Source organism: Miscanthus floridulus, chromosome 5 (assembly GCF_019320115.1).
Source record: "Miscanthus floridulus cultivar M001 chromosome 5, ASM1932011v1, whole genome shotgun sequence".
NCBI lineage: Eukaryota > Viridiplantae > Streptophyta > Magnoliopsida > Poales > Poaceae > Miscanthus > Miscanthus floridulus.
The window spans coordinates 121,413,867-121,485,955 of record NC_089584.1 but is presented as its reverse complement, the minus strand read 5'-3'; the positions used below and the strand labels follow the sequence as shown (position 1 = coordinate 121,485,955).

Sequence of the window (72,089 nt, the reverse complement as noted above, 5' to 3'; positions counted from 1 at the left end):
CTTCTCCCTAGTGTAGGGGCTTGCCACCTATGTATAGGTAAACCAAGTGTGATACTTGGAAGGCTAATATGGAAGTGGTGATCTGAGGGACATTTGAGATGCTTAGTTGAAGCAATCAAAAGGATTGGTCAAGAAAAGCAAGCAACACCCAAAAGAGAGTTAGTCATGATATTTCAAGTAGTATTCCAAATAGTTTGCTTATGCAAGCAAAGATCAAAAGATGAAGCAAGCCAACCACAACAAGAAAAGTGCACTTGATCATAAGTGGTATTCATTTTATATGGGTGAAGAATGGAATTCAAAATGGTATCTATTGGTCTTCACCAAGCTTATAATTGGACTCTACATTGCTATTGGAGTAATGAATTAGAATCTATGTGACAATCCTCTACTCCAACATAGCAAAGGTATCATTGTAATGTGCATGATCATTTCATCCCTTACTAGTATGCGGTTAGTGCATATAGTTCATACTTCATAGGATCATGAATAACAAATGAAATATTTAAATTCATAGCCTACCACTATTGCTTGAATGATTAATTAATCTAGTGGTTAGTATATGAATTTGTTCAAGAGCTAAGTAAACCCAAGTACTTGATTTAATTTAGATTGCCAACAAGTGACAAGTACAACATTGGCAAGATAACCCTTGCAAGAGGTGTGAAGAAGCTTGTCATTGGTTTAAACCGGACTTGGAAGCTTAGGCAAATCAATTTAGTTCAAATCAACATTAGAAGCTCGTGATAGTGATAAGAGTACAAGCACAAGACAACAATGCAAATGGATATATAGTTTGTTTGTTCTAAGTGGTATCTAGACTCAAGTGTTTCATCAAGAATTCACAAGTAATGTCTAGATCAACCCACAAGTGATATTCTATAAGTGATACTCATGAAGATAGCAAATGTTTAAGAAATGGTCAAAATTGACAAATCCAACAAGTGATTCCATACTAGAAAATACTTTCAAGTTGTATCACATCTACACATGGTATCAATCATACAAGACGATGGTTCCACAAGTGATCCTCAACTTTAAGTGATCATCAAATGAAGAATGCATCCCTCACCTACAAGAGCTCAAGTGTATCAAATGGATGACCCATGCTATCACATAGGGGGAGGTGTCCCACAAATTGAGCTCAAGTGTATCGAAGATCATATGTATGGTATCTCAAGAAGCTCTACACAAGATACAAGTGGTATAAGTTACAAGTGATATCTACAAGTGGTGTCATTCCAACAATCAAGTGATGTCCATCAAAAATACAAGATTCAAGTCTCATCCATCTACCCCAAACGCATACCTTTGCATCAATGAGAAACACACCTTTTATGGAAATTGATGACAAAGGGGAGAGATTGTACAAAGATATGAAAGCTTTGAGGTTAAGATTGTACAAGGGGGAGAGATAAGATATGAAATCTCAAAGAAGTGGTAGGACATGGACATGGATAAAGAATGAGCAACATTGAAGAAAAGAGATGGATCAAAATTCTTGGACAAGAGAAGCACATAAGTAGGGGGAGCAAGCTCATGAACTTTGATTGATTGCATTTGATATGTGCATATTCATGTGCTTGCTTGCATTGCATAAGTTCTTAAATTCAATATGTATGCTTGTGTGATGTATGTTAGTTATAGAATTTAATTGATGATTTGATAACTAGCATGCATAAGATGATAGCTATGAATTTCAATATTTCAACTTTAATTGTGGGAGTTGTGTGGATCCAACTCGAGTGCCACTAGGTCATCTAGTGCCACTCGATTGATCTAACTTTGCACCATCGCTAGGATCAAGTGGCGTGGCAAGTTGAGTGACTAATCCTTTGGAAAATGTTTGTTAAAATGCTAACACACATACACAAGGTGGTGTACACTTGGTGGTGTTGTCACATTTGCAAAGGAGAAGAAGTTAGAGTTGTCGTGAATCAACTTAGAGAAGAGAAAATGGTTTTTCGGTGTACTCTAAACTATAGGATGGTCTTTGGATTGGAATACTATTTTGATCCATTGTGATTTGGATCAAGTATGCATGTGGGATGTGTAGCCCTCTGAGTAAGCTTTCCAAAATGTCCAAGATCATCGAAATTGGAGTTTGGAGCTAAGAGTTATAGCCGTTTTAGCACTGAAAGGTCTGTGACCAGACGCTGGAGCGAAAAATGACCGGACGCTTAGGGTCTGTGTCCTGTCAACACCTGCAAGTCCAGTCACAGCATTCGATCAATGTTTTTAGCGTGTCTAGAAGCGATCGAACACTGGGAGAGTCCGGTCAGTGATGACCGGACGCGTCCGATCATTGAAAATGTCTCTGGAACCTCTCTGTAAGTGACCAGACGCTAGGGTCCAGCGTCCGGTCGTTATGACCTACGTGTCCAGTCAGTACGCGCTTTGCCCAGTGAAGGGGTAACGGCTATTTTAGCCCTTGGGGCTATAAAGGAGTGTGTGGCTGGTCTTGGGCTGCTTGCTGAACACCCTCACAACTATATGGCTTGTGTAGGAGTGCTTGGATGCCCTCTAACTCACTTGTGCTTGCAAGAGTGCGAATCGATTGCGAGTGAGTGTGATTCTAGTGCGTTGCATTGTGAGATTACATCGAGTAGCACTAGGTGATCGAGTTGCAAGCTAGTGGTGCTTGTTACTCTTAGAGGTTGCCACCTCCTAGACGGCTTGGTGGTGGTCTCCGTCGAAGCCTGCAAGAAGCTTGTGCGGTGCTCCGGAGAAGAGCTTTGTGAGGGGCATTGTGCTCGCCCCGTAGGAGCCACGAAGAGCAACTCTAGTTGAGTGTGTCATTGAGCTACCCTCACTTTCAGGGTAGGTTCTTGTGGTGCCCGACGCGCGGGCTTGGCGGGTGATGCCAATTAGCCATCGAACCACCAAGTGAGCGGTCGACACAACGGGGACGTAGCGTATTGGCAAGCACATGAACCTCGGGAGAAAATCACCATATCAACCTTGTTCTTCCCGTTGGTTTGCAATCCCCTTACACAAGCTTGTGATTACTTTTATATACATTGTGCTTGTATAGTTGCTCTTATAATTAGTTTGCTTGTGTGGCTCACTAGTTACCTTCTTGCTTGTGTAGCATAGAAGTAGCTCCCTTGCATGGCTAATTTGGTTTGTGTAACCTTGTTAGTCACTTTGCTTAGTTTGTGTAGCTAAGTATTTACACTCTCTAATTTGGCATTGGCTACCTTGTTATTGAGCATTGCTAGTGAGCTTAGTTGGCTTTGTACTTTTGCTTACTAGCATATGTAGAAGCTCCCTCATTGCTTGAAATACTAGTGGCATAGGTTTGTATGACCTTGCTTCTAGAATTGGTTAGGTGAGCTCTAGTTAGCCCGATACCTTTATTGCTTAATTTAGATCTTTGCAAGGTGCTAGAGAACATAGATAGAGGGGTGTAGTCTTGGCTAGATTGATAGTTTTAATTCCATACTTATTTCGGTTAGCCAACGCGATTAAGTTTTAGAAATGACTATTCACCCCCTCTAGTCGCCATCTCGACCTTACACCGATGTCTTGCGGGACACGCCGAGAAGCACCGTGCTCCACAAGGCTTCATCTTATAGGCTAAACCACCGCTAGCGGCGTAGCCCATGTAGTCTATCGTGGGTATCTAGGGTTGTACCCCCCACAGCTAGTCCCCGAACATCTTGTATCCGCTGTGCAACGCCGTCTTGGGCTTATCCAAGCAGGTGTAAACAAAGCCGAGCAGTCAGACTCATAGTCCGACCACCCTAATGAGTCGCTGAGAAGTTGTGGACCGTAACCGACTAGCTTAACTGTCCGGCCGAGCCCGGGCTTACCTAAGTAAGGCTTGCTAGAAGAATGTAAGGAGCTCAAGTTCAAAAATGAAAATTTCCTCGCTGTGAACCAAGTGTGCCCACTTAGAGTCCGACCATGAGAGAGGGAGATAATCTTCTTCAACTTTAGGAGGCATGGAGTCTTCCAGTGAACAGATTAAAGAAAACACACTCACCGCAAGGTAAAGTGTGCCCACTTAATCCCCGAGCCTAACAGTAGGTGACGTGCTCGCATGGTGCCAGGGTCTAGAAAGTAGAAGAAAGACAGAAGACTAGCCGAACAGGCAACCAGTCCACGGGCTGAGCCCTAAAATGAAAAGCGCACATTCACCGCAAGGTGAAGTGTGCCCACTTAGTCCCCGAGCTTGCTGGATGATTTTGAAGATATCTTGTAGCAAGGGTTAAAGAAAAGAACTATAAAAGCTTGCTGATGTCATCTAACATGCGTGTATCAAGACCCCAGACGTGCAGCCCAAGATCAGCACCCTGATCCGAACAGTATGGAGCAACTTGATAGCACACCAATAAAACATAGTAAGATCCGACCACCTAGGGAGTCCCCAGCTTAGCTGGCGACGCTTGCACAAAGAATCCAAACACCAAGGAGTCCCCAACGTAGCTGGCGAGCCCCCAGTGTAGCTGACAATGAAGCCCATGCTATGAGTAGTCCACCCAACCGGTTGGTGGCGAAGTGAACGCCGAGCAGGAGTGAGTGTCGAGTAGTCCGAATAGTTGATTGGCAGTGAAGTCCGCTCGATAGGTGGTCTGACCACCCCGACGATGATCATCTTGTCCAATCCCTGAGTGTAAGCTCGTCGACCGAGTTGTGCCGCCACGAAACAAATGTGTAGAATAGGTAGTATATGATGTAAAAATAAAATATATGAACTCTGGAGAAGAATCAGCAATGGTGATGAAATAGCGTATGCAGCTCGATGATTAGTTGATGTGAACACTAAGTGTTATTCTGAAGATGTTTTTATATTTAATATAAACCATCTGACCAGTTAGTATGTAGCTGAGTCTCTAGCCCTAGCTAGCCTGTTAACCATAACACGGAGCGCGGAGCCCATGTGCGTGTAGGCAGAGCAGGGAGTCGCCAAAGAGGCGCTATCGACCACCCTAATGCAGAGTGTAGGCGCTCGTGCACGTGTAGGGAGAAGCTAGAGACAGGGCCATCTCTGGGAACATTCGAGCATCAACATGACTGTTCAGGGATTTGCTGAGTCGAAAGCATGTGTCATCTTCAAGATGGTATACACGGAGGAAAAAGCCGTTTGGAGAATAATTATGGAGAAAACAACTCAGAGAAACATTGGGAGATATATGAAATATTTAGAAAAATAATAAAGCATGATTTAGCTTTAGACAGAACACCTGGTTTGCGGTATATGGCGTTATCTGGTCGTACCCCCCACAAAGTTCAAGAAAGAGTAGAGACCACATCATCTTCAAGTGAAAGTGAAAATGATGATGATTAATATGAGAAAGTTGATGATGTTGCTCTCTTCATGAAGTGGTATCACAAGGGGCTAAAGAAGTAAGGCTACAAGGTAGTGAAGAGAAGCTTTCCAAACAAGAAAAAGAAGACATGCTATAATTGTGGAAGCACCGATCACTTCATTGCCAAGTGTCCATATGAGTTCAAGGACAACAAATACAAGAAGGATATGAAAGAGGAGAAGGTTGACCGTAGAAAGAGCAAGAAGTACATGGGAGAGGCTTACATTGGCCATGAATGGGACTCAACTAAAGAGAGCACAAGTGAAGAGGATAAGAAGGTTGCAACTATTGCTATTCACAAGTCATCCCCTACACCAAGGCTCTTCAACGACATGTCTGATGATGACTACTACTCCCCTCATATTTGTCTTATGGCAAAGCATGAGAAGGTAAAATCCAAATCAAAGGCAAAATCTCCTCCACCTCCTAGTCATATCTCTAGTAGTGATATTAGTGATAGCTCTAGTGATGATGAATCTAGTGATGAAGAAATAAACATGATAACTAAAATTTTGGATAGAAAGATCAAATTATTCATCACTAAGCTAATGGAGAATTTAGAGAGTATCCAAGCCGAGCTAGAATCTAGAGAAGAAACTCTTATTCAACAAGAAGATCTCTACATTGCTAGCAAATCAGCTCTTGCATTAGAGAGAAGTGAGGTGGAATCCTTGCATGAGTCATTGGCCAAAGAGCAAGAGGACCATGGTATCATAAAGAAAGCAAATAAAGCTCTCAAGAAAAAATATTGTGACTTAGATGAAAAGTGTTGATGTTTCACCACCGATAGCCTATCACGGGGGTATCTGAAGCAGTTTGTTCGGGCTTCAGCGTATGCAGAACTCAACGGTAAACGCAAGAGACAGTCGATTTATCCTGGTTTGGGCCCTCGACCGTGATCAAGTAATAGCCATACATTCAGTCGGCGTTAGCCTTTGTGTTGGATTGATTGTCAAGTGTTGTGTTGCGTTGTGTTCTCTAGGAACTCCGCCCTCCTTTATATAGTCAGGAGGTCAGAGTCCTAGTTGGTTTACAATAAGGTTCCTAGTAGGATTACGGAATAATACTACTACTAAGTTTATAGGGAAAGAGATCCTAGTTAGACTAGATCTTCTTCCTTCCTTATGGGGTATCCGGTGGGTCCTGTATCGACAAGCCCCCGAGCACTTCATGGTTGAGTTCTAGAAGCCTCATCTTGTTCCTTCAGGTCTTGCCAAGCAGGAACAAGCATTGTCCGAGTGCTTTCCTAAGTGAAACCGTGTAGCGCTTCTTGGTATCTTTGAGTGGTGCGTGCTTTTTTGAAGAAAAAATGCATCCGTCTAGGTGTAGCCCCCCAGCCTCTTGCTATTTGGAATAAGGAGCTGAAGGGTCTTGTCTTGAAATTGTTCTGATTCCTCATCGAAGTGCTCCCAAGCATATGCTCGGGTTCTTTTACTCAAAAAGAACTCGGATATTGCTCGGTTCGGGTTCTTTTTTATATGAGTCCTTGAAGTGGTTTGTCTTGAAGAGATCTTCTTGGTGATGTGCGCTTTTTCAAGGAAAAAAAAGTGCACTTACTGAGTGTAGCCCCCGAGCCTCTTGCTATTTGAAACAAGAAGCTGGAGGGTCTTGAATCTTATGCTGTCAAAAAGAGCTGAAAAAACCTCTCCTGTTGCAGCCCCTAAGCGTCTATCCAGGTTCTTTTATTCAGAAAGAACTCGGATGCAGGGTCTTGGCATATTCTCTGGTAGTCTACTATTGTCAGATGTAGTTGTGTGGTGGTGGTTGAGTGTAAACGTTGTTTGTTCACGAGTTGTACAGTGTTGGTATATTCTTTCGAATATGGTTGTTCTTGAGTATTGTTCCTTCACGCCTGAGTCCTCTTTCATTGAATTCTATCTTTTCACTATGTCCTTTGTTAGGTTTGTTCCGTTGGTGCTCCTGGTCCATGTGCACCACTTCTTTGGTCTATAAATACCCTCCTGGTGTGCTGTTTTGATTCATCGAGCATTTTGTTGCGTGATCTGAAATCTCCGTAGTCATAAATATGATAGTTTCTGAAGTAGAGCAGCCCCCGAGCATATTTTGTAGTTCTTGTATATCTTGAATGTACTAGAAATGTGCTTGCCCAAGTCTGTGTTCTTGCTCCGAAGGTCCCTTTGTCCAAGATTGCGGAGGAAGCCAAGAGTCAAGAATATCTGGATGCCGTTGAAAAGGTGGAGCCTGAGGTCGAAGATTTAGCCAGGAGGATTGTGGATAATCTTTATATTGATATTTCTTCTCCTGATGACGATGCTTGATGTAATTGACCTTTGTACGCTAGCCTCTGTGATAGGATATTATACTCCTTTTTGAATGAAGATTCTTTATTTTTCGTTGATGTCTTCTTTGCATGGATGTCTTTGCCTTGTTTATTCTTCAAATGAGTTGTTCAAGTGATCAGAATTTTTTCTGAGTAGTTGTTTCTTGGGCATGGTGCGCATCCGCAGTTTAGAGTGGCCGTGTTCTTTCATCCGTTGTAGGACAATTCCTTGATAGGTCGAGCGTTTGTATGGCTTTTATCTGAGCCTTGACTTGTCGAGTGCTTATTTGGCTTTTATCTGCACCGTGTAAACAACTCGGGGTATGAAGATCATTGTCTTATCATAGTCCCTTGATTTGTCGAGTGTTTGTCTGGCTTTCATCTGCGCCATGTAAACAACTCAGGGTCTATAGATCGTTGGCTTGACAAAGTTTCTTGATTTGTCGATTGCTTGTCTGGCTTTTATCTGGTTGTAGAAACATCTTAGGATTGATTCGGGTGTTAGCTTATTAGCTACCCTCATCGGTGGGCTCAAGCATCTTTTTAGCTCTTTTGCTCTCAGCCGGTATGCTCAGGCGTAATTTCAGCCATTTTACTTTTTTGGATCGAGTGTTAGCTTATTAGCTACCCTTATCGGTGGGCTCAAGCATCTTTTTAGCTCTTTTGCTCTCAGCCGATATGCTCAGGCATGATTTTAGCCATTTTGCTTTTTGGATCGGGTGTTAGCTTATTAGCTACCCTCATCAATGGTCTCAAGCATCTTTTCATCTCTTTTGCTCTCAGCCGGTATGCTCAGGCGTGATTTTAGCCATTTTGCTTTTTGGATCGGGTGTTAGCTTATTAGCTACCCTCATTGGTGGGCTCAAGCATCTTTTCAGCTCTTTTGCTCTCAGCCGGTATGCTCAGGCGTGATTTCAGCTATTTTGCTTTTTGGATCGGGTGTTAGCTTATTAGCTACCCTCATCGGCGGGCTCAAGCATCTTTTCAACTCTTTTGCTCTTAGCCGGTATGCTCAAGCGTGATTTCAGCCATTTTGCTTTTTGGATCGGGTGTTAGCTTATTAGCTACCCTCATCGACGGGCTCAAGCATCTTTTCAGCTCTTGTGCTCTCAGCCGGTATGCTTAGTGAAAACAACTCGGGAAGATTCATAATAAGACATCTGTTGTCGAGGAATACCATCTTTATTAATCATGAACGTTGATCTCTTGTGGCTTGTATATATATTCTTCCTTGAGTTGTTTTCATGCATAGAATCTTCTTAGTTGGCTGATGTGCCATGTATTGTTGACTTCTTTTCTATCTTTAGTTATCAACATGTACGCACCAGTTGTCGATGTTTTGATGATTTTGCTTATCCAGGTTGTCTTGGTTGTTTCTATCTGGGAACCTTTCTCGTGTCTTCTCCTCTACAGTAATCATCTTTTCTACTGTGCGTCTAAATTCTTCATTGTTTCTCGGATTTTCTTTGCAGAAATCCTAAAATTGCCACCTAGCCATGATTCCATGAGAGAAAGCTTCGATTACTTCTCGTTTGGTGATGTCATGTACTTGAGCACGTAGTTCGCCAAATCATCGATAGTAATCTCTAAGACTTTTGCCCCCTTTTTGCTTGAGTCCTTTTAATTCTACGTGGGTGATGGGGTGTGTAATGATACCCATGAAATTTTCACCGAAAACTCTTTGCAAGTCCTCCCAATTTCTGATTGACCCTGGGTTTAATTTGTCGAACCATTGGAGGGGCATGGTTTCTAGGGCCATGGGAAAGAACAAGGTTTTTATATCGTCGTCTCCTCTGGCTAGTTCAATCGACTATGAGTAAATCCTGAGCCACTGTCTTGGTTCGGTCTTGCCATCATATTTAGAGTGGTTGGACGGCTTAAACTTGTGAGGTAGTCATATTGAAGCAAGTCTATTTGCAAAATAGAGGAATCTATCGTGCGTTCCGGCTTCTTTGTATTCTGATTTAGCACCTCCTTCTTGCCAACTATCATTTTGGTGAGAGTAGTTCTATAGGGATGTCTGAATGGATGCTTCACTTCTGATCTTCCTTGGTTGTTCGATTCGGTAGTTTTGACTATGGTCCCTTCTAGTTTCTCTATTATGACTTCCACTTGGTCCAAGTCTCTCGAAAGCGGACTTCCTTTGATTTTGATCTTCCTTCCTATGAGATGTTGACCTAGCAGGTAGTCTTGAGCGGACCCTTCCATTGTGCGTCCTTAGGGCTACTAACTAGAGGAGGTCCGGAAGCTATTCCTATTTTTCACTGGGAAGTGATGTCGCACCGAGTTCTTCTAGTGCTTCTCGGATCCTATTATAGGGTGTATTCGCCACGCATCTTTCTTGGACTTCTTGTTCTGATTTTCTTCTATCGTACTCAGCCAGATCTGACTCATATTTGATCCAAGCTTCCTTGCGCTGCCCAGCACGGCGTAGGCGTCCTTGTTTCAATTTATTTCTTCTTTCTCTAGCTTGCCTCTAACTCTCGGTCTCACCATCGTGCCCTTGGATAAAGGGTGATATGTTGGACTCAGATTCGTCCGATGACCAGATATCGGGTGCTTCTGGAGGGACCAATGGTGATCGAGGACGTCAAACCATGAATACTTCTTCTACGTGAATTGTTCTGTTATCGGTGCTGGTTTTCACACTGTCGGAGTTGTTGGTGATTTTAGTAGAGGCTTCAAGGTCGCAGATCGAGTCTCCTTCTTGGTAGGGTAGAATTGCCGTCGTCGTCATGCCGACTACTTGGGTACCGTTGTCCTCAGGAACAGAACCTGACCAGTGGACGATGCAGTCTTGAGATGTTATAGTTAGTACGAGATCTTCCTGAGCTTCTTTTAGTGGCATTCTAAGCACCGGATCGAGGGATCCTTCGAGTCGTGCCTGATAAGATTTTGCCATGTTGTGGAGTCTGAACAGAAAATGACCTGACTTCTTGAAAGAACTCTGAGTGTATTCTAAGTTATTTTCTTGATAGGCTGAGGCTGCGTTCTAGAGCCCCGCTAAAAAAGAACTTGGTTTCTCGAAAGAACTCGGTAAAGACTCCATCTCGGATGTGGAGCCTGAGTTTGAGTCGGATGCGCAAAGCCGCGAAATCTGAGTTGGATCATACATCATGAGCTACACGAATCTTCCGGTGAGTTGATCTGTCGTAGTCGTCGAAATAGAAAGGTCTTCATGGTGATCCGAATCTTTGAGGAGACAACCTTGAAGCTTGCCGTTGTCGCCTGCCTCGTAGATCCATGAACCAAAGATGAAGGTTGATCCTATCGAGAAGATCATGTTGTCGAGGTCCGTTGAGCTCTCGGATGCAAAATCGCTGAAAGCCCCTACCTAGCACGCCAGCTGTCGATGTTTCACCACTGATAGCCTACCACGAGGGTATCCGGGGCAGTTTGTTCGAGCTTCAGCGTATGCAGAACTCGACGGTAAACGCAAGAGACAGTCGATTTATCCTGGTTCGGGCCCTCGACCGTGATCGAGTAATAGCCCTACGTCCAGTCGACGTTAGCCTTTACGTTGGATTGATTGTCAAGTGTTGTGTTGCATTGTGTTCTTCAGGAACTCCGCCCTCCTTTATATAGTCAGGAGGCCAGAGTCCTAGTTAGTTTACAATGAGGTTCCTAGTAGGATTATGGAATAATACTACTACTAAGTTTACAGGGAAAGATATCCTAGTTAGACTAGATCTTCTTTCTTCCTTATAGGGTATCCGGTGGGTCCCGTATCGACAAAAAGCACAAAGAACTTGAGATGCAATATAGCATTCTTTGGGATAGCAACTCACATCTCACTAAGGCAAAGGAAACCTCTACTCCCTCTACTAGTTAAGGTTGTGGAAAATATTTTATTCTTGACTTGAATACTTATTCCACTAACATTGCAAATATAGAAGCTATGAGAAAGGAGATTGCTAGGCTCAATGAAGTCATTGGAAAGGGTGGATAAGTGTGACCTAATCCAATGACAAGAAGAATGATGAATCAAAAGGGTCACAATTCAAGGAAGGAAGGCATCCCTCAATCAAGCATGGGCTTGGACACACAAAAGGAGCCAAGACAAATAGAAGAAGGATAGTGAATGGCTATGAGTATGTGCAGTTTGAGAGGAAGGGCAAAATTGGTATAGATCAGCCTGCACAGACCGCGGCAATGCCACGCCCCGCAAAAATGGGAAAGCTACCAATTTTGCTCCTAATCAAACTAAGCCCAAGAAGAAGGTGTACCAGAAGAAACATGTTTTCTAAAAGCCTAAGGAACCAGTGTGGGCCGCTAAGAATAAGTATGCCTATCAATCGAAGACTTATGCACCTCAATAAAGCTTGACATCATGCAGGAGGAGCTATATATTCGGGAGATGATATAAAATCTACGTCAGGATATATATTCACTTTCGTAGGAGGAGCTATATCATAGAAAAGCTCAAAGCAAATCGTCACTACATCGTTTACGATGTATGCCGAGTTTATAGCATGTTATGAGGCCACATGGCAGGTAAATTAGCTGAAGAAGTTCATGTCCGGGTTGAAAGTGGTAGATGACATACATAAGCCACTCAAGTTATACTGCGATAATAATCCAACAGTATGTTATGCTCACAACAATAAGTCAAGTGGTGCTGCCAAACACATTGACATAAAGTATTATGTTGTGAAAGATAAAGTCTGGGATCATATAATTAGTCTTGAGCATATAAGTATAGAAAATATGCCCGTGGATTCGCTTACAAAAGGCTTACCACCCAACGTGTTCATAAAACACTTAACCGGCATGGGTTTAAGGGAAAACCTATGATTCCTAAATAATAGGGGCCTAGATGAGAATCTGTTTCAAAACAGAGATGTGCATTATAGCTGTTAATCTAATGGTAACTGACCGTGACGATGAGGCACGCTCTATGCACTAATCTGTGATGGAATGGGAAAAGATAAAGTAAGTTAAGTTTAAGTTATAAGGTGAGATAAGGGGAAGAATGTTAGGTTGATCTCTACCCTATCTATGGTTGGTGGGCCGCATCGCACAGCGCCATAAAAAGGAGGTGGGGTCCCGCACAAGGATGAGGTTCACCTGAGCCGCCACAAACCCCACCTGCATCCTAACCCTAAGTCGATCTAGAGAGAGGGAGCTGTCAGCGACGAGAAGCCGCCACCGCCGCGTCTTCACCGCCGCCTCTACGACCGTGCCTCCACTGCGACGTCCACACCGTCGTCGGAGTCCACTACTACTCTACACCTTCATCGCATCACCGACACCGACGCCATGGCCAGCTCGTCTACCTCAAAGGCGACCGATGATTTGCTAACACCGTATCCCTCTCTCTCTCTGTTTCCTAGCGCTAGTTCATATTCTAGGGTTTACCATATGCCTGCTGATGAATCGATGTAAACTTTTGCATCGACTCTCCTCTCTCTCATCCATGGTTCGGTATGCTCCCGTCGATGAATCGACTCATGCCGATGACATGTAGGACAATGAGTCGGCTTGTTTTTCCCGCCGTAGAAGCCCTTACAAAGCAAACTCAAACTAGACCTTCAAATATACTAGTATCGATCATTTCATTTTTTTTTCTAGTTACCGTTTTCATCTCTTTCACGTTCATGTGTTTTAGAGGTCATGAACAACCAGTCGTTGACAGGAGTGCAAGCACACGAATACAAATCAACAAAAGTTTTGCATGTTCCATAGACACCTGACATGAAGTTCACAACAAGAAGGTAGAACATACGAATATGTTGTAGTAGAAAGGAGAGGCTGGAAGTATTTTTTCCCAAAGCTTTGTATCAGTTTTATGTATTACTCTTGAGAAAGTAATAAAAGATTTCTTTATAAAATGGTTACAGTAGTGCTACATTTGACTGGGAGGAGAAGCCGGCGCGCCAAGTGCCATACCAAACAGGGGTTAAAGGTTATCTCAAATCACTTCTTATGCTAATGAAAAAAAAAATCACTTCATATACTGTGAGGTTTGAATCGGTTACAACATCACCTTTAGGCCAAACAGGGCTGTTTACACAAGTCTAAGTGGGTGTTTGGTTCCTCCCATTAAATTTTAGTCGTTGTCCCATTGAATGTTGCATGGAGTATTCAATATAGACTAATTACGAAACTAATTGCACAACTTGCGACTAATTTACGAGATGAATCTTTTAAGCCTAATTAGTCTATAATTTGACAATCTGGTGTTACAGTAACATGTGCTAATGATGGATTAATTAAACTTAAAAAATTCGTCTCGTGGAGTACCGATGGATTATGTAATTTGTTTTTTTATTAGTATCCGAACATCATATGCGACATCCTCATTTAACACCTCCTAAATTTTAGTCACCGGATCCGATCACCCCTGAACAGGGCCACCAAACTAAGGGCGCGTTTAGTTGGCAAAAATTTTTGGTTTTGGCTACTGTAGCACTTTCGTTTGTATTTGGTAATTATTGTCTAATTATGGACTAATTAGGTTTGAAAGTTTTGTCTCGCGATTTCTCAGCCAACTGTACAATTAGTTTTGTTTTTCGTCTACATTTAGTACTCCATGCATTTGCCGCAAGATTCGATGTGACACTTTAGGTGAAAATTTTTAGATTCTAAACAGGGCCTAAACACACAGCACATTCCTGCCAGGCTGCCACAAGACAGGCTAGCCCGGGCCAGCCATGGTTGCCGGGTTCTAACCGGACAACAAGGAGGAGGCGGAGGTCGGGTGGACTGCTGGATTCAACGGTCAGAAATGCTTCGACTGCTACATCCGACGGATACGAATTCGCGTGACGGCAACCAGAGAAACAAAGCTTTTTTCGATCGACCAAAAAAAGAAAGAAACGAAGGGTCAAATCCTCCTTTCGGGAACTCGCCTCGCTCGGCTCCCCACGCCCCAGCAGCGGGCAGTAAACAGCCTCCGTCCTCCCTCCGGGCTGCCCCCTCTTCCTCAAGTCCGGCGCCGCCCGCCCTCCTCTCTTTTCTCCTGCTGATGATGGAACTGGATCCTCGCCTCTACGAGAACGTCGTACGTTCATTCTACACGCGCTGCCTTCTTTGGCCGATCGTGCAATTATTTTGTTTTCTTTATTTAGCCAGACGCCCGGCTGAATTAGATTTGTTCTTGCGCGAATTGTTATCTCTTTGTTCATCTGTTGTGTATGAGGTTGATATGGTTACTCGATTATTTTCGGGAGCTACGGGTTACTTTCGATTTCATTTTTAGCGTTTGGGCTAGCGGATGCGCTCGTGTTAGGGTTTCTAAATTAGATTGGGCGGAGCTGGCTTTCTAGTGAGAAAAATATAGGTATTGTGGTTGCGTGGTTCTGTAATGAAGAGAAATTTGAAGCTTTGTCATTGAGGTGGGTTGGGATTCACCAGCGGAGTCTTAAGGGGCAATTCTTCCTCTTGGCAGGGGGCGGCAAGCTCAGTTGGTGTTTAGTGGGTAACTATATTGGGAGCAATGCTGCAGGCAACTCAATTGCTGGACAATGTAGCGCAAATAGCTGAACCACTTCATACATCTTGTTCTTTTTTAAGGAAGGAGTGGAGTTAGGTCAATAGTTATTCCTTTGTGGCAAAGAAGACAAAAGAGCCTAATCACCAAGGATGATGAGCCATATCATATTACTGGTTTTTTCCCCACAATCAACAAATCTATTTGGCATCCGAAGCTGGCCAAACACCTGTGCTAAATGTCTTATCTGAATTGTGTCGCTGGCCTAAATTGAGCATTGGTCCATGTCACCTGCTCATGGATGTCCTTGCATTTGTTTATCTTTTCCAGCACCATAAGATGATTCATCCACACCGCCTTTTCCCAAGCTGTCACCGTACTAGTTTGCATTACCTCAAAGTCACTACCACTTTCATCCTATGTCACTCAATGTGTGGCTCATATGGGCATATGGCTCTGCCCTTAGTGTTGGCCCAACCATGTATATTTATGGCATAGCCATGCTCTACGCCAACTGTACCAACAGCTTCATGTTCTACCCTTTGTCGTCCTTTTCAATTAAGGGGATTGATTACTACTGCCTTTTGCTGGATAACTGGATTAATGCAAACTATACCATCATCTTTGTTAAGCTGTAGTATGCTATTGACATAGATTTCTCCCTACTGCAGTCTGTGAGCGACAACGATGTCCGAAACATAGTTCTATCTTATCTTATGCACAACTGTTTTAAAGAGACGGCAGAGACATTCCTATCTAGCACCGGGTTGAAGTTGCCTGTCGACTATACAGTGGATGTGGATAAGCGTAAAGGTATTTATTTGCAGGTCAATACTGAATCTTTTCTACATTATGTTTTGGGTTGCGCTTTACTTGTCATATTGCATGTTGAAGTACTTTTTGTATGTTTTGATAAATTTACTGCAATCTTTCTTTGGCCAAATTGCCTTTGGACCACTATTTTGAACTCAGTTCCACCTTGGATTACTAGTTTACCACAATTTGGTTCCCAGTTTTTGTTCCATCTAGCACTGAGCAACACAACTAAAAAGGAATGGAAGATCATACCTTGATCCTCTCTGCTATTTTGCTCTGTAAATTGGTTCTCATCCAGTGGTCTTACTCCCTTCTGGTAGACATCAAGAACTCCTGCCTAAGTGCAACTCCTCTTTCTTTCTGCTCTACACCGCTAACCCCTGTGGTTTGTTGCACTTTGACTGGTGTGGGCAAAGGGCAAGCTCCCACATACCTGCAGTTTCTCAAATCTGACATCTCCCCTTGAGATCAAGGAAAACACTCTGGCCTCTTGCATCACCGATGCATACGGTCAACTCCTCAGGGTTGTGCATTTGCATGGTCACCAGGTGGAGAAAGGGGGTTTAGGCTGCATGATTGGGTGGGGGCAGGGTGGGGAGCGCTTGGCTATGGGAAGGGGTTCTCGGGTGGAGAAGAGGCCTCAGGCATATGATGCAGTGGTGGGGCATGGGGACTCTGGCTGTAGGAGGATGGGTCTGTGGAATAGTGCTGGGGCAGTGGAGCCAGTGCGTTCATGATGGCGGAGGTGCTGGATCTTCATGTGGCTGTGGAGGATAGCTCGTCCATCGGGTTCTTGTAGCCTAGCCTGTATTAGGTGGTGCTGCTCCTCTGCCTTGCATGGGAGCCCAGCCCAATCTGGCCCAACAACAGGGAGCAGCCAGCGGGGAAGGGAAGATAGAAGAAGACATTGGGGAGGACCAGGTCTCATATGACCTGTTGGATTTGAATCGTATGGCATAGTGTTGTAACTACACAAAGACGGGGAACAAATCAAGTCATGAGAGCCTAGCCCAATCTCGCCTAACAACAGGGAGACAGTAGGGAAGAGAAGTTAGCATTGGGGAGGACAAGGTCTGCTCTGAGCTGTTGGATTTGAATCGTATGGCATAGTACTGTAACATAAAAAAGACAAGCAACAAATCAGTGGTAAAATAGTAATCTGGATCTGGGGTCTACATGAGCAATCTGGCTGTACAAAAGGAAACAAAGGTCAGGAAGAGTACAGAAGGAAACAACTAATAAGAAAGGGTAAAAACAGAACTAGACTATAAAACTGAAAAATAAACTAAAGGGTACTTATGAAACTAACCTGTACATGGAAAAAAAGAGGGAAGAGAAGAAAATTACGAAGATTCCCACCAAAGCTAAAACTAGAAGTGAATCCATTGTTAAGTGTGAATGCTCATGTCATCTTTGAAGAGGTACACCAGCAGTTAAAGGAGGGTCTAATCCTATAAAAAAAATCTGAGCATTTCTTTTAGATCTTTTATCTTTATATTCCTTTGTACCCTTCTGTTTATGGTTTTGAAGTTAATGGTAGATCTTTAGTAGTATTATGATCACTTCTATGTATTCTTGGAAGAAAAAAAACTTTTATGACTTCACTACAGCTGTTGTTGTCAACCAGTAATTCATCCAATTGAAATGATCTTGCCTAACTAACACTGGAGCCATCTCCTTTCAATATAGGATTATAGTTTACCATTATTCATTGCCTTTACCACTGATACTAATGATTGGATATGGTCCGTTGCACACCTGTGCAAAATGCCTGTTCCGTTCAATTTTTTACCAGAATAATAGAATAATAAAAGTGGTTTATAAATTTTAATCTTTCGCTAATGTTCATTCAATAGGTAAGGTTGTCCTGTGTTCCTAGCAAAGACTTGAGTAATAGGTGATTCATGCATATAATATTCTTGCTTTTTTTTCAAATTTTCCTGGCCATTTTTTAGCTCAGCATATAATTAACTGTAACTCTTTCTTTCAAACTGCAAACTTGAAAATTGTTCTTTAGGATATTGTATGAAATAGCTGTGATTCAAATGGATATTTGATGACATCAATTTGATGTCTTCCATTTAATTCATCATAGGTCATGAACGCATAAAATCACATAAGTTTGAAAATTGAGTATTTATATCCCAGTTATCTTATGATAGTATTGTTTGTATCTAATAGCCTTGATTTTCTTTCAGCAATTTTTAATTTTGTGCTAGAAGGGAATGCCCTTAAGGCCATAGAGCTGACAGAAGAAATGGCACCTAACTTGCTAGAGAATGATATGGATCTACATTTTGATCTTCTAAGTCTCCACTTCATTGAGCTAGTTCGATCCAGAAAATGGTGAGTTTGTGAAAATTAATTAGGAGGGAAAACTATTTTTACATTCTTTTATTAACCTGGCTATTTTGACTGACAGCACAGAAGCTCTTGAGTTTGGCCAGAAAAATTTGACATCATTTGGGAAGGTTCGCAAGTATGTTGAGAAACTAGAGGTACTTTTTCCTTAAACCTACATGTCTCAGGACCCTTGTGCCAGTTAAAACAAATTTTATTTTAACATAGAAGACCAATGGATTGATTACTTGTTTCAGATGTTTAATTGTTACTATTATTACAGAAGGATACTAAAATCCAACTTTTCATTGTATAGGACTTTATGGCCCTCCTGGCTTATGAAGAGCCTGAGAAGTCACCTATGTTTCATCTACTAAGCCCAGAGCACAGGCAGAATGTTGCAGATAGCTTGAATCGGGCTGTCCTCGGTATGCTACAGATATCATGTTTAGCTCTTGCCATCATAAGCTTTATTTCCCATGATCTGATTGATGTTCCTCTATGATTAACGGTAGCACATGCTAATCTTCCGGCATATTCATCGTTGGAGAGAGTGGTACAGCAAGTGACTGTGGTTAGACAATACTTACAGCAAGAAGTTGGCAAGGTAAACATCGCTGAGTACTTGTCAGCAAATGGTTCAGTATCATATCTTATTAGTTTCGCTTGTAGTTTGTGCTCATTGTGTAATGTCCTCTGGTGATGCTGTATGATGTTCAATGAGAGGGCTGCTTACGAATCTTGTTCTCAGAAGTTCTCCCTGCTCACCAGTCCACTTGAATTCAAATTCTAGTTTTGGTATTCTACATCTTGCTGCATACATGACATTTGGAACTCTTCGAGCAGGATTCTTACCCACCATTTTCTTTGAAGGCCTTTCTGAGCAAGTAAAAGCGCAAATGGTCAATTCTTCTGAAAGGGTACCGCCTCTGCAGACCATCAGGCACATGTACCCTTACAGAGTGCATAAACGATGAAGCAGTTTATACAATTCACAGAAACGTGTTCTTGGCACCACTTATACAGTTGCAATGGTGTAGTACTTTGAAAGGAGGATGCTGTACTGTATGTGGTCTGCTTCCTTGATTTACATTTTCTCTACCTTAGACATGACAAAAGCTTGTACATATGACCTGTTGAGCTATTCTGTGCGTTCGTTCCGTGAGCTCAGTTTGATTCGGTTTGCTGTGTGGTATGTGTTGTAATTGGTCTTTTACTACCACATGTCCGCATATGCAGGCTGTGCAGAGGCTAGGGGTAGTCCGAGCTCTGAATGGATGCGTTCGTAACGGTTATTCGGTCGATGGTATTTGCGATGAAAGTAGTAAAGCTGTGCTGTTTTTTTTTCACGTAGTATAGTGTACTGTATCTTAAATGAACTACAAACGTGCATCAATCTATTTCAAAATACTACTCTGATAATACATCTTTTCTAAGATCTAAATTATAGTTCACTTTGGCTTTATTCTAACTTATTTTAACTTTTATCATATTTATACATAAATTTTCAAACATCTGGAACATCAAATTAGTTTTATTTAATTCTTCATCAAACATATGTTAACAAAGTATTTATTTAACTTGTGGATATTGATATATTATTATTTAAAAAAAAAAAACATGATCAGAGTTAGAGAAGTTTGAATCAAAGTCAACTATAATTTGTAACTGGGAATCAAAGTCAACTATAGTTTGGAACTGGGAGAGTAGAACTCAATAGGCATTGGAGATTGGACACTCGCTAATAACATCATTAGTGTGGCCTTGCTGGCAGTGAAGCCTGGTTCAAGCTTCGATTATATGGCTTGCCTTATACGAATAACATTTTGCATCCGTCGGCCTGCCTTGATTTTTCAGTGACTTTTTCAAAACCAAATTTGAAATGTACTTGCTAAATTTGGAATTTTTAGTAATAAATGCGTAAAATTCCAAAACAGATTCCCCTCGAATGACCTCTTAGGCCTTGTTTGGATGCAAAGTATTTTTAAAATATTGGAGAAATACTATAAAGGGGTGTACGCAGTGCAGAGAGCTCTCACTTTGTGCGGGGTTTGGGGAAGGGTGTCAGTGGAAGCTTTACCCTCGCCTGTGCAATGCGAGGAGGCCGCGACTCGAACCCGGGACCTTCCGGTTACAGACGGTAAGACTCTACCGTTGCACCGTACTATGATTTTACAAAATACTTTGGTTTTTAAAAGCTATTAAGTGTTTAGATGCAACAAATCTTGTGGTTTCTAAAACTATGGTTTGGTTAAAACTGTAGTCTTTTGGGAGTTTTAGAAACTCCAATCAAGACCTCTTTTTTGTAAACTACGGTTTTACGGCTCTTTGGCTTATAAAACCATAGTTCTGTGATACTATAGTTTTTGAAAACCGCATCATCCAAACATGCCTTTAATCTTTCTGTACTGCCTTGCTCACCATTTTCAGTGTATAATTAATTAAAACCCGAATTTCGAAAAGAGAACTACATGTTGACAGCACTGATGCAAAGTACGTGGTAAAAGTGAGATCTGAGATCGAGTTCTTCGGTAGCTTTCAGGTTTCTTCAACCGTTAGTGCTGCTGCCGGCTTGTGAAATTGTGACGGCTCCGTGCCCGTGCCTGCTCTTTTTCTGGGACTCTGTTCTGCGTGTTCCTCTATAAATAGACGGATGACTTGTTCCTTGTCTTCCTGGTAAGCTCACCATCAGCCATCACTACGAACCACTTGGTACAGTGTTGATTCTCTTGGTCAGGTGTTTGGGCTTTGTTTCGACAGCGGAACATGGTACCACCTCCGTCCTGTTTCTTGGACGATTAGACTGTTTTTACCTGTATGCATGTTTTGTTAGCCGTTCATATTTTACCTACACAAGCCGGACATGCTCCTACGCCAGGAGCGCCGTCCACGTCGCCCGAAATTCTTACCACCATCCGATCTGCCGATCAACGGTCCAAAACGATCGAAGCGGATTCCGTCGGAAGCAGCTTCTCCTGCTTTATCCGGCTTCTCAGCTGCTTCGTCTCGACTTTCCTGGCTTCTCATCCGAATCCGGCCTGGCAAATATATACTTGGGCTTCCGCTTCTCGTTCCAGATTCTTCTCCCAACTTCCTCTCTCCCTCACCCGTCGGTCTCTCCCTCTCCCTCTCCCTCTCAATCTCCACGCGGACAGGGGCGGCGACGGCGCGGGCGGGCACGGCGACTGCGGCCGGCCTCCTCCTCCTCCTCCTCCTCCTCCTCCTCTCCCCCTCCTCCTCTTCCCCTGGCCTCGCGCCATGCCGGCCGTGCCCGCACCGCCCGCTCACGGCGCGAGGCGCTGCCAGGGCGCGGGGCTGCGGTGCCCGTCCCCGGCCACGGCGCGGCGCAAGCGGCCGAGCCGGTGGCTACAGGCGTGGCTGCCCCTCGGTGATGCCTCCTCCCTCTGCTCTGTGTGTGCTCTTGTGCTACAGAAAACCCTAGCTGTCCGTGCTGGAGGTCACGAGCGCCCAGCGCTGACCCCACCCCTGGCGGTGGTGCCCTGCTTCCGCGTGGAGACGCTCGCCAACGACAGCGGCGGCGGCTGCGTGGACGACGAGGTAAGCTCCCAGCTCTCCTCTCTTGCCCTCACTTTCTCTATCTTGATAAAGCTCACATCTCGCAGCATAGACCTTGTTTGTGCAAATATGGCTCCAAACTGGCCCAGGGAAAAAAGTTCTGGGAGTTTGGCTCTGTTTAGCAAGAGCTAATGCAACTGTTTTCAGTGCCTGATCTACGTGATTGTTTTCAATGTGTGCACAGATTGTGCTAAATCTCCTTTCTTTGGTGTGCAGTTGTATGAACTATGAAATACCTGGCTCCTCGCTTATTGATATGTTAAGTCTCAGTTTTCAAATGGAATCATTAGTTGGCACTATTTGTATGTTGTCTTCTAAGCACCTTACTTTCAGAGCTAAACTAACTGGTTATGGTCTTGCCTTCTCTCAGGACTACACTGAAGATTATACTTCCTGTATTCACAATTACATGCTTTAGTTTCCTTTCTCAGTTTTATCCTTTATGTTAGAAATGTGTTTGTTGATTTTCATGTCACTTACAGGTGTAGTAGTTTATCTGTCATTCTACTCTACTGCTTCAGGCTTCTATAGGCAGATTTTGTGAAGTTATGGAAGAGCTCTTTTTTTTGGCAACTAACTTCTCCCGTGCATGTGTCTTATGTATGAAACCGCTTGAGGCTTTCTTCAGCTGATAGCAGATGTCGCTTGGTAACCGGCTGTCCAAAGATTAATTTTCTTTACTGTTTTTTTTACTTCAGTATATGTGTCTTTTGTTGTAAATTTGGAGGTCTTTAATTTACTTGCTTACCTCATAATTCTGATTGCTATTTTTGCTTCCTCTCCAAAAATGATGTAGATCAAGGAATTTAGGGGTAAATGATCCAGAGCTGAATTTAACAGTTCCATAACAAGGCCATTTGTTCTCTCAATTGCCGCTCAGCCCCACATTTTTTTTCCAGATGCAGCTAGGCGCACACACTGAGGGCTTTAGTTGTATACCCACCTTTTATTTACTTCAATTTCTCCTCAGTTGCAGCTTCAAATAACTTGGAACAAATTAACAATGCCCAAGTTTTTGTGAATTTGGGAACACCACTTTAGCTCCATAGGTCACTATCTTATTTATTTTTTAAAGATTCACACTGAGGGCTTTAGTTGTATACCCACCTTTTATTTATTTCTGTTTCTTCTCTATTGCAGCTTCAAAAAACTTGGAACAAATTAACGGTGCCCAAGTTTTTGTGAATTTAGGAATAGCACTTTAGCTACATAGGTTACTATCTTTTTTTTAAAAGATTTTGTTTAGGGCCTCTTTCGTTATATACCCACGGTTTACTGACTTCTATTTCTTCTGAACTGCTGCTTGAAACTACCTGGAAATCATTAAATATGCCCAAGTTATGGTGAATTCGGGATCAAAACTTTTGATGCGTAAGTTACTATCTTTTTTCTTTTTTTTCAGATTTCCTTTTTGTTCTCTTTCTGGAGTAACGCACAAAAGCCTTTAATCTTCAGTGCTTGAAATGCAAGGGTGATTTTGCGAATGTAAGGTCCGATAAAACATTTCGATCATTATGGAGTACTCATTCAGTTGTGTAAGTTGTTCCTATATGAGCTTCTACAAGTTTGCAAATTCCTGACCCATGCATCTAAGGTCTCATGATCCATGCAGTTCATACCAGCTTCTATATGACCTTTTGTGGGCATTTAGTTAGTGTTGTTTCATGCTTTAATCCTGACTGAACTGGTGTCGTTGTCCTGATCTTATCCTCAGTTCCTCTAAGCTCCCTTCGCTCACCGAACTTTTTTCACCTATTCTTAGAATTTGAGTTCTGTTTCAAGCAAGAGATTAAATATTAGTTTACTATGCCTTTGCACGAGTATTGATTTTTTTGTGCTATGGACAGTCCTAAAAGACATGGATGTTCAGTACACCAAATTGCACAGTTTCTTCGCCAGGTAAAACTATTTTCCATTACATTTTACAGCAAGTAATGCGCTTGAACCATCTTCATAGTGGCCCGTTTGTTTTAGCTTGTGGCTGTATTAGTCAGTCTTCATGTGTAACAAACTTAATAGTTATCTTCTGCATATGCAATGAATCTAACAGAGTCCATGCCTCCTTTCTTTTTAGTACAATAGTTTCGTGAGATCAGAATAGTTTCCTTACAATCAATCTATGATGCTTAAACAGATGATTCAAGCATCACCTGTGCTGCTCCATTTCTAGGAGAAAAAATGGTCAAGTTGCTGCAGTTATCCGTTCTCTCTTCATCATTTGTTATATCGTAACCCCCCTGCCAAGTTGCCATAAATATTTGTCCAGCACATGCACACATGTTACTGTTTGTGCTTTCTCGCATGTGCGCACAATCCCTAAAAATTATAGCAACATAACATCCCAACTTAACAGCCCGCTTACCACTCCTTATTCCCCAATTTCTAAAGGAGTTACAGTCTTCTGGCATTTGTACTAAAACAAGCTAAGAAACCCATTTTTTTTTTGTTACGCATGGTTGTTGCCATTCTTCATATTACTCCCTTGTAGTTAGGAAACCCAGTCCTATTTTCTAGGGGAGTCAGAATTTGATGCAGAGAATAAAACTCGATCAGTTCATATGAATAGGAATTATTCATGGTGTATTTTTTGTCAATAGTTAATTTTCATTATTGGTGGCATCTGATTGTTAAGAGACATTTGCAAGTTCTCTGTTATTTTTCTTATTCTTAAATGTTGGTATTAGTGAGAATGTAATTTCAGCAATTAATCCATACGAAGACTTTGACCAACTAAAAGTTACTGTACTCTAAAGTGATTATTATCCTCTGTATATTTGTTTCTATTGTGTACAGAAACTCAGAAGAAGCTATATGTAATGCTTGGAAAGGATCTCTGTTCAGACAATTTTGCCAACTGATAGGTAATTTCCTTTATGGTCATCACATAAGATTGTTGTGTATAAGTTGCATTGCATCAACAGGTTATGATAAAAAATATTATATCACCTGTTGGAGTCTAATATGATTATTACCCCAATGCTTAGACCTGCGCTCTATCACAAACTAACAGATTTATGCAATCTGTGAGTGCACAATATATCACTTGAGAACGTGCTTTCATTTTCCCGGTCAAAGACTACGAAAACTCTAATTCTATTCAAATGCTAAAGGAGTGAATCATCGTTGCCTGGATCGCTTGGATCACTCGGCCTCAAGGTGTAAGCCTGCGAAGGTAAAATACATGCTTCACATCTATTTTTTTAATTAGTTCCCTTTATTTTAGATCGTCACTCAAATCTGAAATTGGTTATTTAGAGACTTCCATGCAACCTATCACACTAAAAAAATATGCTACGTATTCTTCTTTGAATCCAATTTTGGTCTCTGCTCAAGTAGCACAATTCATGTAGACATAGCCCAAACATTTTCGTATGTATATCATACCTGTCATTGTTAGCTTTCATAGCCTTAATCTTATTATATCAACAAAGAACGTTCTGAACAAGGAAGGTTCTTTGCGCTATAAGAAAAATAACTTTTCCTTTTTTAAAAAAGAAACATCCATCCTAACATTTTTATCTACCCCATCCAAATGAGTCTTCACAATCTTGTCTTTGCGCCTAAGGCAAAGTCTAATATTTTTAGGCTAGGTGTAATTGTCTTCCTTTATCTACCAGATTTTGCTCTGCTTTCAAGAAACTAGGCGTCATGTAATGATTGGATATAAATCTTATTAATGGACTGAAAAAAACCCGGAAGATATGTAGTCGCTCCCTGATACTGCTGCACGGGCGCGCGAAGGCGCGCGCCCTGATACTAGTGCTGAAAACAAGTGGAAGGAAGGTCCTTTGATGTAATCTGTTGGCCGGGAAGAGCTTTTGCATATCTGTACCCTTCAGAAACGATGTTCTAGAGTTGTTCAATACAAGTTGGCATGTCTGGATTGCTTAAATTTCGAATGAGTCAATTGGCTATTGCTTATGAGATCAACTTAACAACTTATATTTAAATAAAATATGAAAAATATATCCAAAAGTTTTCTGGTATTGCTCAGCCAGACCATAGTTGGCTCGCATGTTTGGGAGAAGTCAGACCATAGATCTTATATATTTGTTCAACATTGACAAGGCAAGCGTGCTAAAAGCATTCCTGTCCTTTCGTCTAACTTTGGTTTGAAGAGTAGCATATATTGATTAGAGTGATCAGGGATGGCACAATATAGCTGCTGTGGTGATACATCATGAGCTGAACATTCTGATTTTAGATGCCCCTTATCTTTCGATGCAAATCTCAACTTGTATGTGTTCAACAGAACTTCAGAGGTTCATCCGGGAAGAATTCAATGACGGTCGGGCCATGGGGAGGTCTAGGAGGAGATCCATGGGACGATGGTGTTAGCTCCGCAGTGCGCCAGATCATTAAAAAAAAAACTCGACGGGGGTTAAGACTGTCTCCGCAGCATTACAAATAAGAAGAAGGATCTTCTCACCCGGCCGAGAAAACCCCCGAACCCCCGCCCCCACCTTTACACGGTGACTTTCCGTCGTCCAAGTGAGAATTGGGCCGGTGCCCCCTCAGTGCTTTGGTTATGAGGACGGACGAGGAGATTTTTTTAACCTCAGCCTAAAATTCGCTCTCACGGGAAGTCGAACCCAGGACCTGAGAAGTGCCGCTGGGTCACCTAACCGATTGAGCTAGGCGCCCTTTGGCAATGCGCCAGATCATCATCAGTCATGGTGCGGCCATTGATTCCATACAGTTCGAGTATGACCTGAGAGGAGGCTTAGCCTAGTCAGAGAAGCATGGGACTAGTGGTGGAGGCTCAAAAACTGATCAGGTTCGGTTTACTAGTTTCCTGTTACTATTAGACTGCTGTGATATTTGAAGCCTATAAATAGAAATAATAGCAAAGATAAGATGGCAGATTGGCAGTACTGTCAAGTATCTACTTGCACAAGTTGGTACAGTGAACTATGTTGTTATTTGGATATTTGACAGTGATATAAAACATTTGTGGTGCAAACAAGCTGCCATTGGTATTGTAGAAGAGTAGATATGCATTCATTTTTCTTATGGCGTGCTAATAAAATATACCTTCGTTTTTGTACAGTTAGACAAAACTAATCTTTGATCGGACAGTTCTTGCAATTCGGTCAATAGTTGAGTACACCATGTTAGTTTTACTGAACACTGATACAATGTTACAGTAATGCTACCATTAAAAATGTGTACGTTTCCAACAGGTGAAACTTAATTACCCTGAGGAAGTTCTCACATCTATCAGTGGCCGCTATGGTGCAGTGGGAGCTTCAGTTGTCATAAGATCACTTACCTTTGAGAGCAACTGCTCCAAGTACGGGCCTTTTGGCACCGAGCAAGGGACATCCTTCTCACTCCCGGTGTCCAGCGGCAAGATCGTCGGCTTTCACGGCCGATCCGGATCGTGCCTCCACTCTATAGGCTGCCATCTCAACAAAGAGAACACAACCAAGCTGTCAAAAAATGCGCCATCTGCGCTGCGGAGCATCACAAGATCTTATGACAGGAACGGTCACGGGTATGCAGATAGCAGTGCTGGGTATGACATGGTTCTTGCAGCGAAGGACCAATGTTTTCTGATCGTCCGATTAATCACGATTAATCACGATTAATCATCCTTATCGGTACTTAGCACTTGATTAGGCCCTCCGACTCGATCAGAGCGATCAGAAAGCTGATCGTCCGATTAATCATCGATTAATCGTGATTAATCGTCCGATTAGGCCTCTTTGCCGATCAGCTCTAAATAGCCAGATGGGCTACTTCAGTTTAGTGGGCTATATTTATTTGGGCCAGGCCCATTAGGGTTTCTCTTATATACCTCACCCCCACTCTTTCTCTCCTCGGTCCTTAGTCCTCACTCTCGTGTGTGTGCAGCTCAGCAGCTGAGCTCTATTTCTTCCCTGCTGCCTGCGTGCATCTCACTCCCTCCTCCCTCCCTTCCAGTTCCAATCCAAGCAGCCCATCCGTGGATCTTTCCTGCTGCTTGCTGCTTCCTCCTCCCTTCTGCTGCAGGGTCGCCTATTCTCTTCCCCACCTGCAGGCTGCAGGTCCAGGGAGCACGAAGATGAGCTCCTCCTCTGAAGGTGAGTCATTAAATCGGCTTTGTTCTGTCATTTCTGTCATCTCCTTTCCTCTGCACTATGCTCAAATCTTGATGCTTTGTTTCTTTGGCTTTTTGCTGAACTTGCATAGATGAAAATCGAAGGCGGCAGCTTGCAGTGGAAGCTATATGCTGAACGATTATATGGACGATTAGACCGATCAGAGGTCGATTAATCGTCCTGATCGTCCTAATCGGTACCAGACCGATTAGGAACGATAAGCCGATCAGAAAACATTGCGAAGGACAGAGGTGACAACTACAATGTCCTGACCAGCAGTCTTCCAAAGGAGCAGTATCCTAATCCATCTAAGATGAGCAAGGTATCACCAACAGTGCCAAAAAATTGGAATGTCTCCAATTCCTAGGATATTCATTTTCTAGTTATAAAAATTGTAGCTACAGAAGCCATTTTCAGACTGTGAATTTTACACTGCAGATGGTATCAATTCCAAGTTTCTACTCGGATAATGGGACCATGACTATAAGCACTCCAGTGAGATTTGGTCCCTGGGGTGGAAATAGTGGTACCATATTTGATGATGGAATATACACCGGTGTCGGACAAATCAATTTAACGCGGGGACTAGGGATATCTTCCATGAAGGTTCTCTATGATCGCAACGGACAGGCCATATGGGGTGACAAGCGTGGAGTCAATGGGGGCGCTAGACCTGAAAAGGTGATGCAGTTTCAGCATCAGTGTTATTTTGGTTGTGCTAGTATATGATAACATGGTAATTTTGTTTGGCAGGTTGTATTCGATTTCCCATCAGAGATCTTGACTCATATAACCGGTTACTTTGGCTCGACGATGATCATGGGCCCGACGGTGATCAAATCACTCACATTCCACACAACAAAGAAGAGCCATGGACCATTTGGGGACGAACATGGCACCTTCTTCTCCAGCTGTTTGACCGATGGAAGGATAGTAGGATTTCATGGCAGGGCAGGATGGTACATGGACAGCATTGGAGTTCATGTTTTGGAAGGAAAGGTGTTGTCACAGAGAGTAGACACAGAGCTGACCGACGCAAGCCCGTCTCGACAGTCTGACATGCTTGCACTAGCACGAAGGGAAATCGGAGATGAGGTAACCAATCCCATTAACCGAGATGTTGATGCAAGCAGTGTGTTAGCACTGATATTTTGATAAAAAAATGTGTTTGGATCTTATTAATTCTGCTTCAGGTCACATACGGTGTGGTGAAAGAACCCATACCAATAGGTCCAGGACCATGGGGTGGGGACGGAGGCAAGCCGTGGGATGATGGCGTCCACACTGGCGTCAAACAAATCTACATCATGAGAACCGATTTCATCGGGTCTGTTCAGATCGAGTATGACAGGAGTGGGCAGTCCATCTGGTCTACCAAGCATGGAAATGGTGGCCAGATAACACACAGGGTAAGTTCAGTTGTGAGTACTCACACAAGCTCCTCCAAACCATGAAGTGCAGTGCAATACAGTTTTTTCAGTATTGAAAAATCACGTTTATGATGAAAATGAGATTAATCACGTTTATGATGTACAAGTTTCTCATTAAACGCACATTGTTGCATGCAGATCAAGCTTGACTATCCACACGAGGTCCTGACCTGCATCTACGGATACTACAACACCTGCGTGGAAGAAGGGCCCAGGGTCTTGAGATCGCTCACCTTCGTCAGCAGCCGAGGGAAGTACGGCCCGTTCGGCGACGAGATCGGGACCTACTTCACCTCTGCTACGACGGAGGGGAAGGTGGTCGGCTTCCATGGCCGGAGCAGCCTCTACTTGGACGCCATTGGGGTGCACATGCAGCACTGGTTGGGAGACGTGAAAACTGCTAGCGCTTCCAACTCCAAGTACTACATCTCCAGGTATATGTTCTGATCCTGGCTGGGTGGCTGGTGGCTACCCTGTGGTCTGATGCCAACTGAAGGCTGTGGAGTTAGTACAGTTTGCAGTGTTTTCTCTGCATGCGGCAAGAAGTTCAGTGATGAGCAGTTCTGAATGATGAGTAATCATATCATGGTGTATTTATTTGTTCTTACTATTACTGGTAGTAGTTTGATCTTCAGGAGCCATTGTGTGTTGTGTTGGTGATTTGGTGAGTGATTTGTTTGTCTGGTTTGGAGGATTGAGCGTTGTCGGTATCTGGTCACCTTAAACTTGTCAAAGTCTCTGAATTGATACATTGAACACGATCTGTTAAACAGATTTTGTGCCATCTCATCTCGGTTGCGCTCCGAGGTGCATCTGTCACTAGATATCGAGTGCGCCATCATTCAGTGCTCCGTATTCAGATTTCAGACAGACCAGCACACACCATGAGATGTTTGCTATCAGAACTAGTGCTTGGTTGCTTCTTTCTGCAGAGGGATGGCTAGGTTTCATTAGTTTAGCCCTGCGACTTGAAGCCGAACATTCAAAGGACTAGTGAATCGGGTAGTTGTCGCGGGCTGTGACTCTAGCCGGAGAGATTCAGAGAACCAATTTGTGAATTGGGCGAGGAACAAACAGGCAGTACAGTACCATCCATCCAAGTGTCAAGTGTCTCGCTCTAGCCCAAGCGATGTACCAAGTGGCTCTTGTTAGATTGATCTCCCAACCAATAAGCCCAACGGCCTATTGGGCCTTGGTTACGCGCCCTGATCAGGGGCGCCCAACCCTACATGGTTGGTGGGCCCCCGTCACACTGCGCTATATAAAGAAGTGGGGGCCGGCGGCTCAATGCACGAGGTTCGCCGTGAGCCGCAAACCCCACCGACAAACCCTAGACCGATCTAAGAGGGCGCGCAGCCAACGACGGGAAGCTCCGCTGACTCTCGCCGTCGTCACTGCTACGCCCCCGTCTGCACTGCATCGACGTCCGTGCAACCTCTACTCCACCCATCGCTGCCCGTGTGCTGCCTCCATCAACAAACCAGTGATGGCCAGCTCAACCGCGACTTCATCCGAAGGCTCAGGTTCAACACCAGCATCTCTACCCTATCTCCCACTCTCTGCTTGTTCTAGTTCATCATGTTCAACAGCAAACCGTCTAGATCTACCCTAGTCGATCCACAGAATTCAACAATGGTATCAGAGCCACGGTTTAGGTATAGATCTTGGATTCTAAGGTTTGATCTAGAACGGGTACCGATTAGAAAGGAAAAGATGAAGAGATCCAGTGCGGATCTAGAAAGTAGAAAGGGCTTCAACCAACAAAGGGTTCGATTGAACCATAAACTCGATCCCTTCGGGTCTGAGAAAAGATGATGGTTCGGGAAAAGTGAAGAACCGAACATCCAAATCCTAGATCGGGTTTTGGGATAGAGATGAAAACTGGAAACCGAATTAAACCCAAAGGGAAACAGTGCCGTCCCTAACCCTAACCCTAACCCTAATCGGGAAATAGTGCGAAATCCGAATCAAAGAAACCGAAAGGGGAAGAGGGGAAGGGAGTGGCTTACCTCGCCGTCATGCACGCCGCCGCGCGGGGAAAAGAAAGGGCCGGCCGGGGGGTGATCTGCTCGCCGGAACGGCCACTAGGGCGCCGCGGCCAGGCCGCTCGACGGCGGCGCGCTCACCCGCTGGGGAGCACGCACGCCGGCGAGGGGGCCGGAGACGACGCCGGGGCTCGCTGATCTCTCTCGCCATCGAAGCTCCTCGCTCGGTGTCTGCTGCGGCGGGACTGAGTGGAGAGGAGAGAGCAGTGAGGGGCGAAGAGAGAGAGAGAGCGCGAAGGCCGAATGGCGCTAGGTCAAGGGCGCCGCGGCGGTCGCCGGAGTTTTAATCCTGCGATGCGCGCGGGCAGCCGTCAGATGGAGACGGACGGCCACGAGCGAGTGGGCCAGCGCCGCAGCCCAGGCGGGAAAGGGCGCGAGGCCGAATTCCCGGCCCAGGCCCAGGTTGCGACCTGGGCGCGGGGGTGCGCTGGCGCGCGCGGCTGGGCCGCGAGCAGTTGGACCGGGACAGCTGGCACGCGCGGATGGCCCGCGGGTAGCTGGGCCGGGTGCGCTGGCGCACGCGTGCATGAACAGGCCATGGGCCGCATTTCGCTGGGCCACGCACGCCGATTGCTGGATCGGGCCGAAATGGCCAAATAAATAGTAAAGTCATAGTTTTGATTTTTCTTATTTTTCAGAAAACAATTTGATCAATTTGAATTGAATTTTTGTGATAATTTTCTGTACAAATTTTATCCAACGATAATTTTGTTCAGTAAATAGTAAAGTTGCTTCTGAAAAATAGGAAAATGATTATTGAATGTTAATGTTTCCGCTGCGTATTTAAATTAATTATGGACTTTTAGTTAAATTCGAACCAACGGGAGAATTTGATTTTAAGAGCCAAGAGATAAAAATGAGTTGATTATGATATTGTTATTTTCTGACCAATGTTGTTAATAGCAATATTATAATTTTAATGATTATGCATTATTTCTATTTCTGCCCAACGGTGATGTAGATTTAATGTATAAAATAATTGTATGTTTTAATTTTGACCAACGTTAAACTAAGGCATGCAATTATTGTTATTTCTGTTCTCATACTATTTGAATTGTGTTTTTAGAAGGATACAACTTGATGAGTTGTATCAAAGAGATCCCCACTCTAAAAGGTGATAACTATATTAAGTGGAAAAAAAAGATAGACCTAGCTTTTATCCTCGCTGAGATGGACTGGGTTGTCACCACACCGTGTCCTAGAGAACCTGTGGCACCGGTGAGGAAGACAGATGAGACTGATGCTACATGGCAGAACAGAGAGCGGGATTTTGCTCCCATAAAGATGTCCTATGACCTTGAGCATAGGAAATGGGTCACTGCCAACAAGAAGTGTTTGGCAGTGATAAAGGACACGATTGAGCCTGCTATTGTGGGCTCAATTCTAGACTGTGACACGGTCACAGAGTACCTAGATAGAATAAAGAGTCAGTTCACTGGCTCTTCAAAGACATATGCAACCCAGCTGATCAAGCAGCTAGTTACAGAAAGGTACTCTAGTGGCGGCAGTGGCATTAGAGAGCACATACTGAGAATGAGCAATCTGGCATCTAAGCTCAAACCAATGAATTTGGCACTCAAGGATGAGTTTCTTATTCATTTGATTTTTGCTTCTTTGCCCAAAGAATTTGACACTTTTGTTGTTAATTACAACATACAGCCTGAAAAATGGGATTTAGAAAAGCTCATAGCCATGTGTGCAGGAGGAGGAAAGATTAAAAGTTTCACAAGGTGGTTCTGTCAACTACCTAAAAGATAAGAAAAAGAACTATAATAACAGCTCTTCCTCCAAGTTATCTAGAAAAGGTCCCATGCAACAGTCTCAGAACCAGCAATTCCCAGTGGCTAAAGACCAGTGTCTCCACTGCAAGAAGACGGGACATTATAAAAAGAATTGTCCTGATTTCTTAAAGACGATTATGAAAAATAAAGGTGAGAACATCATTACATTTGTAAATGAATCCTTGTATGTAACGTTCTCAAAATCTACTTGGTGGATTGATTCAGGTGCAACTATTCATATTGCTAATTCATTACAGGGATTTCGTTCGATGAGAACTTTGCAAAGAAGCAAAAGTTTCATTAAAGTCGCAAATGAAGTACAAGCAGATGTTGAGGCCGTTGGCGATCTTCCGCTAGAGCTTGCTGATGTCTTCATACTTTTTCTTAGAGATGTTCTTTATGTACCTTCTTTGCAAAGAAACTTGATTAGTGTATCAAAGTTGGACCATGATGGTTATGATTGCCATTTTGGAAATGGCAAATGTCAGATATTGTTTAATAAGAAATATGTTGGTCTTGCCTTCCGACAAGACGAGCTTTATTTGTTATCACTTCGTGAAAATATGAATTCCGTATGTGATGTGAATGAAAATGTATCCTCATCGAACAATGAAAACAGAAAACGAAAGAGAGCTCACGATGCGTTGTCGAAATTATGGCACTGTCGTTTAGGCCATATTTCGAGGGGGAGAATAGAAAGACTAGTTAAGAATGATATTCTTCCTCTATTAGAGCTCTCAGAGTTAGAACAATGTAGAGATTGCATAAAAGGAAAGTATATAAAGAAAATTAAGAAAGATGCCAAACGAAGCGTAGGAATTCTATAGATTATTCACACAGACATATGTGGTCCTTTTTCTGTGAAAAGTGTGGATGGTTATGACTCATTCATAACATTCACAGACGATTACTCTCGCTTTGGCTATATTTATCCAATTAAAGAAAGAACAGAAGCGTTGGATAAATTCAAAATATTTAAAGCAGAAGTTGAAAATCAGCATGATTTAAAGATTAAGATAGTCAGGTCTGACCGTGGAGGAGAGTACTACGGTCGGCATACCCCATATGGACAAGTTCCTGGACCTTTTGCAAGATTCTTACAGGAGAATGGTATAGTCGCCCAGTATTCAACACCGGGCGAACCTCAGCAGAATGGAGTAGCTGAAAGGCGTAACCGTACCCTGATGGATATGGTGCGTAGTATGATAAGTTACTCCACTTTACCAATGAGTCTGTGGATGGAGGCGTTAAAAACCGCCATTCATATTCTCAATAGAGTACCAAGTAAGTCGGTGCCCAAAACACCGTATGAGTTGTGGATAGGAAGAGTACCCTCACTTAACCACTTGCGTGTGTGGGGGAGTCCTGCTGAGGCTAAAGTTTTTAACCCAAACATTGGAAAGCTAGATTCCAAAATAGTGAGTTGTCATTTCATTGGCTGCCTAGAAAAGTCAAAAGGTTTTCGTTTCTACTGTCCTAACAGACATACAAAGTTTGTGGAAACGAGACACGCTATCTTTCTAGAGAATGAAATGATTAGGGGGAGCATGGTAGCTCGAGAAATTGACCTTGAAGAGAAGCGGGTGTATGCACCCACTCTGATCATTCATGAGCCATTTTTTTCACTACCTGCTGTTGCTGCACCAATAGTACAAGACACTGTGGTGCCAGCACCTGTTGTTATCCCGCCTGTGGCAACAATAAATGATGATGAGGAACCTGTGCCTCAGGATCCTATAGAACCTATTGCCACACATGAGGGGGAGCAACAACAGCCTCAAACAGAAAATGTGCCAATTGAGGAGGCCCCTAGAAGGTCTCAAAGAGTTAGAAAATCAGCTATTACTGCTGATTATGAAGTGTACAACACTGAAGAATTTCAAATGGAGGATGATCCCACCTTATTTGAAGAAGCCATAAAAAGTGATCATTCATCAAAGTGGCTTGAGGCCATGGAAGATGAAATGAGATCAATGAATGCAAATAAAGTTTGGGATTTGGAGATAATTCCTAAAGGAGCAAAAACAGTAGGCTGTAAATGGGTCTACAAAACAAAACTTGACTCTCAAGGGAATATAGAGAGATATAAAGCCTGACTTATAGCGAAAGGCTTTACACAAAGAGAAGAGATTGATTACAATGAGACCTTTTCTCCAGTCTCATGTAAGGATTTCTTCAGAATCATAATGGCGTTAGTGACACATTATGATTTGGAATTACATCAGATGGATGTAAAGACGGCATTTCTCAACGGAGACTTAGAGAAAAATGTTTACATGGCACAACCGAAAGGTTTTGTCATGGAAGAAAAAGAACGTTTAGGATGCCACCTAAAGAAATCTATTTATGGATTAAAACAAGCTTCAAGACAGTGGTACTTGAAGTTTGATCAGACAATAAAGAATTTTGGGTTTAAAGATAATGTTGAGGACAATTGTGTCTACGCAAAGTTTAAGAATGGGAAGTTTATCTTCCTTATCCTGTATGTGGATGATATCTTACTTGCTAGTAGTGATGTCAGTCTACTACTGGAAACAAAGAAGTTTTTGTCCTCAAAATTTGATATGAAAGATTTTGGTGAAGCTTCGTTCGTTCTAGGGATCGAGATTCACCAAGATAGAAGTAAAGGGGTATTAGGACTGTCACAAAAGGCATACATAGAAAAAGTCTTAAAGAAATTCAGTATGCACAAATGTAGTCCCTCACCTGCTCCTATAGTCAAGGGCGACAGATATAGGGATTTTCAATGCCCCAGAAACCAATATGAGATCGATCAAATGAAAGTGGTTCCATATGCTTCAGCTGTCGGAAGCTTGCAATATGCTCAAGTGTGTACGCGCCCTGACTTGGCATTTGTTACCGGGTTACTTGGCAGATTCTAGAGCAATCCTGGAATAGAACACTGGAAATTGGTAAAGAAAGTCTTGCGTTATTTGCAAGGAATGAAAGGCCTCATGATGACATATAGAAGATCTGATTCACTCCATATAGTGGGATATTCAGATTCTGATTATGCGGGAGATAATAGAAAATCCACGTCTGGATATGTGTTCACTCTCGCAGGGGGAGCTATTTCATGAAAAAGCTCAAAGCAAACCATCACTACATCGTCCACAATGTATGCCGAGTTTGTAGCATATTATGAGGCAACGGGGCAGGTGAATTGGCTAAAGAAGTTCATACCCGGTTTGAAGGTGGTTGACGACATCAATAGACCACTGAAGTTATACTGCGATAATAATCCAGCAGTACAGTATGCTCACAACAATAGGTCAAGTGGTGCTGCCAAACACATTGATATAAAGTATTATGTTGTGAAGGATAAAGTCCGGGATCAAATGATAAGTCTTGAGCATATAAGTACCGAAAAGATGCTCGTGGATCCGCTTACAAAAGGCTTACCACCCAACGTGTTCAGAGAACATGTAGCCGGCATGGGTTTAAGGGAAAGCCTATGATTCCTGGACTATAAAGGGCCCAAAAGTTAAAGTAACTATTTCAGATCAGAGACGTGCATTGTAGCTGTTAAATCTATCGACAATTCATCATGACGATGAGACATGCTCTATGCATCATCTGTGAAGAAATGAGTAAGGATAAAAGGATTGAAGTTTAAAGTTTAAAGATAAAAGTAATAGTGAGATCAAGAGGAAGAATGTTAGATTGATCTCCCAACCAATAAGCCCAACGGCCTATTGGGCCTTGGTCACGCGTCCTGATCGGGGACGCCCAACCCTACATGGTTGGTGGCCCCCCGTCGCACTGCGCTATATAAAGAGGTGGGGGCCGGCGGCTCAATGCACGAGGTTCGCCGTGAGCCGCAAACCCCACCGATAAACCCTAGACCGATCTAAGAGGGCGCGCAGCCAGCGACGGGAAGCTCCGCTGACTCTCGCCGTCGTCACTGCTACGCCCCCGTCTGCACTGCATCGACGTCCGTGCAACCTCTACTCCACCCGTCGCTGCCCGTGTGCTGCCTCCATCAACGAACCAGCGATGGCCAGCTCAACCGCGACTTCATCCGAAGGCTCAGGTTCAACACCAGCATCTCTACCCTATCTCCCACTCTCTGCTTGTTCTAGTTCATCATGTTCAACAGCAAACCGTCTAGATTTACCATAGTCGATCCACAGAATTCAACAGCTCTCTCTCAAAGTCTGAACTGGTGCAGGCAACTTGCAAGACTGAAAGCCTGCACTCAAAAGGCTGCAAGCAAATTGCACGGCTGAAAGAAAGCCTGTACAGCAGAGCCCCTCAATCCATATGGACCATACGTGTTCCATGGTTCTCCAACAAGATATATACAAAACCCATGTTCCATTGAATGAATCAGACACACGAGTGGCGGACGATTGACGTGCCGCCGTGCCGGTGCCGCCCCCCAGCCCCAACTGTGTTTTAACTAGCGAAATGCCGGTGATTTCGTCGGTGTGTTTCCAGCTAATGGAAACAGAGACATGCGAACCGCCCTGGAGATAAGATTCTGGGAATGCCCTGTGGGTACTTTGGTTGGGGCCGGCCAGAGAGACAGGATTAGGACGCAGGATTGACGGCAAAAAAAACAATTGCAGGGCTGTGTCCGTCCGTCCCTGTCGGAACGGACACACTGCGTTTAGCCTATGCACACTTGGCCCTCTGGTGATCGTGGGAGGAACCATTAGGATCGAAGTGGGGAATCATTTCTATCGCATTGCATGCGCTGTGCTCTCGTGTCTCATTCTGTCGCAGTCCAGGCCACAGTGACTGAGGACTGAGGTCGTGCGCCAGCCAAACTTGCAGCAGCACTATTCTTATTGTGTCCACCCACTTGCACAAAACCACGGCGGCGATCTGCCGGGGCAGCAGCTGCATAACGAGTGCATATCTCGTCGCGCCGGCCTAGCTCTCCAAAGAATCGAATCAAGCAAATCCCAGTAAGCTAGCTAGCCCACCCTCATGCTGGTCGGCAGATGCGAGGAGGGCCTCACGATCTCCTGAAGTGGCACGACGCGCCAAGTTGGCACAGTCCACTTGCATGCATCGATCGTCGCAGCAGCGCAGCGTGCGGGCCTCCAACAGCGATAGCCAGGAGACCGGGGACAAGTCAAGAACGTGTGCTCCCCGGGCCGGACTGGGTAGTGGCGCACACTGCTAACAGCGAGCCGAGGTGGATCAGTGTTAGGTATCGATCGGGGCGATCGCTTTTGCGTGGCAGAGCACGAGCACCACCCGGCAACGCAACTCCGTCGCTTGCTTTTGTTGCTCCCGAACAGGAGGAGGACGGAGTCGCCGGCGCCGGCAGCAAATTAAAGCAACAGACATGGCTCATGGCTGACGCTGTGTTCCTGCCCGCCGCTCGCAGTGGCAGTCGCGGTCGCAGCGCACCGCACCGCACATGCGCACGCACCCACGAACTGGCTATCGGAGCCTATCGTCTTTCGGAGCTTGGGCCGCATTTCTTTGCGCGCTGCCCTGCCTCCTTCCAATCGGGAACTGGGCGCGTGCGCAAGCGTGACGGCACGAGATCGGCCTGCCGATCTCGCCTTCTGCTCTCGCAGAGAGAAAGCGAAGGGGGGCCGGGAGCGAGCGGCGCGTGCTTAAAATATGTGCGCGTTTCCTTACGCTTCTCGCCGGCTGCCACCAGCCAACCTGCCGCGACCGCGAGGCGATCCGGAGCCACGTGCTGCCGGCGCACGCTGACACAGTGACATTTCTCTCCCTGCTGCAGTCCCACCTTTCGGAACGAGATCGCGATCGCGCCGCTGCCGTATCTTCCTTGGTTGTTCCAAAATACGGGAGAGAAAGGCAGGATCGGCAGACTCCTTGGTTATTCCAAAAGGCAGGACCGGCAGAATTAATGGCCCGTGACCGCTAACCATGCATATACTTTTGCACCTCGCATATACTTAGTAGGTAAATTTTGTTGCAAGACATCTTTAATGTTTTTATTTATTGATGGATAGTATTTAATAATTTTTTGATAAAAAACCACTCAATTTCACATCTGATACGTCTCAAGGAAAATAAAGACTAGTACAAACGATGGAAAAAAAACACAAAACGATCTCTAAAAAGTAAGAGCACATCAAAGACCAAATCGGTTGGCTTGTCTTCGTTGATGAGCCATTCTGAAAAGTGCAGGAGAGTAAGAAGTTAAAAGTGACTATTATATCTCTGGCTATTCTATCCCAGGCTTTGATAGTTATTCATTAATAACTTTTGTAAAAAAAAACTTTTGCATATAAAGTAGGATGACGACAAAATTCATACAAAATTATAGATCTCAATAAGATCTACTCCTTCCGTTTTAAATTATAAGATGTTTTGGCTTTTTTTCTAAATACATTACTTTTATTAAATATCTAGATATAATGTATATTTAAGTGCATAGCAAAAGCTATGTATCTCCAAAAGCCAAAAACAATTATAATTTAGAATAAAGGGGTATAACTTTTAGTTGACAAGTTTTTCATTTGAAATTATAGAGTACCAAAATTACTTTTAAGTTCTCAGCTTTCAAAATTTAAAATTTATATTTTTCAAACTACATTGGATGTAGACACATATAAAAAGTGTAGTTATCAATGCAATCTATAAATTTATACCTGATAAATTTCTTACTTGTTGAGATTTACTTGAAGAATATTGCGCAACTATGACACAAACCTGTATCATATCAAGAATGGTGTAGACAAATGTCGTCATAGAAAATCGTAGATGACGATGTTGAAATAACCGTAACAAGAGATAAGGATTGGCGAAGGCGGGCATAAATTCTATAAGTGTAACTCCAAAATAGCACAAGTGATTGTCACTCTCTCACAGCTCTACCTAGCTCCAAAATAGCACGAGCGATTGCTACTCTCTCTCTCTCTCTAGCCTACTTGGCTTTGAAAGAGTACAAGTAATTGTTGCTCCCTCGGAACCCTACTTGGTTCCGAAAGAGTACAAATGATTATCACTCTCTTCACAACCCTATTTGACTCCAAAAGGGCACAACAGATTATCGCTTCCAGGTAATTGTACTTAACCTTTTAACTCTCCGATTCATGTCCTATACAAGAATCTTGTGCAATATAATAGTTTTGCCTAGTCTAATTCTCTTGAGTCCTCCTAACTGCTCCTTACAAAAGTTTTGGATGAGACTCTTGTATTAATTTGGTTGGTGCCTATGACTTTTGTCTCTTTCTATAATCTCCTCTAAGGCTCCTACATGCAAGTATAGTCCTGTTTTTAATAAGATTCTACACTCTAGTTCTTATAGAATTAGAAGTATTCTTGAATGCTAGTAAGTAGAATTTGAGTCATACTACTGTAATCATCGATCAACATTGGAGGTGCGGCGTGTGCTCTCCAATTGGGAATTTTTTTTTTAAATTTTAACACTTTTTAGAAACTAATTTGAAATCTAACATGGTCGGGTTTTTTTTAACTAACATTTTTTGCCGCGCCTATTGCCCTGGCGCAGCCATATGCCTGTGCCGCGCCATGCATGGTGGCGCGGCAGAGGGCTGACGTGGCTGAAGGGACCGTGACGCCTAAGAGGGGGGGTGAATTAGGCAACTTAAAAATTCTAAGTCTAAACTATGGCAACTTTTTCTAACCCTAGCAAAACCTATGCAATAGATAAACTATCTAGATGTGCAACTACGGTTTTGCTAGTGTGTTGCTATCTCTACCGTAAATGTAGTAAAGTGATAAATGTAAATGCGGAAGCTAAAGAACAAGGTAGAGATATGCAAACTCCCGTCGACGACTCCGGTATTTTTACCGAGGTATCAAGAAGCGCGCAAGCTTTCCCCTAATCCTCGTTGGAGCCCCTCGCAAGAAATCCCTCACAAGGACCAAGCTCCCAGTCGGGTAACTCCGTGGATAGCCTCGGGCCTTCCCCACGCGCAAGTGGGTCTCCGATGTGCCTTCCGGCAAGCCTCTCCCGGATGCTCCCCGCCGTTTTCACTATCAAGCTTCCAGCCGAAACGCCACGGGCCTTGTTCCCTCCGGTACACGGTGGTGGCCACACCACAAACGCGGTTGATGTGATCTTGCAAGACTTCAAGCCCCTTCGATGTACAACAATGGTGCTCGCAAGCACCGAGTGGTAAGAGGTATGCAAACCTCACTAAACACTAGGCCTAAACCTAGAGCAAGCGCATAAGCGGTGGTCTAATCAACCTAAGCACTTCGCACAGCACCTACGCTAATCACCTGATGAAACACTAAGCACTATGTAAGTGGAGATCACTAAAATGGTGTATCAACACCCTAGGTATATTTCTTCAGCTCCACACACCTCAAGTGGCCGGTTGGGGGTCTATTTATAAGCCCCACTGAGAAAGTAGCCATTGGGGACGAAATCTTGCTTTTCTGCTACTGACCGGACTCTGACCAGCGTCTTGTCAGCACTGACCGGATGTGTCCGGTCACGAAAATGGCTCTCTGGAACCTTACTGATGTTGACCGAACTCTAGCACTCAGCGTCCTGTGCAGCGTCCTGTGCATCGGAGCGTCCTGTGCAGCGTCCAGTGCAGCGTCCTATGCATCGTAGCATCCTGTGCAGCGTCCTATGCCCTCTATGAGTTCGTTTCTTCGCGATCTTACGTCCGGCTTGGTTCCTATCTTCGTGCTTGGACTTTGCTTGATATCTTGTGTCTTTTCTTATGCTCCTAAGGTCTTGCTTATGGTGTTGATCATCGGATCATCACGTCGCCTTTGTCCAAGTTACGTCTTGCACCCTATTGAACTACAAAACAAACACTTGTAAATTCATTAGTCCAATTTGGTTGTGTTAGTCATCAAACACTAAAATCCAAAGTAAATGGGTCAAGGGTCCATTTTCCTTACAATCTCCCCCTTTTTGGTGATTGATGCCAACACAACCAAAGCAAGCAAATAATAAGAATTTAGAAGTTAAAAACTACCTACTTGCTAGGATGTAATGCAAAGGGCAAGGTTATATGATACTAATTGACAGATACCAATTAAAACTTTACTTAAAAGCTTGTCTTGCCCTTGCAAATGTCCACATGTGATATTATGGATTACTACAAATTTTACTATTACTTAGACTAATCCATAATCTACTTTCCTCCCTTTCTCGGACCATTACCACTTGTAGACATCAACTTGATACTTGCCTTTGGTCCTTCAAATTCTCCCCCTTTGGCATCAAACACCGAAAAGGAAGACATTAGTAGCACAAGGGAGGGTCAAATTTCGTGATCCTTTGTGTATAGAGTGAAATGGATCATAAAATTTGACTCTCACATTATATAGACTAAGCTCCCCCTAAATATATGCATACATATGGTAGAAAGCAAAGCATATGCATAATTAGCAATTTATTGCACAAGAGAGTTTAATCTATATAATGCATGGAGAAAGCATATAAATATGAAATAAAATAACATGATGATGCCAAATGAAGAATGATGCTTAACTCCGGGGACTCCAATTTCCTTACAAAGAGACTATTACACATGTGATAGGTTTGAAAAATTGATACCATTTGAAAAAGTGTTAGTCTCAAGGCATCCAACTTGTAGATTAAGCTCCCCCTAAATTTGTGCACACAAGTATTGAATACTTGTAAGATTTGTGCACATTAATTTAAGTATCAAAATATCACTTGAAATATGATATTTGGGAGAGATTATCTATAATTTAGACTTTGGCACATATTTGATAAATAATTGCAAAGCAAGCTATGTGCCGTGCTTCTAAACAATTTTAAACCATGTAGGTTTGCTCCAAGGGTTGAAAATGAAACTAAGCAAGCCTACCATATGATCTACCTATTGAATGCATGACAAAAGATTTAAACATGTAAATGCAAACATAGGCATGAAAGATAACTAGATGCTTTAAGAGTAAATCAATTGAAAAACAAATACCAATTGAAATGAATACTAATTGAAGGTAATGACATCTAGTTACCTAACATGGGAAGGGAAATTTGGGTCCATAGTATTCACTAACCTACTTGGCAATGACTTTGTCCATTATGATGCACCCCATGAAATGCACCCAAATTTTGCCAAGTCTCCAAATTCCCCGATGTCCGATAGACTTCTCACTTCCCTTTCGGGATCCAAACCTTCTTAGTGCTCTTCATGTTGGAAATGATTTCCTTTGGCACCCAAAAGCATTTGACCATATTGTTGGCTTGCTTGTTCACCTTGATGGCCACCACCTTGTCATTTTTCTTCTTCTTCAAGAGATAAGGTGTGGAGGCCTTCTTGTCCACCTTGTTGGTGTAGGTGTTGGAGAGCTTGCTTGTTTGCTTTTTCTCTTTCTTCTTTGCTCCTCCCCCATTCTTCACCTTGCACTCATAGAACTTGTGACCTTCCTTGTGGCACACGTAACAAACCACGGTTTGTCCTTCATCAAGCTTCTTCACTCCCTTGACGGTGTTATCTTGATGAAGTTGGATTTGCTTCACCTTGCCTTTCACTTGTGTCAAGTCCTTGGTGAGGCAAGCTACTTCTTGCTTGAGTTGCTCATTCTCCTTTGCAACCTCTTGTGTGCATGTATCTACAACAACTTTCTCAACACAAACTTGGTTGCACAAGGGTGAGTCTAAACATAAATCATTGTAAGAAGTAGAGGCATTCTTTTTAGACATGTTAAAGGTAGAACTTTCCTTTTTAGATGCCTTGGTGGGGGTTGTGCTAACGGCTTCAAGATTAGCAACTTTATTAGTTAGCTCATCACAATGTTTGCACATGGTTTCCATTTTAGCAAGCAAACTATTATATGCTTCTTGTGAGCTAGCTAACTTTTCTTTTAATTTTTCATTTTTCTTTACAAGTTACTCATCATTGATTGTGCATGCATTTGTTGTTGCACTAGTCTCAAGTTTCTCAATTTTAGTAGATAGTTCAACATTGAGATTAGCAAAGTTCTCATATTGTTCAAGCAAGGTTTTGTATGCTTTTTGTAAACTATCTAACTTTTCTTTTAAACTTTTGAGCTTCTTTTATTGACTAGTGCAAACTTTAGCAAATTTAAGATTTTCTTGCACAAGTTCATGATAAGAAGGCATATCATCATCACTATCACTCTCACTAGAGGAAGAGCTTTCGTTACCTCATGCCATAAGGCACACATGAGAAGAGCTTGATGATGATTGCTTATGGCCTCGCCTCTTGTGATGGGGTTCTTCTTCACTTGAAGAATCATCCCATGATCTTATTGATGTGAGGGCTTGGTTCTTGCATTTCTTCTTCTTTTGTCTTGGGTGTGGGCTTGTTTGGACAAACTTCCACAAAGTACCCCAACTCGCCGCATCCATAGCATCCTCTCTTTCTTTGCTCTTTTCTTTGATTTGTGAAAATGAAATCTTGAATTTGGATGGGCACACCCTTGACATTGAGCCTTTGGATCATCTTCTCCACCTTGTTGATCACTTTGATTGATTCTTCATCAAGATCAGAGGTGGAGGAGGAAGATTGATCATCACTTGAATCTTCATCATCATCATCATCCTCATCTTCTTCTTCATCTTCACTTGAGGAACTTGAGCTTGAGCTTGTCTCAACTTGCATGCCCTTCATCTTCTTTTTCTCGCTACAAGCGAGAGCTTTGCCTTTGCTTGATGAAGAGGCTTCTTCTTGACCCATCTTACGTGACATTTTAAATGCCACTAACTTGCCAATGGCTATGCCCAAGGTCATGTTGCTCAAGTCCTCCATGTTGTGAAAGATGGTGATGATGCTTGCATATTTCTTTTGTGATAGCACGAAGATGATCTTCCTCACGATGTCCGAATCATCTAGCTTTAATAATCCTATAGAATGGATCTCATTGATAATTAGATTCAAACGAGAATACATATCACGAACAAGCTCATCATCATTCATTGTAAAGGAATCATAATTTTGTTTAGCTAAACAATGTTTTTGCTCACGGACATTACTTGTGCCATTATGGAGCTCTTGGAGTTTTAACTAAATTTCATGTGTTGTATTTAAAGTAAATACTTGGTTAAAAACATCCATGCAAAATGATTCAAACAAGCAATTCTTAGCTCTAGCATTAAAATGCATTTCTTTTTCATCACTCTTTGTGGATTTTTTGGGATTCTTGATTGGTTTCATCCCGTCACGAGTGACTCCCCATACACCCAAATCAACCGCCTCAAGGTGGCAAGCCATTCTAGCCTTATAATACGGGAAGTTAGTGCCATCAAAGTGCGGAGGCTTAGCGGTATCTATCCCAACCACTCTACAATGGTGTCGGCTCAACGGCGGTTAAGCCAAAGGTCCAAATATGAGCCAACCAGCTCTGATACCAATTGAAGGGACCATGACGCCTAAGAGGGGGTGAATTAGGCAACTTAAAAATTCTAAGTCTAAACTATGGCCTCTTTTTCTAACCCTAGCAAAACCTATGCAATAGATAAACTATCTAGATGTGCAACTACGGTTTTGCTAGTGTGTTGCTATCTCTACCACAAATGTAGTAAAGTGAAATGTAAATGCGAAAGCTAAAGAGCAAGGTAGAGATATGCAAACTTCCGTCGACGACTCCGGTATTTTTACCGAGGTATCGAGAAGCGTGCAAGCTTCCCCCTAATCCTCGTTGGAGCCCCTCGCAAGAAATCCCTCACAATGGCCAAGCTTTCGGTCGAGTAACTCCGTGGATAGCCTCGGGCCTTCCCCACGCGTAAGTGGGTCTCCAACGTGCCTTCCGGCAAGCCTCTCCTAGATGCTCCTCGCCGTTTTCACTATCAAGCTTCCGGCCGAAACATCGTGGGCCTTGTTCCCTCCGGTACACGGTGGCGGCCACACCACAAACGTGGTTGATGTGATCTCGTAAGACTTCAAGCCCCTCTGATGTACAACAATGGTGCTCGCAAGCACTGGGTGGTAAGAGGTATGCAAACCTCACTAAACACTAGGCCTAAACCTAAAGCAAGCGCATAAGCGGTGGTCTAATCAACCTAAGCACTTCGCAAAGCACCTACGCTAATCACCTGATAAAACACTAAGCACTATACAAGTGGAGATCACTAAAATGGTGTATCAACACCCTTGGTATGTTTCCTCAGCTCCACACACCTCAAATGGCCGGTTGGGGGTCTATTTATAAGCCCTAGTGAGAAAGTAGCCGTTGGGGATGAAATCCCGCTTTTCTGCTACTGACCGGACTCTAACCAGCGTCCTATCAGCACTGATCGGACGCATCTGGTCATGAAAACGGCTCTCTAGAACCTTACTGATGTTGACTAGACTCTAGCACTCAGTGTCTGGTGCAGCGTCCTATGCATCGGAGCGTCCTGTGCATCGGAGCGTCCTGTGCAGCGTCATATGCCCTCTGTGAGTTTGTTTCTTCGCGATCTTGCGTCCGGCTTGGTTCCTATCTTCGTGCTTAGACTTTGCTTGATATCTTGTGTCTTTTCTTGTGCTCCTAAGGTCTTGCTTATAGTGTTGATCATCGGATTATCATGTCGCCTTTGTCCAAGTCACGTCTTGCACCCCTATTGAACTACAAAACAAACACTTGCAAATTCATTAGTCCAATTTGGTTGTGTTAGTCATCAAACACCAAAATCTAAAGTAAATGGGCCAAGGGTCTATTTTCCTTATAGTGGCGGCGACCGGAGTCGCTGACCGCAGCCGTGGCGCGGCAGAGCCGAATAAAACCGATGCGGCCAGTCCCGGCCCTCGCCCGGCCCTCCATTGCTGCCTCCCTTCTCTTCCATTCCTCAGCCGCCTCCATCCCTCCTCATCCTCGTGCAAGGTAATGACGCACATTTTATTTTCATTTCAATGGTGGATAGGTATATTATGAATGGGAGCTATTATTTAGTTAGAAGTATGTTTATCATGTATATTTTTGTTGCTCTAATTATCGGTTATATTATTTTAGTTGCATTGTAAATGATTATATTTTACAATAATTTGCGTTGTTTTGATTGATGTTTAATTTGAACCGTTTTATTAGATGGAAGACATGTTTCAAGAGCAGTTATGGCAAAAACGGGGTCGTCCTAGAGAATTGTACCACGATGAGTCTAGCAAAGATGCCCCCATCCCTCCTGAACTCCCTATCCCTAACTGTGAGTGTGGTCGTCCAGCCGACGTATTTCAATCGAGACATCAAGACATAGCGGCTCATTGCTTCTACACGTGCAGTCGTTTTAATGTAAGTAATTGTTTCCGTATGTTTTTCTTCTTCATTTGTATTACTAGGTTACTAATATTTTGTTGGAATTTTGTTGTGTAGGCCCATCAGAGGTGCTTTTTCTTTTAGTGGATCAACGGTGTAGACAAGTTTGACACCAGGTACCTCCTTTTCGACGATTGGTGGAGAGGGCGACATCCACGAGAGCACTTCGAGCGGTGGGTTCCACCTCCCCCTAACCCCCCTCCAATGATGGCTAAGGAGAAGCACTTAGCCATAGTTAGACGACTCGAGGAACCTCCTCTGTGTCATTGTGGAGACCGAGCCATGATAAACCCTGACAATACGTTGGAGTTTGTGTGTCCAAACAAGCATGAAGTAAGTACAAAGTGTATGTGTTGAAATATTGAGCTATATGAATCATGTACTAATGTCACGTTATTTAGGCGTATTCAATGGCGAAGTGTCGTTTTAAGGAGTGGTTGTATGGTCCTAAGAACAAATGGTCCAAAGAACCTCCAAAAGCAAAGCAAAAGAAGAAAGAAAGGTTAATTTACAAAGCACGAAGAACAAATGGCCAGTCAAGTACGAATGTGGTGTTAAATCCAACTACGGTCTAGTCCCTTCGGAGCTTGGAATAGGCCATTATTGCAGTCATATGATTGACTATGATGAGGTTGGTTATTTTTGTGGTAACCATGGAATCGTATTTTTTTTCTTTTGCTAAGACATATATGATATAATTTATCGTTTGAACAGAGCACTAGGAAATGTAGGTGGGAATGTTATGATGGTCAAGCTAAGTTCTTGGATGAACTAAAGGGGAAGCAAGTAATTGCACAAAAGAGGGGATATGGACCTGACTACGTCAACCTTTTTGTTAAACATCACAAAGACAAGATGCGTGAGTTTGCTAGACAGCGCGGTATTTATAACCCGATCGACGTTGGGCTTGTCAAATGGGCATTGGAGAGACGGATGTCATTAGAGGAGGAGAGGGCAAGGGAGGAGACAAGAGTACAGATGCAGGTCTTGAACGAGCATGTTGTTTCATTATGTGCCAGTGAGTACTTCGAAACCTTTTTTCCATGCTTTATTCCATTTGAACTACTGATGTATTGTACCCATGTGTCATGTACTCGGATTACCCATGATCGATCTTAAGTGATCACATCTGTTTGTATCATACGTTCAAAATTTCTAAAATGAACGTAATCGGGTGAAATTATCTCGACCGTAACCCACTAGTTCGGCCGCGCCATAGCCCAGGTTCTACCACGCCAGAGTCCACGGCGCGTCAGTGCCGCGCCATACTAAACGATGTGTCAGTGCCGCGCCATAGACGACGGTGCTGCAGTGACGCAGACAGGCATCATCCAGCTTCAATTGAGTTGTTGTCGGTGCTGTACAAAACTACAAATGGTGTCGCGACTGTGCACAAGTTGAAATGAACATGAAGCAAATAAATGAACGACAAATTGCCACATAACATTTTCATTGGTTTATGAGTCTGCAAGTTTTCAACAACAATATTCGTTCGACATAAGTTCAACGTAATGAACTAAGTCCCTGGAATGTAAGGATCCCTCGAACGCCTCTTGGAAACCTCATCGTCCGATGGAAGAAGGGGGTCGCCGTACTCCACCTCAAGAAGGGGGTACAGCTAGTGCGGCGCGGGAGGGGTCATCCTGTTACAAATTGATAAAAAAGGGTTAGAGTATTCAAATTAACAATATTCAGATTAACATTATGTAGCATTGTAAAATTTGAACTACTTGTTATGCAGTACGAACACAATATGAAATCACCTCCTGCCCTCGTCTTCTATGCCGGCTAGCCTTGTGACCAGATTGTTTGCAAATGGAGCACATATTCCTACCACGGGTCTTGTTGAAGTCTCCTCCGCAGTACATGTCTTCGTCGTACCCTCTCATAGCGTCTATATCCCCCTTGAGTTGCTTCTTCTTCCTCCTACCCTTCCCTACCTTCATTAGATCTGGATGCGGCACGTAGTCATAACCATTATAAGGTGGCCATTGTGTCGGGTCAAGGTATGGCTCGAAGCTCATCTCCCAAATACTAATGGTGTTCGAACGGAGATACAAAGGTGACATGTATGGTAGATCCTCATAGTTGTACCCGCAAACCCAACAGGCCATGATCATATGAGAGCAAGGGGAATGCATGATCTGAGGGACATTGCAACTGCACTCTATCTTTTCAAGATCAACTTGGTAGTTTTGTCCACCATAACGTTCGCCGCCCAAGCTTATGCCACCATTGCTCCGTACACTAAAGATAAGGCGGCGGGGTCTATACAGCTCGGCGGTGTGCTGCTTGGCCAATTCCTCGGCCTCCTTCAAATGTTTAGCTCTAACCTTTCTAAAACGCCCCTGCTCAGCTATATTCCTCTGCGCAAGTTCCCACCTCTTCACAAAATATTCGTTGCACTTAAGAAACAAAGAACTCAATAATTCTAGACACAGGCAATGATTGAACTACGGTGAATACACGGTTGAAGGACTTCGAGGAGTTAGTGGTCATGATGCCATACCTAAACCCCCCTCGTCATATGCTAACGCCCACTGAGCCTTATGTTCCATCTACGCCTCTAACCAGGCCTTTCCTGCTGCATTTTCTATCTTGTCTAGTTCTCTCTTTGTCTCCTTGAACTGGTGCTCTGTATGTACACAACATAGAGCTTTTACCTTGTCACATACCTCCTGCTTTTGCTGACGCCGCTAGAAATTAGCGGCAAAGTGTCTCATGCACCATCTATGTACTAGAGGCGAAAACCCATCTATATGCTCAGCTGTAGCATTAAGAAGCCCTGCGTGATAGTCCGAGATCAAACATATAGTGCGAGTTGGCCCAAGCACTTGCACACGTAGAAGCCGCATGAACCATGACCATGATTCATTGTTCTCTCCCTCTACCAAAGCAAAAGCCATGGGTACTATCTGGTCCTCAGGATCAACAGTAGTAGCCATCATCAAGGTGTCCCTATACTTTCCTGTCAAGAAAGTGTCATCAACAAGTATGACTAGTCAACAAAACTAGAATACATGTTCCATTTGCGCGAATGACCAGAACACACGATAGAGGACATGCCTCAATGGGTCCTGAAAAAACATCCCTCTAGTGTCCACAAACCATTTCAAGCCAGGGTTGTAGTAATGCATTGCACATAAGATGCGGGACACCCTATTGTACGCTTCCTCCCAAGTATCCCATCGAATCGCCAGAGCAATTTGCTTAGCATGCCAAGCCTTTCCGTACGTCATATCGTACCTAACGAATCTAGATATGGACTGTTGTAAAGAAGACACCGAGATGTTGTTATTATCATCAACGAGCCCCAATATACGATGGACAAGGTAACATGTAGTGAGTTGTTGATGATTTTTCTTCCCCCTGTTGTCTAGGCAAGTATGGGGTTCGACAACTTTAGTTATCCTCCACTTGCCATCACTCTATCTCTTTCATGCATTTAACCTCCACAAACAACCGTTCTTGCATATCACGTGGTACCTCAACTCCTGGTCCGAATGAGTGATGGTGTACGGGCTATGGTGATACACAACATAGTCCTGAAGGAAGAGTTTTATCTCTAATATTGTGTTGAATATCATCTCCTTTCTAAGGGTTTCTTTCTCATGGTTATACAATGAATTCCTACACGACTGGAGACCGATGTCACAAACTGCCATATCCGTCATGCTGACATCCCTATAGTTCGGAACACCCATGAAAGGTACGTTCTTGGACCTTAGTTGCTCAAGCTCAGTCGCTGTGTAAAGTGGTGGTGGAACATACTACTACGCTTCGCTAATTCTAGCCCATGAATCATAGGGGGCATCATCTGCAGCCAAATCTGTGACTAGTCTACCCTGAGCCTAGACACCATGCAAAACCTCAATTGGTACTGATAATGGTATAGTATGAACCGGTACTTGCATGGCATCAGGCGGTGTTGGCGTAGCATCTGTACCTCCTTCGTCATCATCAGAATCGTCTAAATCACTACTAACTACATCACCAATCCTGTCGTCCTCCTCCTGCTCCTCCTCTTCCCGTTCAAAATCATTCACATCGAAGTCATTGCTTATACAACCTACTGCAGTTGAATGAAACTGCTCCTGCGTCAACTGACCATTCAAATCTATGTTATCCTGAGTTGCTTCCCCTTCGACCCCCAATTCTTGCTCATTGCCTACAACACTGTCAATGTGCGGGCCGTCCTGAACACCCTGTATCCTGTACCCATTCTCCACCACCACCTCAGCCATGGACACATTGGAACCTTAGAGAACCCTAGTGTAGCGGGACCAGTGAGCAGGGTCGCATAAGGGCATGAGGACATAGTGTGCCCTAGTCTTTCCAGTATCAAACCTCCCCTTCAGTGTGAAATCATCGTCAAACTTTGCATTCAAACGGACACAAAGGTCGTTGAAGCTAGGAGGTTCATCAAACCATTACAAGTCTTCTTCCATATCCTCAAACATACTATCTTCTCTCCTAACACTTCCTCTATACAAAACTCTAACACAACAATCCATCTGCAAAAGCATTAAAAGAAACTTCATCATGTCGTCGAAATCATCGTACGTAATGTCTATAGTAATATTAATACATATTCTAACTATAACTGTAATAACTAATCTAATATTAATATATATACAAGGCTAACTACAACAACTAATTAGACTAAATCCAATGTATAACTAGACTCAACAACTGTACTAACTAAACTACCTAACTTTACTACATATACTAACTTACTATATTACCTATACTAACTAAACTAAATAACTTTACTAACTATACTGTAATAATTTTACTACCTATTAGGGGAGTACCTCGCTGCAGCGCGCTAGACCGGGCCAGGAGGCGTGGGCGCAGTCCTCGGCAGGCAGCCGCCGTGCGTGGCTGGAGGGGGTGGCGCGCCGACGTCGGGGTTCGGCGGCCGCACCGGGCGGCCGGCGGCCGTGTCGTGCTCGGCGGCGGGCTGGCTGGCGCGGGCGGACGTGGCCGCGGCGGCCGGCGTGCTCGACGGCGGGCTGGCGCGGGTGGACACGGCGGCTAGGCGGCCTTGCTGCGCTGCTCGGCCACTGGCGGGCGCGGGCAGCGGCGGTCGGTTTTATTCGGCTCTGCCACGCCAAGATCGGTGGCGCGGCAGGCCCTGCCTCGTCAGCGGTTAGCGACTCCGGTCGCCGCCACGTCAGCCCTCTGTCGCGCCACCATGCATGGCGCAGCACAGGCATATGGCCGCACCAGGGCAATAGGCGTGGCCAAAAGTGTTAGTTTTTTTTAAGAAAACGACCGTGTTAGATTTCAAATTAGTTTCTAAAAAGTGTTAAAATTAAAAAAAAATCCCAATTAGAACACGAGTTTGGAGCCTTGGACGGATACAATGCAACTTTGTAGAGCTACCTTTTGAGGTGGCACGGACAAGATGGATTGATATACGTCCAGCAGCCGTGATCTCTATCGAAAATTGTGCCGGCGCAGAGAACGGGCAAAGCTGACGCACTGACAGAAGCTAGGATAAGACTTGTCCCTCTGTGCGACCGACGCTGGGAATCTGGGATCATTTCTCTCGATCCGCACACTCTGCATTCAACTTGTGTGGAGCGTCGAGCGGCGGGTGATCGCGCACATATCCTCATCTGCCATCATCTCATGCCCGCAAGTCGTCACATGCATGCATCCATCGGCCGGGCACGTCTTTCCGGCGATCCGATCCTCCCGATCGCTCCCGATTGCCTCGCTGCCTTTGGAGAGAAAGGACTTGGACCGGTTCCACTGGATAGACACGCACCACGCTAGTACCTAGAGACACGTCGATGTGAGTCGATCTCCATCGCTAGCTGCATTTGGGAGTCGATCGGATCGTTAAATGGGTGGCCCTGGATACAACCTCTGATCCGTCTTTCTAACTTTCGACGATCGCCATCTCGCTCTCAGCAAGTAATACGTGCCGGCAGAGCGCCGAACTCCTCATGCGCGCATGCAACCGCTAGCTTTGGCTTTGCAACCCGGGTAGTACAGCACAACATGTGACGAGATCCCTGCCGATACGGGTCCAAATCTTGGTCGAAAGCTCTTTTGGGGATTTAGTTCGTTTCGATATGATCGACGTGCAGACATGGTGCAGGGTCAGCACGAGTACTAGCTATACGCAGCAACAGGAAGCAGCATCACGCCGCGCCATGCGTACCGGTTGATGAAAGCAGCAGCACGCGTGCCGGAGCTAAAGCTCCTGTTGCATGGCACCATGGCCGCGCGCTTGCCTTCTCGGCATCGCCGGCGCACCGCGGTGGAGCCCGGCGGCCGGCCTGTTGGGCACGCTGGCACGGATAATCGGGTTGCCTGCGCTGCTCCCCGATCAACCGGCCGCGCGCGATGCGGCGGGACTCCACATGCTGCACTGCTTGAGCCGGGCCCGGTGGCGGCAGCAGCACCAACAGTTTAACCACTTTTTTTATCCAAAAAAAAAATGTGCCAATTCCAGCAATCCTGTCCCGGCCCATCAGGCATTAGCCATCGATATCACGTTTACGGTTTACCTGACCGACACCCGGCCCGGGAAGTTTCCGCGTCCAGGCCGCGGATTTCCCCGGCGAGTAGCGGCTGTCGCTTGCCCCAACGGTTGGAGAGGAGGCCCCCGCAAACCGCCTCGCCGACCGGGGTTCGCTCGCTCTCGTGCACAGCAGCACGGCACAGGCATCCAGTGACTGGCCGCGTCGACCTGTGGGTGGGGCGGCAAGTGAAGCCTCGCTTTCGGTCTCCAGGGGCGCTGACCGCCGGTCAGCGAGCCGCCACGTAGGCAGCTAGATAGATAGCCCTGGGGAGACCGGGGCGGGCGAACGCGCGTGGACTCTTTGACCCGGGACAAAGGCAGCGGCGGCCCCGGGCGTGGACTCGGCGACGACTCGGTCGTCACAGCGAGTTATTAGTACTGGTAACTCGCTCAGGTAGCTAGAGCACGTTCTTTGCGTGGATGATGACGAATATTTAACTACACTTTGGTCATCACCCATTGCGAAATCCGGTGTGCGCTTTCGAACTTTCCGTGGAGCCGGGCAGTTTGGTCGTGTCAAATTGGGCCTTTTTGACCATATTTGTCGGGGGTGATGTACAAGCTAAGCTGTCAAGCTGTTAATAAAGTTTATTTAGGCTTGGCTGCTTGTTTGCTTCTATATCTAGCGGTCGAGCTCACTGGTGAATATTTGAAATTAGTACTCAGCATGTGTGACTAAATTGCTTTGCAGATCAATTGCCTTCAATTAATGGACCAGTAGTGTCCTAATACGGAGTACATATATAAATTAAGTTTCCATAGAGAAAATATATAACAGAAACAAATTGGAAGGCTCCCTTTTGGAATTTTGATTTTTTTTCTGGATCTTTGGTTTTTCTATGAAATTAAACTATTTCTGTATATAACTTTAATAAAATTCCTAAGTTCTAAATAGAACCTCACAAAGTATATGTATATATAAGGGACATCAATATTTTGAGTGTCGAAACCTCAACCAATAGAGCGCGCTAGTGCCCGTGGGTATTAAACCTAAAGTGCATATATGTCATCCATCTAACAAAAGAACAACAGCAGAGACAGGGCAAAAGGTCCTACTATTTCTATTGGATTCTTTTAATCTGACTAATTTTTTTTTAAGAAATTTGTACAGCTCCCCCCCTGAAAAAAAGTAAAAGACAAATTTCTGACTCCGCCACTGCAAAAGAATTGCCTGAAAATTTACTGCAACAAGGGGAAAAAGCATATGTAGCTAAAGCGATAAATCAGTCTTTGTTGGACCCCATGACTATATTTTTTTTCAACCCAAAAAGAATTGGTTTGTCAAGAGACGAGATTTCAAATCTTATAGTAATTGGAAAAGAATATCGTTATCTACATATGAAAAGGAAGTCAAATATGGCCATCACTCATCGAAAAAATTAAAGATACTAACAAAGGAGAGACAATGGATGGTCCCAAAAATTATATGCTTTGTAGTGCAATTATTAGTACAGCTAAGCCGGCCCGAAAGTACATCGTCAAATGAAAGAACAATATGGTTTTACCAAGAGATCAGATTTCCAAATCTTAGTAATCAAAAACCAATTATAACCTAAACCTCAAAAGACAGTCAAATTTGGCCATTAGTCACGTATCTCTGGAGAAAAGGTATGACAAAGGAGTACAGATACACCTGCTAAGCGTGTCGTCATTAGCAGATCATCTGGTCCAGATCCAAATAATAATTACTACATCACGCAATAATAAGGCCATCGAGGAGATCCGACGAGAATAGCTAGTACGTTAGCTCGTGTGAAAGCTGAATTAATAAATTACGACGAGCTATATATACTCTAAAAAAAGGTTTGAGGAAGACATGCGAGCATGAATCGGTTGTGCGTGCAAGTGGAGCGCGTTGGGAAACAAAAGTCTTTCTGGAATTGTTTTTTTTTTTTTTGCACGTGTTGTTGCATTAATATATAGTGGGCGGCCCGACCCACACGTACTGCTGATCCAGTGGTTCGGGTGCTCTGCTACTGGATCCAGCCGGCGCTGGCATCACATGAGTTGGGGCATGGACGGTCACGGCCGGATTTGCATGATGAGGGACGAGATCCCAGTTCCAGGTATGTGTGATACTCTCCTGGATTTGTTTCGTATATAAATCCCCAAGCACTTCTATATTGTTGGACTGCATATTGTATTGACTTTCAGGTATATATGTGTCCATATTGTTCAAGACAAGTGGCCGACGTGTCGTCGTCTTATTGACTTTGCAAAGTCAAAAGCACCACACAGTTGTTTCCAGCTCAAAAAAAAATCCATATTTGTACTCCACGCATGTATGTCTTAAGATACTGGTAAGAGAATCCTTTGGATACATTTTGTTTCGCTGGGAGGAAAAGCAACAAATTAAATGGAATAAACTATAGTTTGATAAATAATAATAGTTAGTGTCTATACCATGACGTTTCATAGGAAACACATCCACCTGCGTGCGTGTGTGGTGGTGTACATGCAACATGCTTACGTAAACTACCTCCTTGTGCAATCCAGAAGCAACAACACCCAGTCATCAGAGGGAAAAGACGACCATATACATATAGTATATATGGTATACCCATAAATAAAAGAGAAATAAGCGAACGAGAGCAGTCGTTGTTTAGTCTAGTTCTTTTCCGAACAAGTTGTGTCACCACCTGTGTGGCCAGCTAGCTAAGCAACAACAAACCATGCATATCGGATTTGTTTACGGGAATTGTGTTAAAAGTGCTGTACTAGATTATATAGTCACGCAACATCATATCGATCGAATTATACTTTTGTGTATATTTTAATTTGTATCATAGCTAGCTGGCCGGAGGCCTGCACGGACTGCACACTGCACTGCGTGACACAGCACGAGCATCTAGTACAAATGTGTTAGGTCTGGCAGAGGCGCTGGCCAACCAAATCACGTTTCCGTGTGGCACGCAAATCGCTCCAAAATCTTCCTGAAAACGACCGAGTGTACCGCCAAGAATAAATCTAGGATTGGCATGCAGGGTTAGTCATGTCGTCGATTTTGTGCTGTCTGCCGATCCGATATCCTTGCAGTAACTAAGCAAGGCTGTGTTTAGTTCGCGAATTTTGAAAATTTAGTTACTGTAGTACTTTCGTTTTTATTTGGTAATTAGTGTTCAATCATGGACTAATTAGGTTCAAAACGTTCGTCTCGCAATTTTCAACCAAACTGTGCAATTAGTTTTTTTCGTCTACATTTAATGCTCCATGCATGTATCGTAAGATTCGATGTGATAGCTACTGTAGTATTTTTTAGGAATTTTTTTTTGAACTAAACAAGCACTAACCGATCGATCGATCACGTACTGTGCGAGATGATTAGGTGTGATGTGTGATTCAGCAGTGTCTCTTTCTGTGCACATGCTTTTCAGTGCACAGTTGTGCTAGTGGACTAGTGGGCTTGTATGTGTCGATTCAGTAAGGGTGGTATTATTTAACGCGTAGATCGCGGTCGACATGCATGTTGCCTTGCCTAGCTTGCCCGGCTCCCACACGGCCGTACGTGTGTGCACCAAAATTGGGGTACGTCTGGGACTGTACAAGTGTGCATGCATGCATTAGTGCCACTTCAGCTAGCTCATAGGAATCCATATCACCACTTTTGGAGAAGATAGAAAAGAGAAGAGACTATCTAATATTTTAACACCTATCTCGCTCAGAAAACGATATAGTTCGTGGGCTTGCTCATAAAGAATAAGAGAGGGTGAAGAGAAGATGTAAAATAAAAAATCATTTACATATAGAGTTTACATAATAAATTGATAATAACATGGCATGTATAAACTAGCTGATGGGCACGCTCTTAGGGTCCCTCTTGGCAAGGTGTACTGTGGTCCAGATTTATTTTTCTCTCGTTTGCTGCTGTACGTCACCCCGGCCCGAGATCGATCGGTTTTTGATACGTGGAGGACTGGAGGTGGCAGGCTGGCAGCGCTAATATACAAAGCTGGTAGTTTATTACGTGATGTGTATTTTCTGTGTATTCAGCATAATGTAACATTATAATAGGCATTTCACATATATATGGACATCCATGCATGTCATTTTATTATAACCACCGCACACGGTTACACTTCCTAACAATTAGATACTATATATGTCGATCAGGCTCGTGGGAAAAAGCATCCTCAAGGAAAACGGCAGCATGGGGGAATATTGACAAATTCTGGAGGTGCTCTCATGCACACGCAAGCTGGATGCAAGAAATGAAGAAACCACAAAGGACCCGTCGTCCGTCGGTCCATGCACTACTACAAAAATAATTTTTAGCAGCGGGGACTTTTTTTTGTAGGGACGATTCCACTACTAACCGCCCCTACAGTGGGTGAGCTCGGGTCCTATGATTCTAGCCGCCCCTACAAATCTAATAGTAGGGGCGGCTGGTGATACGAGTCGCCCCTACAAATGGGTAGATTTGTAGGGGCGGCTCACTCACCAGCCGCCTCTACTGTTCGATTTGTAGGGGCGGCTCAATCACCAGCCGCCCCTACAAATGTCCGCTGTATAAATGGATGTAGTCCCCTTCTTCCTCCTCGGGTCACTCACTCTAACCTGTGAAAAAAAGGTAGGGAGGCCTTGAGCACCTTCCAAAAATTGCTCTACTATGGGGGAAAGGTTTTGGTCTCAAATCCTTTGGTGGAGAGGTTGTAGAAGGTAAAAAAATGCTATTTCACACTTTTTTTTGAAGTTTTAACGGTTGGTTAGTGAGTAATTAGAGTTTTGCTTTTCTCTCTCTTCTATGGTGCTTGAGCTACTTATGAAGCAAATTAGATCCAAGTTTTGAATGTACTAGGGTAAATTAGGTAGGGGAACAAGATCATACCCTTATTTAGTCCATGTTTCTTGATTTTAGTGAACAATTAGTTAGTTTTATGGATGTTTCATGTGCATGTAGATCTAGATCTAGGGTTTGGTTTTTTTATTAATTTCATTTTTGTAAATTTATGTTTGATGAAATTGGACTAGGGTTTGCATGAAAAATATTGGGTAAAATATAGTTGTTGCTAATTGTTGTCTTTGAAATTATTTATTGTAATCAACAAATATGTATTTTAATTATTTATGGATAAATGGGCCATTAATTAATTTTCCTCTACCATGGTGTGTTTGTATGCTTCATATAATTATATCTTATTTATATTCATATATATCTGAAGTATATACAATTATTCTCAAGTAATTATTAATTTGATTTATTTATATATATATATATATATATATATATATATATGAATAAATAGTCCTTTAATGTTTATTTTGTTGTTGTTGTAAAAGATGGAGTATAGGAACTCTTGGATGTATGGTTCGTTAAGGTTCAAGGCAGGTTTCCGTGAAGAGGTGAATAAATTTATTGAAGCAGCAGAGAAGCATGCAACGACGTTGACAGAGAATAATGATATAATTATTTTTTCATGTAAAGATTACAAGAACCGTATGGCATGGACAGATGTGACTATCATCAAATCACATTTGATTATGCGAGAATTTGTTGAAAACTATACTGTGTGGATTTATCGTGGTGAAATGGTCGTTGACGACATGGGTTGCGCCTTGTCACATGACATTCGTCCGGGCCCGGGTGCGAATCAATCAACGCACGGCAGCAGGATCGTACCTGGGGTGATGCCCGAAGCGCCAAAAAGACGCTTGTGTCACCCAAGGATTTTATTGTTCATTCATGCGTACGTGACGTCGTTGGCGGAGGGTTCCGGCAAGAGATCGGTGTTTACGGAAGCAAGAACTCCTGCGCGAAACTGGACAACCCGCCGATCGAGTCATGTCACGCAACCGTTTTATCCACTCGTCCATCCAAATCTCTCGTGATCTCATGCCTGCATGCGGCCGCATCATTTACCCACACAATGCATGGTGGATGATGCATATATCGTCGTCACATGTTTCTGGCGAAAACCCCTTGTCTAAGAGGGTGTTTGGATCCGGTGACTAAAATTTAGGAGGTGTCATGTGAGGGTGTCGTATGGGGTGCTCGGATACTAATAAAAAAACAAATTACAGAATTCGTCGGTACTCTACGGGACGAATTTATTAAGCCTAATTAATCCATCATTAGCACATATTCATTGTAGCACTACATTATCAAATCATGGACTAATTAGGCTTAAAAGATTCGTCTCGTAAATTAGTCATAAGTTGTGCAATTAGTCTCGTAATTAGTCTATATTTAATAATCTATGTATGTGTCAAACATTCGATGGGACATCGACTAAAAGGTTAGGTGGAGAAATCAAACATCCCGCTAAGTTGGAAGCAAAGGGGAACTAAACCTAAGGAGGGGAAACCTTCCATAATAAAGAACTAAATGTCTTATTCAAATAACATCTCCATGGATTGCTCACCCTGAGAAAAGTCAGGGATCACAAGAAGATTTAAGTTTCCAAACTAGCCCTTATATTTGCACTTACTGGTATTCATGTACGCGGCCGGCCTATAGGAGTAGTATTCCCTCTTGTCATAAATAGTTAATGATGTTGGTTTCTACTATTATCCAATCATAAATAGTTGATGCTGATGAATTTTACTATATATTGTTGAGGTATAGTTTTCAACTGATATTCTTTTTTCCCAAGCACATTACAAAGTAGCCGCTTCTTGCATGCATCATATCTATGCACTCATCCTGGTCAAACACATGCATGCACACGACATTCCTATGAACGTTGTTTATCGCTGAATGAATAACAGTTGTGTATGAAGCAAGCACCCATGCTGACAATCTAATAAATGTACAATATTATTATTAGAGTATCTTTTTAATCAGTTTGTGCTTTTTTTTGTTTTAAAACTAATATAAATAAATATTTAGAATTACTAACAGTCAATGTTTCATTCGGAGCTAATTAAACTTATTAATCGTTTTGGGTTGAGTAGAGTGTAGAGTAGACAGACATTTTAAGGACCATGCATGAACGCGTGGTGTGTATACCAAGCAAGGCCTTTTAATGGCGCACAGTACTCCAGTGCGGTCCAAGCAAACCCATTGGCTGCGGTGTGGAATTTTTGTACAGACAGAACAGGAGGGGCGGGACCGTGTTTCCTTGTCCCGTGATAATTGTGCCAGACAGCAGCACGGCACCTCCAGCAGCAGCGTACGACATGGCCTGACCCCGTGACACACGACGACCGGCGAGCGTGGTGGTCACCGACATGCATGGTAAATGCTACAGTACCATGCGTCGCCTTCTTGCAGGAGCGGCTCGTTGAAAACGAATGCCACGAGGCCATGAGGCGCTATAGGTTAGCGATGGACGATGGTAGAGCTAGCCATGCATTATTATTGTTGGGTAGCGAGGTGGCGTTCCCGACTCACACGTCGGTCTGTTTGGATCGTATGGGTTAATAAGTGTAACTAAAAATTGGCTCTACTGCTTTCAAATATAAGGTTAATGGGCCAGACTAATTTTTTCCCAGGTTCTTGGATAGTTCATTAGCCAATATTAGCTGTGTTGGAGATCTTAGTCAAGCATGCGTGGATGTTTTCTAGTAGGCTTGAGGCTTAGTTAGTTGGCCTCTTGGAACTGTGGCTTTTTGTTTCCAAATTGGAATATTTTAAATGCTACAGCACTATACGTCGCCTTCTTGCAGGAGCAGCTCGTTCAAAACGAATGCCACGAGGCCATGGGGCGCTATAGGTTTGCGATCGACGATGATAGAGCTAGCCATGTATTATTATTGCTGGGCAGCTGAGGTGGCGTTCCCCGACTCACATGTTGGTCTGTTTGGATCCTATAGGTTAATAAGTGTAACTAAAAATTAGCTCTACTGCTTTCAAATATAAGGTTAATGGACGAGACTAATTTTCACCCAAGTTCTTGCCTAGTTCATTAGCCAATATTAGCTGTGCTGGAGATCTTAGTCAAGCATGCGTGGATGTTTTCTAGTAGGCTTGAGGCTTAGTTAGTTGGCCTCTTAAAATTGTCGCTTTTTGTTTCCAAATAGGTATATTTTAAAAAAATATATTTTTTATTGTTTTCGCTAGTTTACTTTTTCTAAATAATAAAGGCTACTCTGCTGTAATAATAGTAGATAGTTGTGTGCATGCAGAGACTGGAATAGCTGAACATGCATCGACTAATAGTTACTAGATGGCTAATTTTAAGCTATGTCTAACAATTAGCCTTAACTTATCAACATGCGCTAAAACTTGTACGTACGTACTCCGTATATACTGGTACGCGTAGGTCGCAGTAATAAACTCATCAAGGCGATGCTGCTTCCTTGCTACCTTGACTTGAATGCAAGAAGGCTTGAAGCCGCGCGGCAAGACGTTGATCGGGACGCGTTAAGTGTCCGGCCAACCGGAGCGACGCACGTAGCCGCGGGCGCCGCTGCGCCGGCACATCATCACGTCACGTGCACGCGGCCCTGCGAGCGGGGCGACACCGCGACAGGGCGCACGAGCGATTCGTGGGTCCTGTGGCCGAATCGCGTAGGGGATCTCGATGGCAGCACATTAAAACGCTGCACGCATTCCGGTGGTCCCGCTCCCGCCCCGGGCACCGTACGTACAGCGGCCGAACCACGTCACGGAATACGTGCGATTGTTGTTCTTGGCTGGGGAGAATGATCTCGTGGGTACGTACGGTCTCTGCTCGATCCATCGCGAATGCCGGTGCTCCCCGTTCGTCGATCGGTGGATGCATGCACGGTGTTCGGTGGATCGGTCCATCGATGATACGGCGATGTGATCGGTCCATGGGGTCGATATATAGCTAGCGGCAGGCAGGCAGGAGCACGGCGATCCCGGGGCGGAGCTAGAGCATATGCAAGGGGTGCGTTTGTGTCGTGGGTGTATAAGGGGTGCATATGCAAGGGGTAAATATATCGAAAATCAGTGATTATGATTAAACAGAATACATTGAAAAATTAATCATAATCACTGATTTTCGATATATTTATGGATGCGTCCGCACCCGTACATTTTATATAGATCCGCCCATGCCACGATCTCATGCCGTCCTAGCCTAGAGGGCTAAAAGCTAGAGTTGTACGGTATGCTTGGCTATGACCGGCCTTTGTGGCTGGCTGATTGACTCGTTATTACTGATGCTTCGGTTGTTCAGCAGTAATTACGACGTTAAACGTTGATGCCACATTGCCACTCTCACGAACGACGACGCGCGCGATCACACGTACGTACGGGCAATACAAATAGACGTGCAGGCGGTTCCCAACCTGTCGTATTCGGCGCTAGCTACTAGTAACACCATGGTACGAACAACCCCAGGAAATCTGTATGTCACTCGAGTTATTCTCCTGTTGGCGTCACTCGATTCTCTCTGCCGTTGGATCTCTTCGCGTTGTGATCTGGTGCGTCTGTCTGTGTTATGTTTTCTTGCGTGTGGATCCCGCATGTGCATTTGTGTAGTATACTCATATGTTTTCTTGATTCTCTCTGCCGTTGGATCACTCGATTCTCCTTGATTTGTTATTCTGTAGTTCTACCTACCTTATCTTACATTTAAAGTTTATTTCTACTGTATTTATAGTCACTTATTTTTATATTTACAATGATTTATGGATTGTAACCTTCTTGTAGTAGTGGTGTAAATTTATGTGTTTGTTGATGTAATTTTGTAATTTTGTCTTTTTTGTATTTTTTTTTTTGCTTTGAATTGCTTCCAATTTGCCTTTCATGGAACTGATTTGTTAAATCTGTATGTTTTCTATGTTTTTTCTTTGAATTCTTTTAATTTGTCTTACATAGAAATGATCTATTTAATCTGTATTTTTTCTATGTTTTTTTGCTATGAATTTCTTCCAATTTGCCTTATATAGAACTGATATGTTTAATCTGTATGTTTTCTTTGTTTTTTTTATTTGAGTTTTCTTCCTATTTGCCTTTCATAGAACAGATCTGTTTAATCTGTATTTTTTCTATGTTTTTATATGAATTTCTTCCAATTTGCCTTATATAGAATTCATCTGTTTAATATGTATGTTTTCTTTGTTTTTTTATTTGAGTTTGTTCCTATTTGCCTTTCATAGAACAGATCTGTTTGATCTGTCTTTTTTCTATGTTTTTTTTGCTTTGATTTTCTTCAAATTTGTCTTTCATAGAACAAATCTGTTTAATTTGCCTTTCACTTGAGTAATACTTTTCTGTCATTTTTTCTCAATTTGTATGTTTTATTTGATATTTGTGAGTTTCTTTCAATTTGCCTTTATGTTTTCTTTGTTTTTTTTCTGGTTCGTTAGATCTGTATCATCTGGTTTTGGGATTCGGGTGATCGATGTGCTCCAATCACTCGATTTTGTTTGGTTGCATCAATGGAGTGTTTTTAAGTCTTCTGACACTCGGGTGTCAGAAGGGTGTAAAACACCGGTGTTTTCAGTAGACCAACCCAACAATAAGTAGGTAAGATTTACCTTCATCACGCTTTTGCCAATGACGCGATTGCTTTCAGATTACCTTTCCTTTGCGTGTTCGTACGCCCGTTTTGGCGCGCCCGAGCAGCACATGTCTCACCCCTCGCAAATTCGCGCGCGCGCGTGCGGGCGATTCATATTCGATCGATCGAGGACACCCTGACGCCATATTGCTGATTCTCCCTTGGAAAAAAGGAGGAAACGTCACACGGCAGCATGGCACGCCCGGCGGCTCCACCTCACGTAGCCGGCCTCTCTTTCTTACGAAAACCAGGTCCTAGCACCTCGAAACCATGGCTCGGTTTTGCACGCTACTCTAGCGAGAAGCGACGAAGCAGAAAGCAAAAAAGAGAGAAAATCTTGGTGCGATCCTGTGCAGTCGATCCTGGAGACGACACTTTGGCGATTTTCCTCGAAACCTGCTTCTGCCCGATCGGTCTGCCGTGCGATGTTGCCTAGCTAGTGTAGCATACCCATAGGAGTACCTATAGCTAGGGAAACAAATTAATAAAAGCAGTGGTGATTGGTGAAGATGAAGAAAATCAGCGGTGAACCCGAGACGATATGTTGACCACCGAAATCATCACGGCTGCAATGCAACGAGTACCTAGCTGGCTGGAGCAGTAGGAGCTATTGCACGCTTTCCACTGAAGATTTTGTTCGTAGCACGTACTTCGGTAAATTCCTGTCCCGCGGCGCAGCCTCGTCAGGAAAGCAGGTGACGGCTAGCAGAGATAAATGCATCATTAGACGGGTGCCGGTTAAAGGTTGGTTGCTGTAGATTCTCCCCATCTGCATGCCTCCTGTGGGATGAGGACGGACGGACGCGGTCCTAAAAGCTTGGTCAAGATACGGAAGCCGGACGAAGGATCTCTCTTTTGGTTGAGGGCAGTGCTCGTCTCAACCGTCTCCCTCGGCGCTCTGGGAATTCCTCACTAGAAAAGCTCCACAGATTGCACATGGCGGCAGGAAACGTACATGTAATCGCTAGCTTTACATGCCTCATCATCAACAACGGCGTGAAAACAATGCGGGAGGATACCTACATTTTTTAGCGCAAAAAAAAAAGAGAGGATACCTACATTTTTTTCTCTCCATAAATTAATTTATCATATGCTAAATCTTACTCTGATGGTGGAAAAAAGCTTTTTTCTTCTATGAATCGATGATGAGACTCTTTTTTCTTCTATGTTCTTATTCCCAAGTTTTTGGGATGATCGGCAGCAAAAATCGGTGCTGCGGCTATAGCTTTTTAGTGTTTTGCTTCTCAATCCTGTGGAATCGTTGTTGTGGCTTAAATTCATCTCAAGCGAATACCCCTTTTATCTTGGGTTGGTGTGCTTTCTGTCTTGCTAGCTCATCCCAACCACTAACCTACTCTTGTAATAAATGTCTCCCGCAGGCCATTAGATCTATGGCCGCTATTTGCCCCCATGCTAACTAGTTGAATTAAGTTCCCCCCATCTGGACTCTTCTAACCAATTATCACGTACAACTCTGTCTAGCGTTGAAATGATCATAGTATCCACCAATTGCCTCGCCGATGATATTGCCTCTATGGCTCTACTTTAGAGGACTCCCGATCCGGCAACTCTCAACCCAAAACTATAACCCTAAACTATGTAAATCAAACCCTAATCCTACCCATGGTGGATATCCTCCTCGGAGATAGAGAAAACTTTAGTTGGCTAGGATCACAGCTAAGATCAGGTGCAAAAAAAATCAGGTTTTATATACAGAAATGCTACAGGACACATGTGTGTTTTGTGGTTTGTTTGCACATGAATTTTCTGGCCGCAGGATGAAGAATGGAACACCCGATCTATGCTGGTTGCTTTATGTCTCTGTCATGTGGGGTCTGGATGTCGGCGTCACTCTTTGATTTTTTGGAGTCTCTGTCATGTGGAGAACTGGACAGAGGAATATCAGTTCAGTGCCAGAATCCATAGAAAACATTTGGAAAGTTTGTTTATTTTGTATAATTTGTCATTAGTTCGGTTAATGGTGAGCTCTTTCTGTTGATCCTAGTCTCTGTGCAATTATGGCTATATATCCTAATCCCTTGGTGTAGTGTACCATATGCTTGTAATTAGATTGGATTGTTTTTAAATTTATCTCAGAATTGCATTTATCTCTGAATTTTTTGATCCATAGTTTGAGTTTGTGCAGTGATATGGTTGTGTGCTCTGTTCGCCTAGTCAATAGAGAAAATCGGTGACATATTTTTTGTTTTACATTGTCTTTTTACTATTCTTACAATGTCCTCTTACTATATTTACACGAAACTGCTCAGTGTAATTTCCTTGATAGGTTGATGTAAGTTGAGGATAAGGCAACTTCTATTCAATTGGTCTTACATGGTCCCAATTTTATGGAGTGTCAATATGTGTAAGTTTCTTTGTCCACCCTTTTTCCCATTTTCAAGCAGTTCTTTTTTTTTGTTGAGCTTGTAGTCATTTTTAGATGCTTTGTTACTAGATAGTGTGAGCTCGAAGAGGTGTGTTTTGAGGTTGCTTTTGTGGAATTCGAGTAGGAAAGGACAATGAGTAGGTAGATAATGTTTTGTTATAGAAACTGAGAAATACTAGGTGCCTCTATTTTCCGAATCCCTTCATTTGTGCACAATGTGGAACATTTGTTTCTATTATCTGCATTCCATACAAAATATTTGGTAATATTATTTATTTTGAAGAAATTTGTTTTGCATTTGTGAAGTATGTGCCATATTTCTGTCTGATATCTGGCTTCCATATAAAATATTTGGATATTGTTTTTCTGAAGAATTTGACATATGTCTTTTTAAATTCCTTCATTTATCTCAGAATTACATTACCTCATAAAATATTGTTTTACAGTTTTCAGAGCTTTGTGCACTGCTGTTGTTGTTTGCTCTGTTCATCTAGTCGATAGACAAAATCAGTGACATATGATTGGATTTATATTGTCGTTTTACTATATGTTTAGAGGGAGTGTGTTGGTGCACATATATGCTTCTGCAATAGTGACTGCGTATTGTCATTAATTGGCTGTCTGGAGGTGTCTTGTGCCATCAATGAATGCTATTTCTTTGAGACCTGAGGGCAAGTTTTTTACTTATCTTACTCATATATACCCATTTCAGATTTCTTCTTTATATAAACATATTTGAAGTTTCATCTACTAGGTTTGCCTCTGTTAGTTTGATGTGGGGTTCTCCTGCATTCCTACCATTATTTTAGATTGATATTGGGGGTTTTGCTCCCTTTTATACCATATGAGGAATGGGTTTGCCTAGAAATTCATGTGGTATTATAGTACCTTTTGTTTCTTGATATACTTGTTTTGTTTCTTGGTAGTATTCGTGTTTCATAATCCATCTGTGGAAACATAGCAGCTTATAAGCCTGATGGTGCTCATATCATAAGGGCATCTCGTTGTAATCTGTGTTCTATTTGAGGTCCAAGTAGGGTAATTGTTACAAGTTGTAATTCCTAAAGTGCATTGCTGGTTTCTCTGTTGTGTTCATACTAAAGCCTAGTTAGAGGTAGAGAGAAATACACTGCTTGCCCGATCATGATTACGGTGAACCCATCACATAATGAGTGATGGATAAATAGATCATCTCAGATTTGAGTTCCACGGGGTGACACTATATGTTTTTTTGTTTCTTTCCCTGAGTAAAGATCTTCGTTTGGTCTGGTTTATTGTGGAAACCTAGATGGCATTTTCTAATGGAAGTTGGTCATCTGTTGCAAGATGTAACTTGGTAGCCGTTTTGTGATCAATTTTCTTTCCATGTTTTCATGGTTATGCCCCTCTTCAATGAAGCTTTCCATTTTCTTATGTTGCTTTCTAAATCTTCGTTGTGCAAAATTAACTCCTTATTTACTCTCCCATTTTTGGAGTCGACAAAATCAGTGTTCTACTGGATGTTCTTTTGTTTTCCAGTATTCTTTGTTGTTTGGTTCATGTTTTTTGTTTGATTCATTGATTTATATTCAACACTCTACTTGATTTGTTATTGCAGCATAGCTAGTGCTAAATGTATATTGTACACCATTGTTGCATTTACAGTGTCTTTATACTGTATTTATAGTGTCATATTACTATATTTATAATGATTTGTTCAATGTAATTTTCTTGTCAGAGTGAAGTAATTTTTTATCTTTGTCGATGTAATCTGTTATTTGAATATTTAGTGTAAGTTTTACACCTGAGATTTTAAGTAGTATGTGTGCTGAACTCTGTGTAGTGTGAGTTGTCATTTTTTTGGTTGAGTTTGTAGTCATATTGAGATAAGTGCCAGGTAGTGTTTTGACTTATTTTTTTGGCTTATGTTTGTTTGATAGTTGGATTTAGATCACAGGTTTTGAAATTCATGTGTTTACATTGTCTTTATACATCATGTGACAATTGGTCTTGCTGTAGCAACTGGTTTGGGAGTACTTGCCTACACAGAAGTAACTATTGGAGTGTTTCTTTTCTTCAGGTGTTGCTTTGTTTCCATACACATCATGTGTGATCTACTCTGCAAATTAATTGAGACTTTGCTATAGTTTTTGGGGTCAGATGTTGTTGTTCAACTAGTGGTAACCAAGCTCTTGTATGTCGAGGTACATATTTATTTCCTCTCTTCTCTTGTTCAGCTAGCGTGAACCAAGCTCTTGTATGTCGAGGTGCATATTTATTTTCTCTCTTCTCTTGTTCATCTTAAATGAGTGAAGATTTATTAGGATGTTGCTATTGTCAGATTCAAGGTTGTTTTTTCGCATTTGTTTGTTCATGGTTTCCTTGTAAAATTAAGTTCACTGATATTTTTTGCTTGATCTTTTAGTTGGTTTTTCTCTGAATTTGTTATTCAATCTTTGAATTGAATGTACTGACTTTGGTTTCTAGGTTCAGTGTGACTCAAATTCTTGAATTAGATTCTCGTTTTTTTAATTTATAGTGTTTTTTTAGTGTAAAGTATTTACCTTTATAGATACTTTTTTTAATACTATTGAGAGTGCCTCAAGGCCGATGACTACGAGCTGAAAATTTAGCGTACTCAACATAAGTTTTTCACTTAAGGTTGTTTACTTAAAATTATCCTTTCGTAGAAAAAAAATTATTTCTCGTGATCTGTGATAAAATATGTTGAAATTTGTTTTTTTGTGATTTGTGTCAACATATACCAAGTTTTTATCATTGTCCTTTCATAGAAAAAAAAATTATCTCTAGTGATTTGTGCTAACACTTCATGAACTTTGATAATTCTGATTTGTGCCAATGCACATCTCATTTTTGTCCATATCCTTATATAAAAAATTATTTAATGTGATTTGTGCTAACACATATTGAAGTTTATTTTTTATGATTTGTGCCAGCACACACCAATTTTTTATCCTCTGAGACAAATAAAACATTCGGTTACACAATTGCAATCACCAACAATATAATTTGTAGCTATTGGGCACTGTAATTTTCGTTCTTAGCATATGCAATTGTAGTTCTGGGCATAATTTAATTTAAGATTGTAATATCATGTTCATTAAACAAATTACATAAATTAATTGGCCACTGAATTTAATTGCATCCCTCCTTCTGATTGATGAATTTCGCTTTCTTTCTGTTGATCATCTTTGATTACCATATCCTCAGTGTTCTGTTGCTTGGTGATCAATGCTACCATTTGATGTTTACTTACTCTTCTTTCTTTTTGGCTTCACCGGAGAGCCTACAAAATATTATTAGTTCATATAAGATTGATCTAGGACTAGCTCCCTCTCTTAACCCCCTACTACAAGCACTTCGGTGCAAGGAATATAAGATTGATCTCTCAGACTAGACGTAGGGCACCGATTGCCTGAACCAGTATAAACCTTATGTCTCTTTACATCACCATCCGGGACTGGGAGCACGTAGTTCAAATTCACTAGTCGGTTGAGGACCCCCCGGTCCAGAACACCGACAGTTGGCACGCCAGGTAGGGGCGTCTGTGTGTCAGCTTCATCATCCCAACAGGTTTCGGATGGCAGACCCCGTACGACCGCTGCGTCTTGGCACGATGATCTGGGTCAGAAGCCTAGAGTTCATGTCTTTAGGATACGAGTACGACATGGTACTCCTCCCACCCAAAGCCCCGTCAACCGACGGCGACATCACGCACCAGCAGCCCAGGCGCGGGCGGCGCCCGGGCCATCGCTCTCGTCGCGCTCGCCAGGCGCAACGTGGGCGGGACCACCCCGACACCGCGCAAGTTTAGGGCGACGATCCACGCTCTGCCTATATCCCATGCCCGGCTGTTGGCACAGAGTCCCTGGCTGGGGACCTGTATAGCTTAAGCCTAGGCAAGGGAAAGACGTCGGTGGCGCGCAGCGACGCCCCATCATCAAGCTCTGCCCCGCCACCTCCTGAGGAGCCAAGTTCTTTCATCACCCCATTCGACATGTACTGCTATGTGACTATGCCATGCGGTCTCAGAAACACAGGGGCCACGTACCAGCGGTGCACCACCCAGGTCTTTGACGAGCACATCGGGCGAACCGTCGAGGCTGACGTGGACATCATCGATGACAAGTCCAGGAAGGCCAGTGACCTCATCGATGACTTGGAAGTTGGTGGCCCGCCTAAGTACTAAAGCCTAGGACCTACAAGCTAGTCTATGAGAAGGGCGAAATCCTCACCAACACTTAGAACATAGAACAGATACGTCGCTTCTACCCTTAAATTCCCAAGCGTCATACAATTTTCCTCGAAATACAATAAAGAAGCGTTCTTTAATTGTTCTAAATTTTCGAGGAACCCCCTGAGCCCATCGGTACGGGTTCGACGTTACGATAACGCTAGGGGGGAGACTCGACTCTGCCTCTGCAGAACCGAGCCTCCCTCGGGGGCTAGGGGGGAACCTCCCCCCCAAATCCCAAACTCTGTCATGAACTCTGATAAATCGCTTGCAAAAACCTAAGTACCAAAAGTTTGCCTCAAGGCCAAAAGGCCGGCTGAGCCGCGAGACAGCCTACGCCTCTGGGCTATGGCAACTCCCTCACCACCTTTCACCCGAGGGGCAGCTTAGGCTCCAAGGAAGTTTTTGCAAAGGAATTGTCTAAAAACGAGACAGGGGGACACCGTTTTTAGTCGTCTTTTCGAAAATTTCCTACGCCAAACTCTCTCACATACTCTGACAAATCAATTGTAAAAAACCTAAGGACCGAAAGTATGCCTCGAGGCCAAAAGGCTGGCCGAGCCGTGAGACTGCCTACGCCTCTGGGCTACGGCAACTCCCTCACCACCTTTCGCCAGAGGGGCAGTTTGGGCTCCGAGGAAGTTTTTTGCAAGTGATATGTTCAGAAACGGGGCAGAGGGCAAGGGCTGGGAAACATAATAGAAAACGATTAAAAAGCATATATACACAAGTACTGAAAAGGCCTCGACGGTCACAAACGTTATGGTACCATGATGTACGTCCTAATCTATTACATGACCCCTTTGGCCCAGATCAGAATACGGGGTCGCCAGCGTCGACGGACGGCGTAGGAGGAGCCACCTCCTCTTCGAACAGCCGGGCCAGCGACATGCCAGGGGCCTCAGCCGCCTCCACCAAGCTTCATCACCTCCTCCTCAGCCTTCTCATCGTCCTCTACCACGACGTAAATCGTGTCCGAGACCGGTAGGGAGGTCCGAGGGTCACACAAAAAGCCAGGGGAACTCCTGATCGCCCTCTCGCTTCGTGTAGAGGCTCGAGGGCTCTTCCTACAACCTTGCCGAAGCCCAGCGACCCGAACTCGCACTCAGAGGCCCGACAAACACAATAAACTCCTCACTCAACAGAAAAAAGCCCCTAGAGGAGTAAATCCACTCCTCCAGGGCCTCGGGGGCTACACCCGGTGGGTGCACTCGCGCGCACCCACCGAAACCTCAAAAAACAAAACACAATCCCGACGGGAGCAGCTACAAG

At 43.4% G+C, this 72,089-nt stretch overlaps 2 protein-coding genes and 1 pseudogene across 3 annotated transcripts; all 3 read left to right on the top strand.

The window, feature by feature from the left end:
* The first annotated feature begins 14,421 nt into the window (after positions 1-14,421).
* LOC136453330 (uncharacterized) lies at positions 14,422-19,358 on the top strand. 2 transcript variants are annotated; one of them, XM_066453899.1, is made up of 7 exons: positions 14,422-14,599; positions 15,700-15,841; positions 18,043-18,190; positions 18,267-18,342; positions 18,501-18,612; positions 18,700-18,791; positions 19,058-19,358. In XM_066453899.1, exons 1-7 carry the CDS (start codon positions 14,564-14,566, stop codon positions 19,073-19,075), a joined length of 624 nt encoding a protein of 207 aa, XP_066309996.1. In that variant the 5' UTR covers positions 14,422-14,563; the 3' UTR covers positions 19,076-19,358. The 2 variants fall into 2 exon arrangements, with proteins under 2 accessions (XP_066309996.1, XP_066309995.1); XM_066453898.1 differs by having other exon boundaries at positions 19,031-19,358.
* A 2,084-nt stretch (positions 19,359-21,442) lies between these two features.
* On the top strand, positions 21,443-29,720 carry LOC136455248 (jacalin-related lectin 3-like; annotated as a pseudogene).
* A 1,039-nt stretch (positions 29,721-30,759) lies between these two features.
* On the top strand, positions 30,760-33,010 carry LOC136454125 (uncharacterized; the record flags this gene model as incomplete). Its single annotated transcript, XM_066454668.1, has 2 exons — positions 30,760-30,796; positions 32,385-33,010. Coding segments are annotated over exons 1-2 (663 nt in total), but the record flags the coding sequence as incomplete, so codon positions are not given.
* Between the last annotated feature and the right edge of the window lie 39,079 nt (positions 33,011-72,089).

What these genes read in the sequence shown, in the direction of transcription:
- LOC136453330 (XM_066453898.1), top strand. Translation starts at nt 14,564, where the DNA reads ATGATGGAACTGGATCCTCGCCTCTACGAGAACGTC. An exon ending in GGATGTGGATAAGCGTAAAG is followed by an intron (nt 15,842 to 18,042) that starts GTATTTATTTGC and finishes ATTTTCTTTCAG; the next exon opens with CAATTTTTAATTTTGTGCTA. An exon ending in TACAGCAAGAAGTTGGCAAG is followed by an intron (nt 18,792 to 19,030) that starts GTAAACATCGCT and finishes CTCTTCGAGCAG; the next exon opens with GATTCTTACCCACCATTTTC.